Here is a 72,089-nt window from a genome sequence, read left to right on the forward strand (position 1 = left end):
AAAATCTCACATTGGCCAAGATTTTCTCTCCATCTTCCTCCAATGATTCATGTCTCTAATGCATTAACATTCTTCTAAATCATCAACATACTTTGTGAGTTAAAGACATTGATTGTGATGCTTTGATCTCCCACCCTCATCGTGAATTATCCATTCTCGTAGTCTATTAAGATTTGTCTAGTGGCTAAGAATGGATGCCTAAGAATGATGGGTGCGTTTTAATCAACCTCACAGTCTAAAATAAGAAAGTTCATTGGAAACACAAACGTGTCCACTTTTACAATGACATGTTCAATTCTGTCCTTAGGACGGACATATGACCAACCAACTAACTGTAAAATAACAGTGGTTGGGAAAGCGTTACAGATTTCGAGTTTCAACAATATGGATTTGGGCATCAAATTTACGCTTTACTCTAAGTCAACAAGAGCTCACCCCACAAAGTTTTTACCGATAGAGCATGGTATCACGAAGTTGCCAGGATCTTTTTTCTTCGACGGAAGTTTGCTTAGTGCATATCAGAATTCTTTTGCCATGATAACATTTTCTATTATTTCTATCTTCCTTTTCTTTGTGACAATGTCCTTCAAGAATTTAGCATAGGAAGGCATCTACTCTAAGGCTTCAAGTAATGGGACATTAATATACAGCTAGTTAAGGACATCAATAAATTTCTTGAACTGAATCTTGTCGTTGTGTTTCTTCAACCGTTGAGGAAAGGGTGGTCGAGGTCTGACTTCATTTGCTTTAGGTGGTGATGAAACTTTTGCCTTGGCAATAAATTTCTCACTATCTGCTTGATGACTTCCTGAACCTTTATCCTTTTCATTCTCCTCAGGCAATCTCTCTAGTTCAGTTATTTTAGCTTGATTCCTAGGTTGTGTATTGCCTTAGCTAGAATTTTCTGGTTGATTCCCCCCAAACTTATCATTCTGATAAATTTGAGTTCCACTATTTAGTGTAAGGCACACTGCACTGCTCCTTTCCATGATGTTTAGTGACCTCAATATCACTAGGGAGACTTTCGTGTTGGCGAGAATGTAATACCGTGGCAATTTGACCCATTGGTTCTCAATACTCTCAAGGATAAACTATGGCTTTGCAAAGAGCTACTTGGATCTGTAATAAATTACCTTGGTTCTTAATTGTTGATGATTATTCATGTATCAAAGTCTTTGTTGAAGCCATGAAATCTTTTACCGAGGCTATAAATTCCTACAGTGAAGCCTAGAAGGAGTTAGAATTAGAGTTTGTATTAGAGGAACAAGTTGTACCTTTATTATGTTGCCAGGGCATCTGCTGTTGCTGATGTTGATGTTCTAAATTTTATTGTCGTGGCTTATTATAATTGCTTGCATAGTTGTTGTTAGTCCCTTGATTACCCCAAGAAAATTTTGGATATTGTCGCCATCTATGATTGTATGTATTAGAATAGGGGTTGTTGTTGCTTCTGTTGTAGTTACCCATAAATTTTATGGATTTCTAGTTTTCTGGACACTCACTCTCATGATGGTTGTCACAACAAATTACGAATACAACACTAGTTGCCTTGACTTCTCTTACCTCATTGGGACACTACAAATTTTTCAACATGTTAGTTATGGCAGAAAGTTGAGCAGAGATTGAATCCTTACTCTCAAGTTCATATGCCCCAGATACTTTTCTACCGGTCCTAAGTCTTGTAGTCGGGAATTGATAGTCATTATTTTTATCCTATCGAGGATATCGAAGGCTTCCTTAGGTGATTTATCAAGCAAAGTACCATTCGTTGAGGCATCCAAAATCATTCGAGTAGGTGCATTGACTCTATTATAAAACATCACGACTTGAGTCCAATCATGGAATCCGTGGTTCATACATTTGTGAAACAAACTTTTATATATGTCCCAACATTTGTACATGTATTCATCGCCGCCTTGGAAGAAACTTGCAATGTCATTGCGTAGCTGTGTGTTCATATTGGGTGGGTTGTATCGAAGTAGAAAGCTTTTACATAAATCTGCCCAAGATTCCATTGAGCCCGAAGGGACTCCACCGAGCCAAGCTCTTACTCGATCGCGTAGAGAATAAGGGAAAAGTGTAAGCTTCATCACATTTTCATGCACTCCTTGTTTCCTGAACGAATCACATACTTCAAGAAAGATACAGACACGCTGTCTAGCATCCTCATTAGGGGAGCCACCAAGTTGACCGATGGAGTATAGCATATTGAACATCATCGGTTTAAGTTCAAAATGGGTTGCTGTATTTCAGGTGCCACGATACCGGGATTAAGATCATAAGAATCAGATTTAAGTGATCTCATATTGCTCGTGGTCTTGCAGCTTCTCTAGGAAGATTATTTTCCATGACGTCAGGATATTCCTGATCTCCCATATTATTGTCGCCTGATACTACAATCGATTCATATACTATGGCTCGTTGGTTACATCTACTTTGTCTGAACAACTGTTCGATCTCAAGGTCAAATGGTTCTAGTGGTTTACAAGCATATCTCAGGGTCATGCAATAAAAAAAACCTTCAAAGGAAAATAAGAAAATAAACAAGTTAAACTAAGTAAAATGTGACAAGCATTAAAAATTTTGTTATGGTAAAAATTATCAAAATTCTGTCATTTGCCAATCCCCGGCAACGACCCCAAAAACTTGATCGCTTGTAAATGTATATGCTAAGGCTATCAAATCTGTGCAAGTGAACATAGTTGAATCAAGAAATAAAGGGTAAGTGAGTTATCGTCTCCTCAGGGATTGGTAGGGGTTTTTATGTTTCACCACAACTAGAACTAGGTGTCACGCACTGGTCCCTGAATTTTATCAAAACAGAGAAGCAATTAGTAATGGATTTTGTAAACAAGTGGAAAACGTTGCTGAAGCAAGAGAATATTGTTGTTTTAGAAAAGTTTGGTTGAGGCAAAGAAACTATGCGAAAGTAACAACTAAAAATATCCAAGGCAAATAAAAATGTTGATTCAAATATATTAAGAATAACCTCACATATTCAGACTTTTCACATACACTTAGGTTGGTTTTGCTATGGAGAGAAATTATTCTAAGTCTGGAAGGATTTGTTATGATATGCTTAGACTGCCCGACAGGATTACTGGAGTATTATAGGACGATTGCTATGGCAATACTACTCGACATGAACTATAACCCTTGGTTTGTTAGACTGTTGTTGTGGCAATACCCCTCAGTTTGAACTATAGTCGTTGTCTATCCTATAGGGGCTCTGCTGTGATAGTTCTAACTAGCACCACACCTGCTCTGGCGGCCAACATCTCTCAATGCTTGACCGCCACTCCATTATAGTCTAACTTTGGAGGGTACCAAGAACGGTCGAGTTGGAGAACGGTGGAAGGTAAGTTACTGCAGCTACTTACTCCATGCCTAAGGTAAATATTTTTCTTTCTTGCCTCCACTTTTTGACGGCTATGAATGGGTATTTATAATGGGATGTTTCTAGGGTTTTGTGTAATAAATATTCCCTAAATACCCGTGTTGACTTGTCCATGCTATAGATAGAAGGCGACTGGATGTGGTCGAATTATTAAAGTGCTTGATTGCTTGTGAGGTCAGTCAGACATCTGGTAGGTGACCTCAACAGTTCATCAAATTTGCTTCAGACATGCAAGATAAATCTTGCCTTGGTGAGAAAAATTTGTTTCTCACTTTCTTCGTCTTCTATGTTCCACTGTCCCTTGCGAAATATTTTATTACGACTGAAAAGTTCTTTTAAGTCATTTCCTGCACACACACAACCTACAAAAGCCCTTTCTCCTCAGCAACATCAGTTAAGCTAAATAAATTTTGCCTAGGCAAAACTTATCCACCACATGCAAATATGACCTAAATGAAACTAAATGCAATTAATATGCTCTTTTAACAATGTTTAGACAAACAATAACTTAAGTAAAAAGACTAAAAATAGAGTATTTTACGTAGTTATCAACTAATATCTAAAAAGGTTAAAAATTTACAGAATGAGCTAAAAAACTAGTATGGTCCTTACAGTGTATAAAAACATACAAATAAAATACTTTAGTCAAATCAATTTATCAAACATGTCTTAAAAATATGAACACTACCACCATCTGATCACCAGAATGTGTAGGTTCCCCAAAACTATACACCCACTTATACTTCAGTAAAATCAGCTTATCAAACATATTTTAAAATATGAACACTACCCCTATACGTTCACCTGGTAAGGGCCTTATACACATAGCATAAGAACCTGCGGTACGAACTTACCTTGTGCACAAAGCAAAGGAGCATGCGATAAGGGCTTACCTTGAGCACAAAGCCGAGGAGCCTGCAGAAAGGACTTACCCTGAGCATAAAGCTGAGGAGTATACTATAAGGACTACAAATCATAGACTAGGCCTGAGATATTTCCTACAATAATACCCCCAATGACAGTAGTAAACATGTATGTATTCGAGTGAAAACTGTAGTTTAATTTAGTAAAGCATTAAAATATTCTAGACTCAGAAATCAGATAGAAATACAGAAATAAGAGATCATATCAGAAATATACATCAAATCATATATTTGATAAACAATATTCAGAAAATCAGGTAGCGCGTCGTAAAAATATTCAGTACTATCAGAAATCTAAAACAATTCATATGAATAGTTTAAAATAGTAAAGTAACACCATTAGGCAACACACCTGTACCTATATGAGTAATATGAAAAGGAAGCCTACTACTGAGTATGTCGATCACGATCAGCAACAACACTTTTTTAATACGAATCGAAAATCTATATCGGAATCATAATATGAATAATAATAACCCTTATTTAAATAATATACATATACCTGCGAGTAATTCTTGAAGAACATGGATCGTGTTGATGGACGGGAAGCACCAGATCTAACCGACCATCGATTAGGTGAAACACGAGTACTTTATAAAAATATATTCTCGAATCAATTTATAATCAAATTTCAAATAAATAAGAAAAAAAAACTAAAACCACTAAGAATATTTGGATTAATAGGCTTGATTTGGGGCGTTCGGGTCAGAATTTGGTAAAACAGATCACAGAATCAGACTCAGGACGTCGAAAAATGTTCAGATATAGGTTTTCAAAAAAGTCAACGGGTTAACAGTCAACGATCAGTCAACGATCAACTGGTTTGGTTCGGGACAGATCGAATTGGGTCAACACCGGTCAGCTCCGGCATACAGGTCGACACAAATTCAAAAAAACCACCAGGCGGAAGGACTTCCCCATGTGCAGCGGTGGCACGTGTAGGGTTTCCAAGGGAAAAAAATTCATACATACATTTTAAGGGTTTTAAGATACTTAACAAGCTCGGTTCACAGCGCTGAACGGTGGAGAGCTCGATTTTTAAATGTTAAAATTTTTATCTTCCTCACTCCTTCACACGTTGGTGACAATGGAGACAAGATGGACACCGATATATTCGGGACGACACAAGGAACATAATGGTGCGAGAGGTGTGAAAACAAAACAACGGTCGGTGACAAAACGACGATTGAAGTTTCTTGCTAAAAAAGAAAGCTTTAAGGGAGAAAGAATGTGATTTCCAAATGAGGAAACTTTCTAGATTTGGGGGTTATATATTCCCTAAAAAGGAAAATGGTAAAATTACACTATAGGTCCTCTGATTTTTGATACTTTATGAATTTAGAATTAAATTTATTCAAAATTCATTTTAGCCCCCAAAATTAGTTAAAATTTTAATTTAGTCTTTAGAAAAAAATTTAAGAAAATTTTATGCCCTAATTTAGGGTGTGACAACTCTCCCCCTTAAAAGAAATTTCGTCCTCGAAATTTACCTGATAGAAATAGATGCAGAAACTGAGCCTCTAACGTCCTAACTCTATGGACTGACCTATGAAACTCTGAACTATCACTGAACTCTAAGTATTCTCCACCAAAATATTAAGAACCCTAGGAATAGAGTACTACAAATACGAATGAGTAGAGCCATTCTCAAACACGACAGAGTAAAGAAAGAAAGGAATAGTAAAAATACCTGTAATCAGAGCAGGCTCATCGCGATCCTGTTGACGTCTAGCAGCCTAACCCAACCCAGACTGTTCGGCCTCAAATATGATTGGACCCCTACTCTAAGAAACTCGACTTCTATTAGCCAATTCTGATGCTATCTAATGACTATGGTTCTCTAATGGAGTCTGAATTGTACTCTGGGTACGAACAATAGTACGAGCTGGTGTTTGAACTGTAAGAGCTGGCTCTGAACAATTCCTTAAGAGATGGTCACCATAAACACATCTAAAATAGGTACCCAAATTCTTCCTGCATTCATCTAAATGACGTCTCCCACAATGCTCACATGTCGATAAAGGCTACAACCCTGAAGAACCATCTGACTAAAAGACGTCATAGTTGGCAAACTTAACATCTCAGACCTAGCTCTCGCATCGCCTCTCTGAGGAGGCTCACCCCAGTCTCTCTTCATGGGGTGTACAGAAGAGTCAACAGAACCAGGTGGCCTCCTAAATTGATCTTGGTCTCAGTCTCTATCTCTTTGGCACTACATACCACTCGCTCTATCTCTTAGTGGTCTCGCTATCTTAACCAATGCATCAAAATTCATCTCCCGATGGTAGCAACTCGACTCCTGATATCATACCTGAGTCTATTCTCAAATCTCAAGCACTGGTCTAACTCAGTACCTATAAGTACAGTAGCATAGCAACTCAATATAATAAAATCAATCTCATAATCGATAAAAGACATATCACCCTGCTCTAAATTATGAGACTCTTGTGTCGCTCATGCATGTATCTTTCTCCGATCTAACGAATCCAAAAACGTGTCTTGAAAAATTCCCATGTCAAGTGTTTCCCCAGAATACTACCAGAAATCGATTGGCATCATTAAAAACTCTATTTCTTTAGTATAGCTACGGCTCCCTTTAACTTCTATTCAGGCCTCAAATCTTATTGTCCATAATCCTTTATGCTTCTTCCAACCAATACTCAGTATTAGTTGGAGGTCCACCAGTAATAACGTAAAAAGAAACTACTGTAGCAAATACCAAAGACATCAAAATCTTAACCGTAGACTATTACCAGAACTCTAGCAACTCTCCAGAACATACGAAAGACAGCTATATTGATGGCATCTTCATCCATATCAATGAAATTATCCTCAGCGATTGGAGGGTCTCTCACAGGTGTAACTGGATCAACTCTTGGAATAAGCGGATCTACATGCGAAACAGAAGGATCTCGCGATGTCATCAGATCATCTATCCTAACAGAAGGTCGAGTGTTGTCCCTCGACCACGACCATGACATGGCCTACGACCTCTAGCAGCACTCATCGGATAAATATACAAGGCTCTATAAAAAAAATTGAACCTAAGTTAGATTGGCATCAAGAATCTCAAGTATATTTAAAACTCGTAAAATAAGCTAACACGGTTTTTGAAAACAATTAAAGATCTTGAAAATCCATAATTTAGGACTCATCCATAGTCCAAGTGCTTAAATTCAAAAGCTTTGATACCACCAAGTGTAACCCGCAGACCCAACCTGGACGTTATGCCCAAATCTAGGTGATTACATATTTTATTCAAAAATTTCTTTTTATATTTAAAATAATGTTCACATCCATATATAATATAATATGAAATTAGTCATAAGAAAAGTTCATACGATAATCATCCATATATCAATATACACATGTATCAAAGAAACCATAAAACATATACATAGAAATATATTGGTAATACATATATATCGAGACGGAAACAACAATTGTCACCAAAGTATAATAAAAAGGTATATAGAGATCTACAGTGGTACAAAAATAGGAGTAGTCGGTCCTCCTGATGCGAAGTTTTCTAGCCTACGGTCTGTTACTATCTGAAAAGGTTAAAAAATTTACAAAATGAGTTAAAAAGCTCAGTGTGTAATACCCCAAATTTAGGCTAGTGACTAAAATATAACTTTTGAAAGTTTAGTGGCCAAAGTATAAAATTTGGGAAAAGTTCAGAGACCTAAGTTGTAATTTTCCCAAAAATAATTTTTATTCCAAAAATGGATAGTTTACTATTTATTTAAAGTGGGGTTTTATTGAAATTAGATTCTTGATCTGGAATTTATGTTGAAAACTATAAAGGGTTAAAGTACGGTAAGAAATCGATAAATCATATTAAATAGAAATATCAGGAAAATTTGAAGGATGATAAATTAGGCTTAAAAAATTATTTCCACATTTTAAAATGATGGAAAATAATATAAACCATTGGATTTGAAGATTTATTTCCAAGTTAAATTTGGACCGTTAGATTAAAGTAGCAAGATTGTAATTTTGGGAAATTGCAATGGCAAAATGGTAAAGAGGAAATAATTTGTTCATATTTGAATTTTAGAAGATTATAAGGTTGAGGTGTATTCTTTTATGGTAAATATGAAGTTTCATTAAGGGTAATTGGGTCTTTTCTTAATTAAATTAATAAAATATTCATTTAAGCTAAATTAAAGGTAAATTAACATGAAATTTACGAAACATTTGATGAAACTTGTTCATATTTTTCCTTCCCAAGATATGATCTCCTCCCAAAGGTGAGAGAAAATTTCTTTTAAATTTTTGAGCAATTTCCTTTGGATTTTGAGTTATGTCGTGAAATAGAAAATTATTCTATGTGAAAAAGCTATCTTTTGGTACCATTTATGCTTGCTAATATTGCTTGATTTTAAAGATCTCAAATTCTAAGGTTTGTGTTCATATTAGGGTTTATGAAATTGATAATGAATATTGATATTTTTAAGGTTGTTGATTCATGTTCAAGCTTGCTTGATGATCAAAACATGTTCAATCTTCTTAGAAGTTGTTCTTTAAGATTTGACCAAATCATAGAGTTATTGAACTATGTGTTTTGATGAAATTTTATTAGGGATTTGAATGTAGAGATGTTGTAAGGTTGGATGGAAGTTGATTCCATTCTTGAATCAAGTCAAAATCGAACAAAATCATGAAAACCCTAATTTTAGAGCTTTAGAGCATCTGACCATGGCTTGTTTGGATGAGAAAAATTATGGAAAAATTATGCAATGGATGAAAATGTTGTAGTAAGTATTATACAAGCCTTATAAAAATTTAGGGATTGTTGTCATTTTTGAAAAGTTGAGGGACCAAATTCGATAATTTTTGAAAAATGGTGGTTAGTTGTGTAAATGTTATATAATTTATATAATATGCTAAACATTTCTGTTTGGGAATTGAAATGAGTGATAGAATGTGAAATTTGAACATTTTGGAAGTTTGGAAAGTTTAGTGATTTCTATACCTTATTCGAATAGTTTGGGGTATTTATTTGTAATAATGCCTTTGTAAATGTACTTGGTTGGTAATAATTTCAATTCTAGAATTTTGGTATTGAAAGTTTAAGTGGTAAAATGCTGAAGGACCGTTTTATATTAGTTGTAAAAGTTGGTGCTAAAATAAAAAGAATTACTAAGTTTGAAATATTTTGATAGTGAATAAGTTTCAAGTATAATTATGGATTTTGTTTTGGAAATATATTTATGTTAGTATAATACTTACATATCTATTGATATCAATTTGTAATTTTATACAGATCGTGATTGACTGTGTTCCAAGCGAATTGAGTATAAAAAGGATTAAGTTTAGAGCATAGTGAGGCAAATATTTTTGCATTATATAAAGTGTCAAGGTGATCCAATACATGCATGACAATCATGGATGGTTATACATCATCAGGAAGACTTGTGACGAGTTTACCTTAAATGCATTAGCAAAATATTTATGTCATTTATAATGTATTTGACATGTTGGAATATGTCAACGGTTATATAGAAAATGAATTGATCACTTATGGATATATGTATATATATGAGAATTTTAATTTGAGTATTAACTACCCAAATGTTGAATGATATTGATACATTGTTATGGATTAATCAAGAATAGACTATAGTCCCAAGTAAGTTATTGAGGGACATGGTATAGTTGGCATGCCATAAAGTTTAGTAGCATGTTGCATATTCGAGATTACACTAAAGTATAATTAGTGTATATATTAGGCACAATCTTATGTGTTATATACGGGATTGTACTTAAGTATACCTAGTACAGAAGGTGGACACGATCTTATGTGTCATACTCAGGTAGCACTACGGTGCATATCTTTATATATTCGACCCGTTTACCCAGGGTCCTCATGGTCTACATTTTGGGCTATGGTTTATTGAAAATATTTTATATTGCATTATTATTATGCTTTTTATAGTAACTAAATATTTATGCAGGTAAGTGATCATGTTACATTCGATTATGACAGATCATTACATATTATTGATGTATTGTAATGTTTATTATTGAATATTGCCTCTCTACGTATATACTTAGCGTGTAATGATTTTCACACGTAGTTGAAGACCAAGAGTAGGAGTAAAGAGTACAGAAAAACCACAAGCATCAAGAAATATATTACAATATCAGTAATACATCCTTTGATGTGATTTTGACTTAGATAGTGGCATGTACTTATGAATGTCCTAGTTGCTCTGTTGAACTATTTTGGAAACTGGTTTGTAATGGGTAAACTAAATTATTTTACTCTATATCACTATCGATGGTATTAATTAGTATTATCATTATAAAGGAAGTATTTTATGTTAATATATGTTTTAAATATACTTCAATAGTTTTATGTGATTTACTATTTTATAGTAATAATTACATTTAAAAACAATTAAATCACTTTTGAGTTGGGAAATGTTTTAAGTAATTAATGTGACATCTATAACCTTTATTTACATAAGTATATGGGTCGTAGGTGTTACATTTATTGGTATAAGAGCTACAAGTTTAACTGTTTCTGGACATGAATAAGTCTATATTAAGTTAAGAATGAATACATGCCACGAGGATGTCAAAATTTTACATATAGTTGTAAATATGCCATGATGCTTATTATTGAGTAATGTTACTCCTTACTATGTTAGATGATATTGACTGTGTTCAGATGTCAGATCATCAGGAATTTAGTAGAACAGTTGAGCGTGTTACTCCTACACAAAGTTGGAGTAATAAGGTGAACCAAAATCCACCTCTTGGTCAACCTAATGTAGAGCCATCTAATCTAGATCAACAATATAAAGGTAAGTAAGTTGATGATGTTGAAAGGAAGATCGAAATTGAAATCAACCCAAAAAGATATGACATGACTCCAATATCACGCCTTAAAAGAGTTGGAGTTGTAAGAGATTTCCATCCATTATGTGGAAGAAAGGGCCCAACATTTAACAAAGTTTATGAATTAGAGGAGTCCATTAAAAAGTTTAAATGGATTACAAGAGAAGTTGAATCGAATGAGGATCCAGTGGAGATTATTTAATCTATTGATGACTCTGAGGTTTCTACAGGTAAGCTTAAATAATTGAGTAATATTTAAGTCAGGCATTAAATTGCTTAAAGAATTGTTGGTTTGAGTAAAGGAAATAAGTAAACGGTAAATAAATTGTCCGTTAAAATTTTAAACAAAGCTGAGTTATTAGTGAATCAAATGATAATTAGGTTATCATTCTAAAGGTTTTAAAATGAGTTTGAATAAGAGTAGATGTTAAGTTTTATAGACTTGATAGAGTTACCCTAGGAAGGTAAATTTGTGAAATGAATTGTTTACCCATTCCATGCTACAATGAATTATTGCTTAGATTGTGATTGATTCTCAAGAACTTGAAAAGTTTTCAAGTTTGTAGAGGTAGAAAAAGAGTAAATTTGTTTACTAGTGTGATTTTAGCATTATCTGTTATGAAATTATTGCTAAAAATTTGTCAAGTCTTCTTATTGAATAACGTGGACATTTAGACTTTCATTTGAGTTGGAAAATGTTTCAACTGCTCGAGATTATTTTCTATAGATCTGGAAAAGTTATACAAATTACCTTAAGAATGAAATAAGGAATTTTAAAATAGAGATATTCAATTCAACTTGACCTCAAGTGATATGATAGGAGAAACCATATAGGTCATGGTGCAAGAGTGAGTCGAACATGTAGTAAATGTTCGATAAAGATTCAAGAGGCTATGTTACCAGTGAATCTGATAGGATTATCATTTAACGAGTTTAAGATCATATTAAGCATGGGTTGGTTATCTCTGCACTATGGTTGAACTGATGGTCGCAAGAAGCTATTAAATTAGAAAGATACAGAGAAATTGGAAATTTTAGTGATTGGTGAAAAAGCAAAATCATCACCAATGTGATATCAGCAATGGTTATGATTAAAATGATGTAATAAGAATGTATAGCTTTTCTAGATAAGGTGATAGATACTCAAGTATTTGAAGTAAGATCGTATGATATTCCCACAACTAGAAAATTTCTAAATGTATTTTTAGATGAATTACCTGGGTTATCTCTAGATCGAGAAGTGGAATTCATGATTTATGGTTATCAAGGTATTGATCTTGGTTATATGGTTTCGTATCGAATGGCTTTGACCTAGTTAATAGAATAAAGGCTCAATTCCAAGAGCTGCTAGATCAAGAATTCATTAGACCGAGTGGTTCACATTGGGGTGCACCGGTGTTGTTTGTGAAAAAGAAAGATAAATCCATGCGATTATGCATAGATTATCGGAAGTTAAACAAAGTGACTATCAAGAAAAAGTATCCTCTTTCGAGGATTGATGATTTGTTTGATCAGGTTAAGGGAGCAACAATTTTCTCTAAGATTAATCTTGATCAGGATATCACCAGCTGAAGATTAAAGAAGAAGAAATTCCAAAGACAACTTTTAGAACACGGTATGGGAACTAGAGTTCGTGGTGATGCCGTTTGGGTTGACTAATGTTCTATAAGCATTTATGGATTTGATGAACTGAGTATTTTAGCCTTACTTGGATCAGTTTGTGGTGGTATTTATTGATAACATTATAGTGTACTCGAGGACAAAGAAAGAGCACGACGTTCACCTTCGTACTATGCTCAAGATCCTTAAGAAGAAAAAGTTATATGCCAAGCTGTTAAAGTGTGAGGTTTAGCCATCAGAAGTTGATTTTCTCAGTCATGTGGTCTCAGCAGAAGGCATAAAGGTTGATCCTAAGAAAGTTCAGGTGATCGTGGAGTGGAAACCTCTAAAGAATGTTGCGAGGTTCGAAGCTTCTTTGGACTTGCTGGTTATTGTCGAAGGTTCGTGAAAAATTCTCGATGATTGCTTCTCCGTTGAACAAGATCTTGAGAAAATATGTTCCATTTATTTGGACCGAGAAGTGTCAAGAGAGTATTGAAACTCTAAAAAAGATATAATGAAAGCATTAGTGCTGGTACAACCAGAGTCTGGTAAAGAGTATGTGGTATATAGCGATGCATCTCATAATGGTTTGGGATGTGTACTTATACAAGAAGGTATGGTTATAGCTTTTGCTTCCAAATAACTAAAGATTCATGAAAGAAATTATCCCACACATGATTTTGAGTTGGAAGCAGTGGTATTTTCTCTAAAGATTTGGCATCATTATTTGTACAGTGAACAGTGCTACATCTACACGGATCATAAGAGTCTAAAGTACCTCTTGATTCAAAAAGAGTTAAACTTGAGACAAAGAAGATGGATATAACTTTTAAAGGAATATGGTTTGGTCATTGATTATCATCCAAGAAGGTAAATGTCATAGCAGATGCACTTATTCGGAAGACTTTTGTAGTTTGGCTAACTTAAGATGTGTGCTTATCTTTAAAGGAAAATGACACACTATTGGCTGAATTAAGGATAAATCCGATGCTTCTAGATCGAATAAATGAGCTATAAAAGAAATACGGGAGATGCTTGAAAATATTGCACAAGTGGGAAAAGGTGATACTAAAGACTTTAAAATCAAGTCTGATAGATGTTTGTATTATCGAGAAGATTATACATTCCTCATGATGATAAGTTGAAGAAAGATATTTTTTCTGAGGCACATTATATTCTGCTGACTATGCACCCAGGCGGGAACAAGATGTTTCAGGATTTAAAGAGTTGGTATTGGTAATCGAGTATGAAAAGAGCCATCACTGAGTTTGTTGCTACATGTCTAACATGTCAACAAGTAAAAGATAAACATCAAGTACCTTCAGGGTTATTGCAACCAATTTCAATCCTAGAATAAAAGTGGGAATGAGTCATTATGGATTTTGTTACATGACTAGCTTTGTCACCAAATAAGAAGGATTCCATTTGGGTGATAGTTGATCGGTTAATTTTTTGGCACACTTCATTCCAGTGCGAATGGACTATTCATTAGATAAGTATGCATAGTTGTATATAAAAGAGATAGTTTGTATTCATGGAGTACCAATATCGATAGTATCTGATAGGGATCCAAGGTTCACTTCAAGATTTTAGAATTCTTTGCATAGAGGTTTGGGTACTCGATTGAACTTCAGTATATCATTTCATCCACAAATGGATGGTCAGTCAGAGTGGACTATACATATATTAAATGATATGCTCAGGGCATGTGTGATTGAGTTCGAGGGATCATGGGAAAATATTTGCCTTTAGTAGAATTTGCTTACAACAATACTATCAATCAAGAATCAATATGGCTCCGTATAAAGCATTATACGAGAGAAAGTGTCAAACACCATTATATCGGTTCGAATTAAAATATAGGGATCTGGTTGGCCCTGATTTATTGAAAGAGGTCGAGTATAAAGTGAGGATAATTCAAGATAATTTTCAGATAACATCTGATCGACAAAAGTATTATACAATTTGAAGCGAAAAGATATTGAATTTCATGAAGGTGATAAAGTCTTTCTTAAAGTGTCACCTTGGAAAAGATAGTGCATTTTGGGCGCAAAGGGAAATTAATTCCAAGATTCATTGGACCTTATGAGATCTTAAAAATAGTTGGACGATGGCTTATCAGTTAGCATCACCTACGAAGTTGGACAAAGTTTACAATGTTTTTCATGTGTCGATGCTTACAAAGTATCGATCGGATCCTTCACATGTTATTGCACCGACCAAATTTGACTTATGAAGAAGAACCAGTGCAAATTTTATCTTGAGAAATCAAAGAACTACGTAGCAAGACGATTCCCCTACTTAAAGTGCTTTGTCAAAATCATAAAGTCGAGGAAGCTACGTGGGAAAAAGAGGACATAAGGAAGCATTATCCACACCTTTTCACATCAAGTACATATTAAAATTCGAGGAAGAATTTTATTTAAAGGGGAAGAGTTGTAATACCCTAAATTTTGGTTACTGCCTAAAATGTAACTTTTGAAAATTTAGGTTCCAAAGTATAAAATTTGAGAAAAATTTAGGGACCTAAGTGGTAATTTTTCCAAAAAGAAATTTTATTCCATAAATGGATAGTTTACTATTGAAAGTGGGCTTTTATTGAAATTATATTCTTGATCTAGAATTTATGTGGAAAACTAAGAAGGGTTAAAGTCCGGTAAGAAATCAGTAAATCGAATCGAATAGAAATTTCGGGAAAAATTGAAGGATGATAAACTAGGCTTAAAAAATATTATTTCCACATTTTAAAATGTTGTAAAATAATATAAACCATTTAATTTGAGGATTTAATTCCATGTTAAATTTGGACCGTTGGATTAAAGTGGTAAGATTGTCATTTTGGGAAATTACAATGGCAAAACAATAAAGAGGGAAATAATTTGTTCATATTTAACTTTTGGAAGATGATAAGGTTGAGGTGTCTTGGTTTAATGGTAAATATGAAGTTTCATTAAGGGTGATTTGGTCTTTTCTCAATTAAATCAATAAAATATTCATTTAAGCTAAATTAAAGGTAAATTAATTTACCTAACATTTGATAAAAATTGTTCATATTTTTCCTCCCCTAGCCTTGAGGCCCCCCCAAAGGTGAGAGAAAATTTCTTTTAAATTTTTGAGCAATTTCCCTTGGATTTTGAGTTATATTGTGAAATAGAAAATTATTCTACGCGAAAAACGCTATCTTTTGGTACCATTTATGCTTGCTAATCTTACTTGATTTCAAATATTCTAAATTCTAGGGTTTGTGTTCACATTAGGGTTTATAAAATTGATGATGAACCTTGATGTTTTTGAGGTAGTAGATTCATGTTCAAGCTTGTTTGGCGATTAAAATATGTTTAATCTTCCAAGAAGTTATTCTTTAAGATTCAGCCAAATCATAGAATTATGGAACTTTGTATTTTTATGAAATTTGATTAGAGCTTTGATTTTAGAGATGTTGTAAGGTTAGATGGAAGTTGATTCCATGCTTAAATCGAGTCAAAATCGAACAAAATCATGAAAACACTAATTTTAGAGCTTTAGAGCATTCGAACATAGCTTGTTTGGATGAGAAAAATTATGAAAAAATTATGTAATGTCTGTATATGATGTAGGAAGTATTATACAAGCCTTAGAAAAATTTGGGGACCATTTAGTATTTTTTGAAAAGTTGGGGGGCCAATTCGATAATTTGGAAAAATGGTGGATGGTTTGTAATTGTTAAATAATTTATGTACTATGATTTAAATTGCTGTTCAGGAATTGAAATGAGTGCTAGAATGTGAAATTTAATCATTTTGGAAGTTTTGAAAGTTTAGTGTTTTTTTATGTCTTATTCGAATAGTTTGGGGTATTTATTTGTAATTATGCCTTTGTAAATGTATTTGGTTAGTAATAATTTCAATTCTAGAATTTTGGTATTGAAAATTTAAGTGGTAAAATAATGAAGGACCATTTTATATAAGTTGGAAAAGTTGGTGCCAAAATTAAAAGAATTACTAAGTGTTGAAATATTTTGATAGTGAATAAGTTTCAGGTATAATTATGGATTTTTTTGGAAATTTATTTATGTTAGTATAATACTAACATATGTATCGATATTAATTTGTAATTTTGTACAGATCGTGATTAATTGTGTGTTCGAAGCGAATTGAGTATAAAAAAATTAAGTTTGGAGTATAGTGAGGCAAATATTTTGCATTATATAAAGTGTCAAGGTGAGTGCAATATATGCATGACAATCATGGATGTTTATACATCATCATGAAGACTTGTGACGAGTCTACCTTAAATGCATTAGAAAAAATATTTATGTCATTTATCGTGTATTTGACATGTTGGAATATGTCAATGGTTATATAGCAAATGCATTGATCACTTAGGGATATATATATATATATATATATATGTGTGTGTGTGTGTGTGTGTGTGTGTGTGTGTGTGTGTGTGTGAACGTTAATATTAGTATGAACTACCCAAATGTTGAATGATATCCCTACATTGTTATGGATGAATCAAGAATAAACTATAGGCCTAAGTGAGTTATTAAGGGACAGGGTATAGTTGGTATGCCATAGAGTCCAACATCAGGCTGCATATTTGGTATTAAACAAAGTATAATTGGTGTATATAGTGGGCACAATCTTATGTTTCATATACGGGACTGTACTTAAGTATACCTAGTACAGAAGGTGGACACGACCGTATGTGTCATACTCGGGCTAGCACTACGGTGCATATATTTATATATTTGACTCATTTACACAGGGTCCTCAAGGTCTACATTTTGGGCTATGGTTTATTGAAAATATTTATTATTGCATTATTATTATGCTTTTTATAGTAACTAAATGGTTATGTAGGTAAGTGATCATGCTTAATTTGATTATAACAGATGATTACATATTATTGATGTATTGCACTTTTTATTATTGATGATTGCCTCACTAAGTATATACTTAGCGTGTGATGCTTTTCACACGTAGGTAAATATCAGGAGTAGGAGTAAGGAGTACAGAGAAACACCAATAATCAAGGATTATATTACAATATCAATAAGACATCCTTTGATTTGATTTTGACTTAGATAGTGACATGTACTTATGAATGTCCTAGTTGCTCTGTTGAACTATTTTGGAAACTGGTTTGTAATGGCTAAACTAAACTATTTTACTCTTTATCACTATGGATGGTATTAATTAGTATTATCATTATGTTAATATATGTTTTAAATATACTTCAATAATTTTATGTGATTTACTATTTTATAGCAATAATTACATTTTCGAAAAAAATTTAAATCACTTTGAGTTGGGGAATGTTTTAAGAAATTAATGTGATATCTATAACCTATATTGGCATAAGTATACGAGTCATATGTGTTACATAGTGGCTCCTTACGGTGTATAAAAACATACATATAAAATATATCAGTCAAATCAGTTTATCAAACATGTCTTTAAAATATGAACACCACCTCATCCGATCACCAGAATGTGTAGGTTCCCCAAAACCATACACCCACCTATACTTCAGGAAAATCAATTTATCAAAATTTTTTAAAAATATGAACACTGCCCCCGTCCGATCACCGGGTAAGGGCCTTATACTCATAGCATAAGGACATGCAGTAAGGTCTTACCCTATGCACAAAGCAGAGGAGCCTCAGGTAAGGACTTACCCTGAGCACAAAGACAAGGAGCCTGTGGTAAGGACTTACCTGTAATACCCCAAATATCAGGTCGTGACCATAATAAAAGGGTTTTAAAATTTGAAGGATATTAAAAACATGTATCAAAAAGTAGCATGATTATTGGTTTGAGATGTTCTTTGGATATTTTAGATGTTATAAGAAGCTAAATGAAGGAAAGTTAGTTGGGATAAGTAAAGAAGAGTTTAATAGTATTGTTGGAAGTAAAAGTAAGGGAATTTGACTAAATTTGTGTAAAAATCAAGCTAAAAATGGAAAATCCAAGTAAGGGTATTGGTACTGGAAGAACAATACCGATACTATAGGCCTAAAATTGAAGAACTACTATGAACAATATCGATACTAATACAATTAGTATCAATACTGCTATGGGTATCAATACTAAGAGAAAGGTATCGATACCATGGATTCCAAAATGCAGAAATGGTATCGATACTAAAGGGAGTATCGATACCATAGTATAGAAGTATCGATACCATGGTTGTGGTACATATACTATTGAGTCTGGAAAATTAAGATAGGACCAATTTTGATAGAAATTGAATATAATAGTACTTTTAAGTATTATTAAACGTATAAATGTTAGAGAGTATACTGACATTGTTATGTTATGTGTACTTATTGGATTCTTGTGTAGATCGTAACCAAGCCCCCGAGTCAAGCAAGAAAAAGGGCAAAGATAGTTGTCGAATAGCTGGACATCTTTAAAGCATTTTAACGAGGTATACCAAGTGAGTGCATTTATTATGAACATTAAGAGCTATAGCTACATTTGGTTAAATGCATATGTTGTATTGTTATATTAGTATTAAGTGTACTATCAGCACTAAGTGTGCAAAACCACAAAATTCATAATATATTTATGAACGATCGTATCGACACTAAGTGTGCAAAACCACATAATTCATAATATGTTTATGAACGACTGTATCAACACTAAGTGTGCAAAACCACAAAATTTATAATATATTTATGAATTATTATCGACCCTAAGTGTGCAAAACCATGAAATTCATAATATGTTTATGAACGACCGTATCGACACTAAGTGTGCAAAACCACGGAATTCATAATGTGTTTATGGATGACCATATCAACTCTAAGTGTGTAAAACCATGAAATTCATAATATATTTATGAACGACCGTATCGGCAGTACGTGTGCATATCAAAGAAATTTTAACGATTTGAAAACAATAACTTCGTATTTGATATATATGATATATATATATATTGATGTATTGATTTCACATCACTAGTGTTCTTGCCTCACTAAGTAAATACTTAACGTGTGTTTATTTCATGCGTAGGTGTTAGCAAACAGAGTAAGGACTGCATTTGACATCGTTGATCAAGAGTCGCCTTATCAGTAACTGTACGACAACTATGTCTATTTTTGATATTATTAGTTGGCATGTAATAGAATTATGATAAAGCTCTGAACAATATCTAACTTACACTAATGTTTAATGAACGTTTTATTCTTATTAAATTAAAATGTTTTATGAATAAATTTTTTTTAATGGTTTTCAAAAGAGGAAAAAGCTTTAAAAGTTATGTGACCTTTGTATCTATGTACGAAAGCGTATACGGGAAATGGGTGTTACATTTATTGGTATCATAGCTACAAATTTAGCCGATTGTCGGTCGAAATCGAGTGTATTTTAAAATAAAAAGGGTTTACATGCCACTAAAATGTCAAGGTTATTGATAGGGTATAGTTTGAATATGATCGATGTCCATTCTTACAAACTTAATGTATGTTATATTAGATGTTGGATTCTATAAATTTGATAAGAGAGAATAGTTAATAAATTAGATAAGGGACGGGTAGTGAGAGTTATGAAGCTAATAGTGAGCATCCGATCCCATCTGAAAACGTTAGTGCGCTTGCACCTCAGGGTATGCATGTGCCTGAGTTTGGAGCTTTTATGCAAGCTCCCGATGCCATCTTGACATGGTCCCAACCTCCTCCACCTCCATCTGCTCCTCCAGCACCGCGAATGATAATCCCAAAAGAGTTGAGAAGTTTGGGAGCTCTTGAGTTTCGGGGAGAAGAGGATGAAGGTCCGATGGATCTTGATTTATGGCTAAACGATGTATAGTTTTGTTGGAAACTTTTCAATGCTCAGATTCTGAAAAGTTGGGTGGAGATGTATCTTTACTTCGAGGGTCATCTCGAGTGTGGTGGTCAAATACTATGATGTATGCATCACCTGAACAAGTGATCTGACAATTCTTTCAAGAGGAGTTTAAGAACAAGTACATTGGGGAGTAGTTTATGCGGTCAATGCTGTTGAAGTTTCTTAATTTGAAACAAGGCAATCGAGCAGTGCATGAGTAGAAGTTGAATACAACAAGCTTATTCGTTATGCTACTGAGGTAGTTCCCAATGATAAAGCCTAACGTGATTGGTTCATTAAGAGTCTGAGGCCTAAGTTGAAAGAGATGATGTTGGCGTTGAACTTGCCTAGCCTATAAGAAGTTATAAACTGAGCTAAGGCTATTGAAAGAGAACAAGAGAAGACTCTAGCAATGGAGCAAACTATGAAGATGGGAAAAATAATTGGAATTTCTTCAATGTCCCATCATGCTAAGAGAGGTAAGGGCTCGGGTTCCTGACATACTGATAGAGATAGTTCTGCTGAATCTTTTCAAAAAACTAAACAATCACAATCTTTTACTTGAGATCGGGTAGAGAATATGGAGAAAAAACTAATCTATGTCAAACATGTGGTAAATTTCACCGGGGAGTGTGCGGATTGCTCGTTGGCGCTTGTTTTCATTGTGGAGAAACTGGTCACTATGCTTGAAATAGTCAACATAGATTTGGAGATAGATCAGTGCAAAATGAGAGATCAGTAGCATCATCTAGTAAAAATAGAGGAAGATGATGATTCAACAGTTAATCTGAGTCAAACCAGTTATATGAGATACGGGGAGTGGCCCGAATTTATAATATTAAAACTAATGAAGATTGGGATGACCCAGAGATTTTAATAGGTACATTTCATCTTTTTGACGAACCTGTATTTGTTTTGATTGACCCTGGTTCTACACACTCTTATATTAGTGCAAAGTTTATTAGGGCTAGAGGAATTCCTTTAGAACCAATCTTTAGTGAGATGATAGCGGTGAACCCTATGGGCCATAGTGCGAGAGTAACTCGGGTATGTAGAAAATGCCCAATAAAGATTCAAAGGGTTGTGTTCCCAGAAAACTTAATGGAGTTGCCCTCCGATGAGTTTGAAATCATTTTGGGTATGGATTGGTAGTCTGCACATCATGAATGGTTTGATTGTCGCCAGAAGCGATTATTCTTGAAGGATGCAGAAGGTTCTAAAATAGTAGTGATCGGTGAAAAAACAAAATCACCATCAAATGTGATATCAGCCATGACTGCAAGGAAAATGATGTCAAAAGGGTGTAAAGCTTTCCTAGCTAACGTGATAGATATTCGAGTACCAAAAGCAAGATTAAATGATATCCCAATAGTTAAGGTATTTCCAGAGGTTTTTCCGGAAGAATTATCGGGTTTACCTCCATATCGTGAGGTGGAATTCAAGATTGAGGTTAACCCGTATACCGAACCTATTTCTATGGCTCTGTATTGAATGGCTCCAACGGAGTTAAGAGAATTAAAGACCCAATTACAAGAGTTACTTGATAAGGAATTTATTAGATCCAGTGTTTCTCCTTGGGGAGAACATGTGCTTTTTGTGAAAAAGAATGATGGGTCTATGCAATTATGCATCGACTACCGTTAGTTAAACAAAGTAACGATAAAGAATAAGTATCCTCTTCTGAGGATTGATATTCTATTCGATAAATTGAAAGGCGCGACAGTGTTCTCTAAGATAGACATGAGGTGGGGTACCACCAATTAAAGATAAAAGAGGATGATATTTCAAAGACAGTTTTTCGGACTCGGTATGGACACTATGAATTTGGGGTAATGCCATTTGGATTGACTAATTGATAACTCTGTAAAAAGACTCAATTTCTAGTCTTTTCACTTAAGTTATTGCTCGTATAAACATAGTATGCACATCAATTTAGTTGCATTTAGGTTATATTTGCCTATGGTGGATAAGTTTTGCTTCGGTAAGATTTATTTGGTTTAACTGATGCTGCTGAGGAAAAAGGGTTTGTGTGGATTATGTATGTGCAGGAAATTTACTTAGGAAGAACATTTCAGTCGCAACAACGAAATTCGTAAGGGCCAATGGAATAAAGAAGATAAAGAAAATGACGAGCAAATTTATCTTGCCAAGGCAAGGTTTATCTGGAAAGTCTGAAACGGGTATGACGAAATTGCCTATGTCACAAGCCAGCTATACGACTTTCTTCACGTGCAAGCAAGCCCTCAAAATTCTAACAGCCTCCAGTGCCTTTCGTTTTTAGTCTGGACAAGATAGTAACAGTTATTAAGGAATCTCCACTCATGCAAAACCCTAGGAGATTCCCCTTTATAAATATTCAACCGTAGTCGCCAAAGAGGGAGAAGGCAAGGAAAGATAGAGAGCTTTACTGAAAGTGTGAGCGAGCAGCTGTAGAGCTTCTCCACCATTTACCAACCGACCTTCCTTGGTGTCCTCCAAATCCAGACTGTAGCAGAGTGGTGATCAGGTCTCAAGAGAGGTTGATCACAAGGTAGGCGCGGTGCTGATCAGAATTGTCACGATAGAGCCCCCGGTTTTGGGAGTCGTTCTTCCTCTGTTCTTAATTTCTTATGTATTTGGGGTTGTATTAAACGATGATATTTGGATGACTTTTTGATAGCACCATGACTGTCTTACTTGGTGTTAATCTTTGTTTTGCCTAGATAATTATTTCTTGTTTTATGAATGATGAATTATGATTTTGCTCATGACTGTTTTGTTCATTGTTTAAATATTTTACCTTGACACTGTAAGAGCTTCAAGAGATTACCTGGGGTCTTGGTGAAACATGTATTGGCAATGTAAGAGCGTCAAGAGATTTCCTTTTGTCTAGATAGTGATTCTTAGATTCGAGAGAATTAAGATAGATCTACGTGAACAATGGAATGGATCCGAGATGGTGATGTTCTAACTTGTCTACCTTAGAGATAAGGAGTGGGTTTCATTCGACTAAAAGGGATAGACGCTAGAGTAGGATAGACAATGACTATAGTTCATGCTGAGAGGTATTGCTACAACAACAGTCTGACAAGCCAAGGGTTGTAGTTAACACTGATTAGTATTGCCATAGCAACTGTCTAAGAATACTTAGTAATCTTGTCGGGCATCTTAAGCATGTCATAATAATTCATTCTGGACTTCGAATAATTGTTTGACAACACAGGAGATTAGCATAAGTGCTCTGTGATAAGTCTGAATATGCGAGGTTGTTTGAATTATATTTAAATCAACGTTTGTCTTTGTTTATTTTATTTCAATAGTCTGCATATTTATTCTGTCTTTACCAAACTTTTCTACAATTATACTTTATAGTGTTTTCTTGTTTTATTAATAATAGTTTTCTAGTTTGACAAGACAGTAGGAATTAGCTTGTGACAACTAGTTCTGGTTGTGGTGAAGCTTAAAAACTTTCGACCAATCCCTGAGGAGACGATACTCACTTACCCTATATTACTTGATTTATTGTGTATACTTGCACAAAATTACTTGCACAAAATTACTTGCCTTATCATATACATTTACATGCGATCAAGTTTTTGGTATCGTTGCCTTATATCTACTTAGTCTAACGTATTTTATTATTTTCTTTTATAGGTTTTTATTATTGGATGCCCTGAGATCTGCTGGTAAACCATTGGAACCATTCGACCCTGAGGTTGAACAGTCGTTTAGACAGAGGCTACGTGACCAACGAACCAGATAATATCTAAACCAACTATAATTACAAGGCAATAACATGGGAAATCACGATAATCCCGATGTAGCATTTAATCTTCAAGTTGCAAGACCGAGAGCTATATGAGACCATTTGAATGCAATTCTTGATGACCTCAATCCAGGCATCGTGGCACCTGAAATACAAGCAACTCATTTTGAACTTAAACCGGTGATGTTTAATATGCTAAATTCTATTGGCTAATTTGGTGGTTCACCTAATGAGGATCCTAGACAACGTATTCGTTCCTTTCTTGAAGTATGTGATTCATTCCGACAACAAGGAGTGCATGAAGATGTGCTTAAATTAAAACTTTTCCCTTATTCCCTACGCGATAGAGTGAGGCTTGGCTCGGGCTCAATGGAATCATGGGCAGATTTATGCAAGAGTTTCCTACTCAGATACAAACCTTTCAATATGAATACATAACTTCGCAATGATATTGCAAGTTTTCGCCAATGAGATGATGAATCAATGTACGAATATTAGGGTAGGTATAAAGTTTACTCCGCAAGTGTGTCAACCATGGGTTTCATGCTGGACTCAAGTAGTAATGTTTTACAACGGAGTTAATGCACCAACTCGAATGATGTTAGATGCCCCAGTAAATGGCACTTTACTTGAAAAATCACCCGATGAAGCCTTTGATATCCTCGATAGGATAGCAAATAATGACTATCAATTCCCAAATGGCACTTTACTTGAAAAATTATAGCGTCCTAATGAGGTAAGAGAAGTCAAGGCCGCCAATAATACATGCATATTTTGTCACGACAACCATCATGAAAGTGAATGTCTGGAAAACCATGAGTCCGCCAATTTTGTGGGCAATTACAACCGAAGAAATAATAACCCCATTCAAACACGTACAATCCTGGTTGGAGAGAACATTTGAATTTTTCATAGAGTAATAAAGGGAACAATAACAATCAAGCGCTAGTTACAATAGGCCACAACAAAGTAACTCAGACCATCAACATTTTTAGAATCAACACCATCAATTGCCCTGGTAAAACACTAAAGGTATAGCTTCTTCCCCTAATACTAATTCCAATACTAACTCCTTGGAAGTGTCATTGCAGGAATTTATGGCCTCAACAAAAGATTTTATAGCTTCGACAAAGACATTGATTCATGAGCATTCAACAACAATTAAAACCAAGGAAATTTGTTACAAAGCCAAGCTACACTTTTCCAAAGCCATAGTTCATCTCTACGAGCATTAGAGAATCAAGTGGGCCAAATTGCTACGGCATTACATTCTCGCCCACAAGGAAATCTCCCTAGTGATACTGAAATCACTAAGCATCATGGAAAGGAGCAATGCAATGTACTTACACTAAGAAGTGGAACACATGTCAAGCAAAATGACAAGTTTGGGGGAGAACAACTAAACAATTAATGCCATGGCATAACAGACCCAGAGGATCGAGCGGAAAATAAGGAAAATGATGGACTAACCGAAGAGAAGGAAAATGATGAAGGCTCAGAAAAAATCATCCAGATAACGAGAAATTCATGGCCAACTCCAAAGATTCCTCAACACCATTGGTAGAAAATATGATACCTCCACCACCATTCCCTCAACGATTGAAGAAACATAACGATGATATCCAGTTCAAGAAATTTGTTGATGTTCTGGATCAGTTGTATATCAACTTGCCCTTACTTGAAGCCATCGAGCAAATGTCATCCTATGCCAAGTTTCTTAAGGACATCATTACAAAGAAGAGGAATGTAGAACATGTTGCCACGACAACATAAATCTGTTTTGCAGTCAGCAAGCTCCCCTCGAAATAAAAAGACCCTGGCAGTTTTATAATACCATGTTCAATTTGTAATAACTTTATATGACGAGCTCTTGTTGATTTGGGATAGAGTGTAAACTTGATACCAAAGTCCATATTTGTGAAACTAGAGGGATATCACGCTTTTCCAACAACAATTATCCTATAGCTGGCCGATTGGTCTTATATGCGACCCGAGGGAAGACGTCATGGTAAAGGTGGACAAGTTCGTATTTCCAGTCGATTCCTCATCTTGGACTGCGAAGTAGATGAAAATGCACCTATCATCCTGGGATGACCCTTTTTAGCCACTGGAAGAATCCTAATAGATTACGAAAAGGGAGAGTTCACAATGCGAGTATGAGAGCAAAGCGTCACAATCAAAGTCTTCAATTCCATGAAATATATGGAAGACTCAGAAAAATACCAATGCATTAGAAAAGTGAATTCAATAGAAGAGGAAGAAAAGGTAATTCTCGACCACGATGAATCCTTAAAGCTAGACGAATACAATGCTTTGTGCCACGACCCTCTAATCGTGGTGCACGAACAAGAAAATCTTGGCCCAGGTGAATTATTTTTTAGAAGACGATTCTGAGAGTTATGGCCGTGAAAATAGTAATCTAGCACACAATGGATTCCCTGAAAATGACACCAAGGCAGAATATGAAGGAAGGAAAAATGAACAATCGAGTCTTCTTCATAATAGATCAGGTATGAAATTCGAACCCTTAGATTTTGATGAAGTTAATTCTCCATAGTCATCTTTACAACATGCACCCAATTTGGAACTTAAAACTTTGCCATCACATTTGAAGTATGTATACCTAAGAAGTAATGAAACTTTACCAGTAATAATCTCTGCCAATCTAACCTCCGAACAGGAGAATAGTTTGTTGAATATTTTATCACAGCACAAAAAGGCTCTCAGATGGACAATGGAAGACTTGAAGGGAATTAGCCCTACCATATGCATGCACAAGATCAATCTAAAAGATAGCCATAACACTTCGATGGAACCCCAAAAAGGCTCAACCAGATCATGAAGAAGGTAGTCATGAAGGAAATTTTAAAATGGTTGGATGCGGGAGTGATTTACCCTATATCTGATAGTTCATGGGTCAGTCCGGTACAGTGTGTGCCAAATAAGGGTGGTGTGACCGTGGTTAAAAGCGAACATTATGAGCTCATCACTACTAGAACAGTCACGGGATGGCGCATATGTATGGATTATAGGAAACTCAATAAAGCCATAAAGAAAGACCATTTTCCCTCCCTTTTATCGACCAAATGCTTGATAGGTTAGTGGGAAAAATATTTTATTGCTTCCTCGATGGATACTCAGGATATAATCAAATAGCCATAGCACCGGAGGATCAAGAGAAGACTACTTTCGCATGACCATATGGTACCTACGCATTTAGACGAATGTCGTTTGGGCTGTGTAACACTCCAGCTATCTTCCAAAGATGCACGATGGCCATCTTTTCAGATATGGTAGAAGAATCCATGAAAATATTTATGGATGATTTCTCCGTCTCGAGTGACGATTTCAACCGATGTCTCGGTAATTTATCCAAAGTACTGAAACAATGTGAAGAAGCCAACCTAGTACTAAATTGGGAGAAATGCCATTTTATGGTAACTGATGGAATAATGTTGGGTCACAAAAGTTCATGTCAAAGCATTGAAGTCGATAAAGCCAAGGTGGAAGTAATCGCAAATCTTCCTCCACCCACTGACGGAAGAGGTGTACGCAGTTTCCTTGGACATACAGGCTTCTACAGGCAGTTTATAAAAGAGTTTTCTCAAATCTCTAAACCCTTGTGTATTTTACTTCAAAAAATCATCCATTTGAATTTACTAATGATTATCTGAATGCCTTTACAGATTTGAAGAAAAAAACTTTCAGCAACACCAATTGTGACTGGAACGAACCTTTTGAGCTCATGTGCAGTGCTAGTGATTATGCAGTCGGAGCAGTACTAGGGCAACAAAAAAGTAAAATCTTTCATGTTATCTACTATGCAAGCTGTACTCTTAATGATGTACAAGTAAACTATACCACCACTGAAAAAGAACATTTAGCAGTAGTATTTGCATTCGATAAGTTTAGGCCATATCTAATAGGCACTAAGGTAATTGTGCATACATACCATTCTGCCATTAAATATTTGATCAACAAAAAGATGCAAAGCCTAGGCTAATCCTATGGATATTATTACTGCAAGAGTTCAATTTAGAGATCAATGATAGAAAGGGTACAAAAAATCAAGTAGCAGACCATTTGTCTAGACTAGATAACAAATCTAATTGTCATGACATAATAGAAATTCAAGAGGAATTCCCTAATGAGAAAATTTTATTTGTCACGGATGTGTTGTGGTATGCTGACATAGTTAACTTTCTTGTTAGTGGTATTGTTCCTCATTATTTATATAGCCAAGGTCGAAAAAAGTTTCGACATGATGTTCTACACTATTACAAGGATGAACCGTTCCTATTCAAGAAACGTGGAGATCAAATAATCCAAAGTTTCAACCTAGAAGAAGAGTACAAAGAAATTCTACTCCAATGTCACTCGTCATCGTATGGAGGGCACTTTGGTGGAATGAGAACGGCGGCGAAAGTACTACAATCTGGATTCTATTGGCTAACCTTGTTCAAAGATGCGCATGAATTCTAAAAGTCATGTGATAGATGCCAATGCACAGGAAGCATATCAAAACGACATGAGATGCCATGGCAAAATATTCTGGAGGTTGAACTTTTCGACGTATGGGGAATATACTTCATGGGACCCTTTTCCACATCATTTGGAGATTTGTACATCCTCTTGGTAGTGGATTATGTATCCAAGTGGTTCGAAGCCATTGTAAAACCTAAAAATGATTCCAATACGGTGCTAAAATATTTGTACAAGAACATATTCACACGTTTTGGAACACCACGAGCTACCATTAGTGATGAAGGCACACATTTTGATAACAAAGTAATTGCCAAGGCATTGAAACGATATGGAGTGTGACATAGGATCGCTATGGCGTATCACCCGAAGACTAATGGACAAGCTGAAGTGCCTAACCGAGAAATCAACCAGATCCTTGAGAAAGTAGTCAACACAAGTCGAAAGGATAGGTCGCCAAAGTTAGATGAAGCACTATGGGCTTATCGCACAACATTTAAGACACCGCTGGGAATGTCCCGTTCAAACTTATTTATGGTAAAGAACGCAATCTACCTGTGGAACTTGAACATAAAGCCTACTGGGCCATCAAAAAGTTAAACATGGATGTTCAACTTACTGTAGAAAGAAGACTCTTGGAACTGAACGAGATGGAGGAATTCAGAGCGCACGCATACGAAAATGCTCACTTATACAAAGAGAAAACAAAACGATGGCATGATAGAAAAATATTGCCTAGGCAATTTTATCCTGGATAAAAGTATTGCTCTACAATTCGCGTCTTAAGTTATTCCCAGGCAAGCTAAAGTAACGATGGTCAGGACCGTTCATAGTATATCAAGTTCATAACAATGGAGCAATAGAAATAAAAAGCCGAGACGATGGTTCCATTTTCAAGGTGAACGAGAAGAGGCTAAAGGGATACAAAGTAGCCCCAATCATGCGAGACAAATCGACATCAATGGCACATGATGCCCAAGAATTTGCCTCACTTACTTGAACAAAATTCGTTGCCTCGGCAACGAAAATCTGAATTTTGTATAAAAATAAATTAAGTTATTTTATACATATATTATTCGTTTTGTTTTATTTTATTTTTTCTTTATTTATTGTAGGCATGCAAGGACATGTGGCAGCATGGGGAGATAGTTCACACATACAAGGAAGAGAAACCTTACTGCAAGGAAATTTGGCGGCATAATTAAGAGGGAAACTATCTTTTTCCCCCACTTTACGTCCAATCAAGGATCATGCAATCAATGCAAAAATATTTTCCTTTCGTGTTTTGACCGAATTACCCCAAAAAAACCACCCAATACCTTCTAGAAAAACCACCCTCAACTTCATCTTCTTCATCGTGTTTCACTTTCTCTCTACAGCAAGAATTTTTTATCTTTCAACAAAATTTCCCCAACCCACTGCACCAAACAAGTATCATGGCTAGATCGAAGAAAAACCCAGTCCGAACACCAAGCTTTGAGCGTTTCCAAACATTCGAAGCTGAGGTACGCTTTAAAAACCTCCAAAAAAGGAAAGTGTATTTGGAAGACGGGTTCGTCTTTCCATCAGAGGACGAAGAGCCATTTGGACCAGAGGTCATGGACGTGATTCGGAAGCACAACTGGGAGAAGTTTCTTGCCACCCCAAAGCCGTAGCACCAGCGATGGTCAGAGAGTTCTACGCCCATCCCGAAGACCCATCCAACCACACGGTGTATGTCCAAGGGAAGCTCCTTCAATTTTCCCGTTATTTACTCAACATATACTTCAAGTTGGAGAAGGTGAAAGAGCAATATAAGAAATTTGTGGCTGAGGCAGACCAAGAAACCTAGGACGAAGTACTCGAAGAATTTTGGTAGGGTAAGTTCAAAGGGAATGCGCCAACAAGGAAGAGAGTCGATCACCGAGCTCTTAAACCGGTGGTAAAATTGTGGAATCATTTTCTCAAGGGGAAACTTATGGCAACATCTCATAACACAACCGTGCTCGATAATATACGGGAGAAAAATTGATGTTAGAGAACTCATCTTCGAGCAAATCCATGAGTACGCCAAAAAAAACCGGGGCAATCTCTTCTTTCCTCACTTGATAACTGCTCTGTGCAGGAAAAAGAAGAACCCCGAGGAGCCCTTTGAGGATTTTATCAAATCCAAGGAGGGTATCACTAAAAAGAAAGTACCAGAACTGATCAGTTTCGATGACAACGCCCCGCATAAAGGTCTAGAGCGAGCATCAAAATCTGTTGCCACAACTAGAATGGCAGCAGTGGTCACGTACACACGAGAAACACGTGAGAAGATCAGGCACCTTGAGAATCACATGGAGATCTTCTTTGAGTACGTCAAGGCACGGGACGCACAACTTAACGCCTTTTTCAAGGAGTTGCTCCCGATCACAACCGATAATTTGCCGCCTTTTCCCACCATCATTCTAAAACACACTGCTGGGGGCATCACATTCCACACCTCGACATCGTATGTTCCCCCAGAAGTACCCACAGACGTTCCACCACTGCCACCCATGTCTCGCATGTACCAGAGAAAGGCCATGGCGACACAGACGAGTTCCTCAACTCCTCCTCCTTATCAACCTCTGAAAGCACTCAAGATATTCCACCTAACTTCTTCACCGATGAAGATTTTACTTCAACCCTGACGCAACCCGAGCAAGCTCTAGTCTAGTCACCCGTTCGTCAAGCAACACCAGTCCCCGAAACAACTCAAAGCAAAGCTCTAGTTCCTGCACAATCCACTCCTACCGCAGACCAACCAACACCAGTACAATCCCCGAGTACCAAGAGACACATCAAGAGAACGACAGGTCGTGTCCTTCAGCCATCACCCTCGACGATAGCAGTAGTAGACTCGGGATCAGAAAGTCCCCCTCCTCCTAAACGACGTCGAACAAGGGCGTCCAGTCAAGCCACACCACCACAATGAGATCGCATTTTACTTTTTTTTTTGTATTTGCATATAGATTCATGTAGTTTAAGTTCTTATGCATTGAGGACAATGCACCCCTCAAGTTTGGGGGAGGTATTGTGCCATACTTTGTTAAAAAGCAATTGATGATATTTGGTTGAAAATTTTGGTTGTCATGACATAAGCATGTTAAGTTTATTGTTTGGAATGGATTAGAGATGCTCAATGATGAATGCATAATTTGATTGCCTGGGCTAGAATTATTTTTAAGACTGTCTAAAGAAGATAACCAACCCTAGGCTAGACTCTTTGAATTTTACAAACACGATTGTAGGCTGCCTCTGCTTAAGATAACAGTAAAATTTTTAGACAAGAACTTTATGCTTATCGAGACATCGAAAATATTTTAAGGTTAAGGTTGAACCCTCTAATGTTTAAAACTTGAAAAAAATAAAAGGGACACTCCTTATGCAAAGGCCATAAACAGAAAACTCCATAAGAAAATTGAGAGTTGTCAAGGTATACAAGTGAATGAAAGTAGTCACGGGATGACTCTACCCGACTAGCTTGGGGGTGGAAGGTATGCTCCCTTTCACCTAGAGTGTGAGAAGGTAGGTGTGATGAGCTAACTTCAAAAAAAGTTGATAAATAACTAGGAGTATAAACTAAGCCTAATAAATAATTTGATGCCTTGACAAACCAGAAGTACTTACTTTAATTTTCTAATTACCTTAATGCATAGACTGATTACAATCACGCACACACAATAGCAAGGAATCCTGACTAGGGAAGGGACTAGACTGATATGACAGTCGAACATGTTGAGGCCAACTAATTTTTGCTGAGGGCTGAAATCTCAAACCATATGATTTTCTTAACACTGCTTTTCCATGACAATTTTAATTTTCTTTAGCTATTGTACATTGCTTGAGGACAAGCAATATCTTAAGTTTCGGGGTGTGATAACTCTATAAAAAGACTCAATTTCTAGTCTTTTCACTTAAGTTATTGCTCGTCTAAACAAAGTATGCACAACAATTTAGTTGCATTTAGTTACATTTAGGTTATATTTTCCTGTGGTGGATAAGTTTTGTTTCGGCAAGATTTATTTCGTTTAACTGATGCTGTTGAGGAGAAAGGGTTTGTGTGGACTGTGTATGTGTAGGAAATTTACTTAGGAAGAATATTTCAGTCGTTACAACGAAATTCGTAAGGGCCAACGAAATAGAGAAGAAAAGAACGTGAGAGCAGATTTATCTCTCCAAGGCATGGTTTATCTAGAAAGTCTGAAGTGGGTATGAAGAAATTGCCTATGTCACAAACCAACTGTACGACTTCCTTCACGTGCAAGCAAGCCCTCAAAATTCTGACAGCCACCAGCCGCCTTTCTTTTTTAGTCTGGACAAGATAATAACGGTTATTTAGGGAATCTCCACTCATACGAAACCCTAGGAGATTCCCCTCTATAAATAGCCAACCGTAACCGCCAAAGAAGGAGAAGACCAGGAAAGTTAGAGAGATTTACTGAAAGTGTGAGCGAGCAACTGTAGAGCTTCTCCACCATTTACCAACCGTCATTCCTTGTGTCCTCCATAGTCAGACTGTAGCATAGCAGTGATCAGGTCTCGAGAGAGGCTGATCACCAAGGCAGGCGTGGTGTTGATCAGAATTGTCACGACAGAGCCCCTGGTTTTGGGAGTCGTTCTTCCTCTGTTCTTAATATCCTTACGTATTTGGGGTTGTATTAAACGATGATACTTGGATGACTTTTTTATAGCACCATGACTGTCTTACTTGGTGTTAATCTTTATTTTGCCTATACAATTATTTCCTATTTTATGAATGATGAATTATGATTTTGATCATGACTGTTTTGTTCATTGTTTAAATATTTTACCTTGACACTGTAAGAGCTTCGAGAGATTGCCTGGGGTCTTAGTGAAACATGTCTTGGCAATATAAGAGCGTCGAGAGATTGTCTTTTGTCTAGATAATGATTCTTAGATTCGAGAGAATTAAGATAGATCTACGTGAACAATGGAATGGATCCGAGATGGTGATGTTCTAACTTCTCTACCTTAGAGATAAGGAGCGAGTTTCATTCGACTAAAAGGGATATATGCTAGAGTAGGATAGACAACGACTATAGTTCATGCTGAGAGGTATTACTACAACAACAGTCTGACAAACCAAGGGTTGTAGTTAACACTGAGTAGTATTTCCATAGCAACCGTCTAAGAATACTTAGTAATCTTGTCGGGCAGCTTAAGCATGTCATAATAATTCATTCTGGACTTCGAATAAATGTTTTACAACACATGAGATTAGCATAAGTGCTCTGTGATAAGTCTGAATATGCGAGGTTGTTTGAATTATATTTAAATCAACATTTGTCATTGTTTTATTTTATTTCGATAGTCTGCATATTTATTTTGTCTCGACCAAACTTTTCTGCAATTATACTTTATAGTGTGTTCTTGTTTTATTAATAATAGTTTTATAGTTTGACAAGACAGTAGGAATTAGCTTGTGACAACTAGTTCTGGTTGTGGTGAAGCTAAAAAAATTTCGAAGAATCCCTGAGGAGACGATACTCACTTACCCTATATTACTTGATTCGATTGTGTATACTTGCACAAAATTGCTTGCCTTAGCATATAAATTTACAAGGGATCATTAATGCTCTTGCAGTATTTATGGACTTGATGAACCAAGTATTGCAACCTTACTTGGATCAATTTGTGGTGGTATTAATAGATGATATTTTGGTGTATTCCAAGTCAAGAGAGGAACATGATGCTCATCTTCAAGTGGTCCTTCAAACACTTTGAGAAAAGAAGTTATATGCCAAATTGTCCAAGTGTGAATTTTAGTTAGCTGAGATTGCTTTCCTCGTTCATATAGTCTCTGTAGAAGGCATAAGAGTAGATCCTATAAAGATTAAGGCTATAGTGGATTGGCAACCCCCTAAAGAATACCCTGAATTTCGAAGTTTATTGGGGCTTGCTGGTTATTATAGACGGTTTGTGAAGAACTTCTCAATGTTAGCTTCGCCGCTAACTAAGTTGTTGTGGAAGGATGTGTCTTTTGTTTGGACAGAGAAATGCCAAGAAAGTTTTGAAATACTAAAAAGAATCGTAACAGAAGCCCCAGTGCTTGTACAACCTGAGTCGGGTAAAGACTTATGTAGTCTTTAGTGATGCATCTCATAATGGGTTGGAATGTGTACTTATGCAAGATGGAAAAGTCATGGCTTATGCCTTAAGACAGTTGAAAACTCACGAGAGAAATTACCCGACACATGACTTGGAATTGGCAGCGGTCATGTTTGCTTAGAAAATTTGACGCCATTATCTGTACGGTGAGCGGTGCCATATTTATACGGATCACAAGAGTCTAAAGTACTTGATGACTCAAAAAGAACTAAATTTGAGGCAGAGAAGATGGATCGAGCTTTTAATGTATTATTATTTGATCATCGCTTTTCATCCTGGGAAGGCAAATATGGTAGAAGATGCACTTAGCCGAAAGACGTTTTCTGCTCTTCAGACGTTGGATGCGTGTATATCTCTAAAGGGAGATGGTGCCTTGATTTCTAAACTTAAGTTAAAGACGATACTTTTGAATCGGGTAAAAGAGCTCTGCAAGGTCAAGATGAGAAATTCTTGGTGAGAATAGCTCAAGTAGAAAAAGAAGAGGTCAAAGACTTCGAAATGAGGGCTAATTGATGTTTATATTATTGTGGAAGACTTTACATTCCCGATAATGATGAACTAAATAAAGATATTTTTTCTGAGGAACACTATAGTCCTTTGATGATGCATCCATGCAGGAATAAGATGTATCAGGATTTAAAGAGCCGTTATTGGTGGCCTGGCATGAAAAGAGATGTATCAGAGTTTGTCGCAAAATGTTTGACATGTCAGCAAGTGAAAGCTGAACATCAAATGCCTTCCGGATTCTTACAACTGATATCTATTCCTGAGTGGAAGTGGGAACGAGTTACAATGGATTTTGTTTCAGGGCTACCTTTGTCACTAGGTAAAAGGACTCGATATGGGTAATTGTGGATAGATTGACCAAGATAACTCACTTTATTCCAGTTCGGGTAGATTACTTAATGGATAAATATGTGGAAGTGTATATAAAAGAGATAGTTTGGCTGCATGGAGTGCCTATATCGATAGTATCTGATCGAGACCCAATGTTTAGTTCAAGATTTTAGAAGTCCTTGCATGAGACATTGGGTACTCGATTGAATTTTAGCACAACTTTTCATCATCAAACAGATGGGCAGTCAGAACGAACTATTAAAATATTAGAGGATATGCTAAGGGCGTGTGTGATAAAGTTTAAAGGATCATGGAAATATATTTACCTTCAGCAGAATTTTCTTATAATAACAGTTACCAATCGAGTATTAAGATGGCCCGTATAAAGCTTTGTATGGGAGAAAGTGCTGAACACTATTAAATTGGTTTGAGCTAAAACATCGAGACCTAGTTGGCCCAGATTTGATGAAAGAAATGGAGAAGAAAGTGAAAGTTATCCAGGATAATCTGAAGATAGCCTCGGATCAACAAAAATCTTATGATGGTCTAAAAAAGAAGGAGATTGAATATCACATGAGCGATAAAGTATTTCTGAAAGTATCGCCCTAGAAGAAAGTATTATGGTTTGGGTGTAAAGAAAAACTGAGTCCTAGATTTATTGGACCTTATGAGATATTGAAAAGGTTCGGACCCATAACTTATCAGTTAGCTTTACCTCCTGATATGGACAAGATCCACAATGTTTTCCACGTGTCGATGCTCAGACAGTATCGATCAGATCTATCCCATATCATTACACCTGAAGAAATAGAGATCCGACCAGATTTAACTTACGAGGAAAAACCAGTGCGAATATTGGCTAGAGAAATCAAGGAATTGCGTAACAAGAAGATTCCTCTAGTTAAAGTACTCTGGAAAAATCACAAAGAAGAAGAAGCTACATGGGAAAAAGAAGAGAACATGAAGAAGCAATTTCCACACCTTTTCGTATCAGGTACTTCTTTAAAAATCAATGACGAATTTAATTAAGGGGAGAATTGTAGTACCCCAAATATTGAGTCGGTGACCATAATGAAAGGATTTAAAAATCTGGAGGTGATTAAAAATATGTATGAAAAAGTAGCATGATTCTTGGTTTGAGATGTTCTTTGTATTTTTGATGTTATAAGAAGTTAAATGAAGGAAAGTTAGTTGGGATAAGTAAATAAGAGTTTAATAGTATTGTTGGAAGTAAAAGTAAGGGAATTTGATTAAATTTGGGTAAAAATCGAGCAGAAAAATGGAAAATATGGGCAAGGGTATCGGTACTGGAAGAACAGTACCGATACTATAGGCTTAAAATTGAAGAACTACGATGAACATATTGATACTAATGCAATTAGTATTGCTATGGGTATCGATACTAAGAGGAAGGTATCGATACATTGGATTCCAGAATGCAGAAATGGTATCTATAATAAAGGGAGTATCGGTACCATAGTATAGAAGTATCGATACCATGGTAGGGTACCGATACTATTGAGTTTGGAAAATTAAGATAGGACGAATTTTGATAGAAATTGAATATAATAGTAATTTTAAGTATTATTAAACGTATAAATGTTAGATAGTATACTAACATTGTCATGGTATGTGTACTTATTGGATGCTTGTGTAGATCGTAACCAAGCTCCCGAGTCAAGCAAGAAAAAGGGAAAAGATAAGGTTGCTGAATAGTTGGACATCCTTAAAGCATTTTAACGAGGCATACTAGGTGAGTGCATTTATTATGTACATTAAGATTTATAGTTGCATTTGGTTAAATACATATGTTGCATTGTTATATTAGTACTAAGTGTACTATCGACACTAAGTGTGCAAAACCATAAAATTCATAATATGTTTATGAACGACTGTATCGGCACTAAGTGTGCAAAACCGTAGAATTCATAATATATTTATGAACAACCGTATCAGCACTAAGTGTGTAAAACCACGAAATTCATAATATGTTTATGAACAACTGTATCGACACAAGTGTGCAAAACCATGGAATTCATAATATGTTTATGAACGACCGTATCGACCCTAAGTGTGTAAAACCACAAAATTCATAATATGTTTATGAATGACCGTATCAACACTAAGTGTGCAAAACCACGAAATTCATAATGTGTTTATAAATGAATGTATTGGCACTAAGTGTGCAAAACCACGAAATTCATAATATGTTTATAAATGACCGTATCGGCAGTAAGTGTGCATATCAAAGAAATTATAACGATTTGAAAAAATAACTTCGTATTTGATAGATATGATATATATATATATATATATATGATGTATTGATTTCACATCACTAGTGTTCTTGCCTCACTAAGTAAATAATTAACATGTGTTTATTTCACATGTAGGTGTTAGCAAGAGAGTAAGGATTGCATTGACATCACTGATCAAGAGTCACCTCATCAGTAACTGTACGACAGCTATGTTTATTTTTGATATTATTAGTTGGCATGCAATAGCATTATGATAACACTCTGAATAATTTTAACTTATACTAATGTTTAATGAACGTTTTATTATTATTAAATTAAAATGTTTTATGATAAAAACAAAAATTTATTGGTTTTCAAAAGAGGAAAATGCTTTAAATGTTATGTGACCTCTGTGTCTCGTGTACGGAAGCGTATACGGGAAATGAGAGTTACATACCCTAAGCACAAAGCTGAGGAGCCTACGGTAAGGACTTACAAGTCATAGACTCAGCCTGAGATACTTCCTACAATAATACCCCTAATAACAGTAATAAACATGTAAGTATTCGAGTGAAAACGATAGTTTAATTTAGTAAAGCATGAAAATATTCCAAAGTCAGAAATCAGATACAGAAACACATGAATCAAAAATCATATAAAAAATATACAGTAAATAAGATATCAGATAAACAGTATTTAAAAAATCAGGTATCACATCATAAAAATATTCAGTATTATCAGAAATCTAAAACAGTTAGATGAACATATTAAAACAGTAGTGTAACACCATCAAGAAACACACTTGTACCTATCTGAGTAATCTGATAAGGAAGCTTACTACTGACTCTGTCGATCACGATCAGCTGCAGCGCTAGATCCTATGAATCGAAAAATCTATATTGGAATCCTAATGTGAATAATAATAATCCCTATTTAAACAATTTATAAATATCTACGAGTAATTCTTGAGAAACGCGGATCGTGCGGATCTGACAGATGGGAAGCACCAGATCTAACCGACCATCGATCGGGTGAAACACGAGTACCTTCATAAAAATATATTCTCGAATCAATTCCATAATCAAATTGCAAATAAATAAGCAAAAATGCTAAAAACACTAAGCATTTTCGGATTAACAGGCTCGATTCGAGGCTTTCATGTCAGAATTTGGCATAACGCATCACGAAATCAGACTCAATACATCAAAAAATGCCAAGATTGAGGTTTTCAAAAAAGTAAACCTGGTAAACAGTCAACGACCAACGGTTGATCAGTTCGATTTGGATCGGATTGGGTCAGACACGGGTCAGGTCTGGAAGGCAAGTCGGATCGGACACGGGTCGGGTCAGGTAGGCGGGTCGGGTCGACCCAAATTCAAACAATCCACCAGGCGGTGGGAGTTCCCCACGCACAGCAGCGACGCGTAGGGGCGTATGCAGGTCGGAAAAATTATGAAAAAAATCCTACTTATATTTTAAGGGGTTTTAAGACACTTACCAAGCTCAGTTCACAGCGGTGAACGGCAGAGAGCTTGATTTCGAAACGTCGAAAAATTTATCTTCTTTATCCCCTCACACGCAGCGACAACAGAGACAAGATGGAAATCGGTGACTCGGGATGACACAAGGAACACGATGGTGCATGAGGTGGCTAAAACAGAGCAACGGACGATTGGTGACGAAACGACGATTGAAGTTTCTATCAATAAATAGAAAGCTTGAAGAAGAGAACAGGGTTTCCAAATGAGAAAACTTTCAAGTTTTGGGGTTATATATTCCCTAAAAAGGAAAATGGTTACACTATAGGTCCTCCAATTTTTATAATTTTTGAATTTGGATATGAATTTAATCAAAATTTCACTTTGGCCCTAAAATTAATTAAAATTTCAATTTAGTCCTCATTAAAAAATTTAAAAAAATTTAGGCACTAATTTGAGGTGTGACAATTATAATTTAAAACTAAATACATAATACAAATATTTTTATGGTGGTAATTCTAATTGTTGTTTTGTTTTTTTATTCAATCCGCTAATTTTATTAAAAATAAAATATCCAAATTACAATGAAGTTTTACCACCATAATCGTTAACTAAATACATAATACAAATATTTTTCTAAATACGAGAAAACTAGTCACTTTAAGATCACAAGGATCATACAATGAAAAGGTTAAAAAACTAGCCAAATAATCTCGGATAAAAGGCAGATACGAACAAATCTAACTACATCATTAAATGAACCACAAGGGGAAGAAACCATTGATATGCCACTAACAAATCGCAAATCAATATTGAGAGACGTGAAAAATACTATATACAAATGCAAATCACACATCCAAATCCAATCTAAGGGTCCAAAGTAGGGAAGATCAACATGATAACAAATAAAGCGTCATCTTGTTCAGTCGCGGCGATGTCAAATTCAACCATGAATAAATGATAAACAAAAATAACGGCCAAACGATAAAAAATGTCATAAAAGCACAGGAAAACATACCATAAAGGCAGAAAAAGACGTACTATAAAGACATAATTATTAAAAATAGAAAAACATGAAAAAAATAAAGACACATTGTGATAAAGCAAATGAAAAATAATGAATACCGACAATCGGCGATTAATACCAAAACTAGAACCGCCATCGATCACAAAGATGAAGAAGAAAAAAGATTAACGACGACTAAATTATTGTAGAAAACTATCAATAAATTTTGTATCCTTCTAATAAGTTTGGAATTTCTAAAAAATCTTCTTATTTGTTTTTTTAATAAAATAGATATCTTGTATTGTATTATTTATAATTAGATTTTTATAATAATTTATCTTTTTGTGAATTAAACGATAATTAAATAAATTTAATGTTTTATGATCAATAAAGAACCTCAAATTAAAAATAATAATTATGTTTAATAAATGTGGAAGTCTTATTTAAGGCTGAGGAAAGATACAACTGAAAATTTATAAAAAACATAACATTTTCGATTGGATACAAACATAGAATATTAATTTTTTCTTAGTATTTTTTGGTTGAAAACCTTATTTATAATATTTTCGATTGACAATCTAAAACATTACTTTATGTATAATATTTTCGATTGAATCGAAAATCTTAAAAAAAATTATATTTTAAGTTGTCTAATTAAAAATATTATTTTCGATTGTGTCCTTTTCGTATCTTCTTTTGGCCTTGAATTAGGTTGCCATATAGCATAATTATTACGAGTATTGTAATCGTAACAGATAGTATTATAATAGACAGTTGATTTTTCTTAATAAAATAATAATAAAAATAATGATCCGTTGTTACTGTAACTAACCTTTACATATTAAATTAAGATAGTTATATATCACTATCGATTCTGTTTGATATCATTATTTTCAATAATGACAGATTCAGTCGACCATACTACCACTATATAGTAGTAGTTATTTCTCTACTCCAATAATTACATAATCATGGCACAGTGACATGGTTTTGCAGAATGAGTTGGTTTTCATTCTTGTGAATGCAACAATTTTCTGTCAGACATGCCATGCAATAATCTTAAAAAACAAAGAAATAAGCACAAACCAAACAAACAATCATTTACTACTGAATTATGGAAGTGGTAAACAGTTAAAAGATAATTCTTTTATCAACAAAGTTTTATCCTTTTAAACCAGTTTGGTTCCAAGTTCCAACCCCAGCACAGCAGTAAATGGGTAAAAGGGAACAATTTGCAGGTAAATTTTTCTATGATTTACTGCCACTCAGCTCCATAGTCGTAAAAGGTTAAAAATAATTGTATCTTCAAAATGTCTCAACTCTCAATAGCTACATCACTATTTTGCTTTGATATCAAAGTTACACTATGAACAGTGTGGTGTTTTCCTATTCTATTTCTCTAATCTATAGAACGCAAGAATGAACCAACAGTGCAATGAAGAGATTCTTGTGCTTGAGGACTAACCTTCTTTGTGGCAGCAACTTGGATTATTAATCTGTAAATCCGTTTTCCACGATATTTCCTGACATGTATTTTCGGTTTACCGAGCATGATGAGCATCTGTGCCATCGGATACAGATATCAGCTATACAGTAACCTTCATTTGGAATGGCAGAATTTGTATGGCCACTCTCCATTTTAGCCCGAACAATAACCGTCTTCGATCGCTTTCTGTCGCTTTGAAAGACATGGAGAGGCCATTTGCAATTCAACGAGTCGGTTACCGACGTCTAAACACGAGCAATCGGAGAGAAGGGGGGGTTAATCACATAGGGTGGTGGGATTGCTACTGCTCTCTTGCTAACTTTCTTCTTCTTCTTCTCCTCTGTGACTGCTTCAATTAAGAATTTCACTTCATCGTCAAGTGATTGCAGTGAATCACAATTCGAAAAATGTTGAGTTTGTGCTTCCGCAGCAGCAGTTGGGGTTTCGGTACCGTGCAATATGGCAACACAAATAGAAAATGCTTGTAACACAGACAACTTTGCATGAAAATCGACCGCATACCCTCCTTCGGTGGCACTCATGGTCAGTGCCGGTGTATTCTCTTTGGCGCCCTACATATTAATTAAAACATAGTTATATGAGATGTTAATTAAACCTAGATGATGAACAATAATAAGAAATAGCATCAAGAAACAAATGATTATGAAGAAAAAACTAAATCCTTACCTGAAGAAAAAGTTTCAAAGGCTGCTCACTGTCCACCAGTGGTCGATCTTCGGAGCAATTTATGCCGGGGTTGCCAAAAACGACAAGGGGACAAGCCATGTCCCAGCCACCACAATCGCAGCCTCCGCCATTCCTCCACCTATCGAGCAGCGATGAAGGACCTGAGGTCTCGGTACTAAGAAAGCCATGGTTTCCGGTAGGAATAACCACCTTCACCTTCTCTTGGCTCCTGCTATCTTGTATGTTCCTTTTGCATTCTTCAATCATAGAGACATTCAGTAGGTTTAAATGTCTCTTATCACCTATTTTGTCCCCTCTTCTGTATTTCAAGCTCTCTCTCTTCTTAAACGGTACTCGAATGACTACAGCGGCAATTTCATGGTTCGTATGTAGATTGGCAGGTAGCAATGGAGTTGATCCATTTAGGGATTTGACCTCATCGTTATCTGAAGCAATATTTAAATGGTCTTTGAGCCTCACTGCATTAGAGCCATCGTCAGATTCACAACATCCGACATCTAAGCCTGGACTAGAACAGATCGGGGCTTTACGAACATCAGGGGATCCTTGGAAGGAAACACGCTGTCTCGCGTGTGCAATATCATACATAACAAATTCTGTAATCATGGAGTTTTCGATCACCCCTCCGTCTTTAATTTCCGAGCAGAAACAGCAGGAGACTTGCATCTGAGCAAAAACCGAAGAATCTCGGCTACTATCACGCAGCCGCCGCATACAGGCATTGCTCTTCTTTCTATTGCTGGCGGGATGAAAGGTATATACCCAATTGAAAGCATTATCTTGCTTCCACTGTCTGGCCAGAAGAACAATTTCTTCCGGTTGATTAATTGAGAACTCGAAAAACGGCACCCCTTGTTTCACTCCCAACTTGAGACAACCATGTAGGTGAACTGGTGAGCTTGCCACCATGGTGTGGATGGTATCTTCCTTGATAAAAGGGGTGTCCGGTTCGGAATTTCGAGGCGAATTTGAGAAGTCATGTAACAAAGATTTCCGAAATGTCCTATATCTTCTCGTATTTTCCATCCCAATAGTTTTGACAAAGTCAGCTTCTGCTGCATAACCCAAAGGACTTCGCAGAGACTTAGATTTCATGAACGGATCAAACATCTTTCTAATAGGACTTAATATGGCTTTCGAGCTGGCTCGGGAAAACCGGTCACTTTCTGATGAAGAGGGTGAATGACAAGCTTCCATCTTAGCAGATAGTGACTTATGAAGGTTCCGAACTGTGTCTTTTTCAACAAGGTCATTACCATCGTCTGAAGGACGGACAACCGGTTCACATCCGAAACTTCCATTCCTCTTCTTAGCATGCCCTGAAGTTCCCACCAACTGTTTTTCTCTCTTTTCGTAATATTTATTATCCGAACTTGGACAGATTTCAATGAAGCCATCTGATGAGCATGACTCGAAATAAGGTCTGCTAATGGAAGCTGATTTCAAGTTCGAGCCAGACAACATCACTGAGGTCCTCTCTTCTGAGTTACAAAGAGAATCAACAATCCTAAACGAATTTGAGGTGTCACTACTACGCGAAAATTCAATTTTCCTCCTCCCCTCGACAATGCCTGTTTTCTTCATTATCCTAATCTCTTCAGAGCTTTGATATATCGAACCTCGTTTCAACTCAGCATCGCCTTCTGCCCCAACAGATCTACATTGAATGTTTTTACAAGAAACACTGCGGTAACGGCGAAAGCCGATTTCGATAAACCCCTCCTTCACCCTCAATACATCCTCATCACGACTCGGTTTTCCTTTGGGATGTCGCTTTTCGATGTTCAAACATTGTCGAGGAGACGGAAGAACAGTGTTGGGACTCAGATCTAATGTGCAGTTCTTGTCTAAATCCGAATCCATCTCTAGTCCCACTGCTTCATTTACATTCCTGCAACAAATGCTAGTCATATAAACACAGATTCAACACATTCAAACCAACAGAAATCAATATCGATCGATTCGCATATGATTAATAAACAAAAAATAAAAAATGAGGGATTAAATAAGACCTTAATAATCAAGCAAATACATTCTCAACAAGAAAGCTTAGATCTTTGAGGTTAAAATACTGGGTTTAATCTCAAACAAGGCAACAAGGAATCTCTTGATCTCCATAAACATACAGGAGAAATGATTAAAGTGACAGGGAAACGATTATTAACAAAAAGACAAACTTTATTTCACTTGCATTTCAAGCCAACAAAAAGTGGGCAAAATCAAAGAAAACCCAAACACCAAACTAACAGTATAAGCAAATGCAATGAATAATAATACCCTTTAAACTCTTGAGCAGAAAGCAAAGATGAAAACACCAAAAACCCTTTCTTTAAAGAAGAGGCAGACCAGAGATGAGCCTCAAAACCAAAGTACAATGTAAAAGCAACAAAAACCAAGAGCTAGAAAACAAAAGCATGATAGACACAAAAAGTAAGTGTTGTTTGAAAGAAAGCATGGCCTTGCCTGTGTTAATAGATTGAGTTTAAGAAAAGAGTGAGAGTTGAGTGTTTTCGAGTATTTTGATTTTTGTTTCTTCTTTTTTTTCTCTCTCACATGATCTCTCACGACAGACAATGAGCTGCTCAGCTTCTGGTTATGTCTTGTAATAAAGCAATCTTGTTTCAATTCATCATATCATATGCTTGCTTGCTGCCTATATTATGTTTTGGGAAAACTACAAGTTTAGTATTCTGAATATCGCTTTTGGTTGGTTTTGATTATCTAATTATTTTATTCAAAACTATGTTTAACGTTACGTTTTAGTATTATTTTGATCATCTACTGTTAAAAAATTAACTAAATATCTGTCTTGACATTTTTAATTTTTTATAATGATGACATATCATTATCTTATGGTGATATATGGCATCATCATTAATTTTTTAATGGTGGGTGACCAAAATGAAACCAAAACATAACATTAGATATGATTTTAAAATAAAAAATAGTTGAGTGACCAAAATGGAATAAAGTAATAGTTGGGATACAAAACGTGTAGTTTACCCTTATGTTTTTGCTACATTATATTATAGCACCATTTTTTCAGCTAAATGGTTTCAATGGGCGCACCCATTTGAAAAGGACAAAAATACCAATAAACAATGCTAGTCCATCACACCGTTATGGGTAGTTTTGGCATTTCACGTGGTTATTGATAAAATTCTACTTTAATTAAATAAAAAGAGGTGGGGGTATTTGTATGAGAAAGTAGTATTATCATATGCTTTGGGAACTGTACATTTATCAAAAACTGCATTCCCATAATTAATTTAACTATTTCCAACATTTATAATAATCATTTAATTTAGGACATTAATAATGCTGTAAATCTCGGACCTGTCTCAATGGAATTACAATAATGACATCTAATCATAAATGGTGTGGACTGTGGACCATTTTGTTTGACAAAAATGCCCTAGCTATGTTCACAGAAACAATAATAATGTCCCATCTACTTGAATAATTGCTAGATGGCAAAAAAAAGCATACAATTTAACCGTTAATATTATTTTATAGGGTTTTTAAAAGAAAAATTAATATTGTTTTTTTATCGGATACTCAATATAAATGGTATAATATCAAAAATTAGCACACAACATTTATTAAAATGTCATTTTACCTCGTAATATATGTTTTGGAGCATTTTGGCTCTAATATTTTATTTTAGGGTAAAAAGACCCCTAATATTTGGCAAAAAAATCACTTTGACCCTTATTCTTTTTTCTAAGTCATTTTAGCCCTCAATTTTTCATTTTAAGTTAAAAAAACTCATATTTTGGAGCGCTAACGATGTGTTAACTAATGATTTTCATCTATAAAGGAAACTTTTTATCTCAAAGTGAAATTTTGGGGTCAAACACTCAAAAAAAAGAATAGAGATTAAAATGATCATTTTGATAAACGTTATGAGCTATTTTTAATGTTATGCCAATATAAATATATCAATTCTATGTTCTTTCTATGTATATCAAGATAAAGATTACAAATAAGTTAATTATTGGGTAAATTACTTTTTTCGCTCTATTATTAATAAGTTTATAGTTAGATCATCGTATTTTAAAAACCTTTATTTGAATCACTCCTTTAGTCGATTGTAATAATCAGGCCACGGTGCCATCAAAACTCAAACAAAAGTTAAAAAAGTTTTAATTGTAATAATATTAATAATAAAGTGTCATATAATGTAATTTAATATAAAAAGTTCATTTAACATATTATCTTTTAAAATTATAATAAATTTAATATATTAAAGTTATAAAATTTTATGTAATAAAATGATTCCAACGTACGATAAATTTTGGAACTACTTTTAGCTCAAAACTACTTTAAGTGAATTAACAATTTTAGTTAAGTTTGGATCATTCCTTTTCATCTTTCAAGCGGGTCTTAAAACAAAGTTAATATGTTAGGATTAGACATTCAAGTCTCTTAATTGAAATGGAAAATTCAACATTATTTTTTTTGTTCAAGGGTGATAAAACAACCAAATTGTGGTTTTTACTGATAAGATATTTAAGATGTAAGGTAGACCTAATTGGATGATTTTCAATCTCATGTAGTATATATATATTTTTTGAAAGAGGTAGTTTTGTATGATATTAATAAAAGTAATCATACAAACACAAGACAACGGCATGAGCATGTTGAAAAGCCTCCTACACTTAACGAAGGAAAATGAGTGCACCATATTGAAGTCGAAATACTACCAACCATTACATCAGACATACCAAAACACACAGGCGACTAATCTCATTGGACCTATAACATGTACTTTATCTCATAGACACTAACATAAACTGAGAATTATTAAAGAGAAACGTACCAATACCAATTACCCATAAACAATGTAGCAAATATGTCATCTCCTACTAATTTGAGAGTCTTACATGAGTAGAAGACATCACATTAGAAAAATTAGAGTAAAATTTGGACTAAATAAAATTGTTACAAGTTACTAGACATATTTACAAAAATGTAAGGATATATTTGTAAATTATAACACCTCTAAACTAGTTTATTATATTTTAATTTTGGATGATCGAATAAATATTTTTTCTGATGTTCTTGAATTTGGAATCATTAATTTAGGATTAAGTGTTAATTTGGATAAACTAAAATTTAATTGGAATTAAGCTTAATGTTGAAGAAATGGACTAAATAAAATTGTTACAAGTTACTAGACCTATGTGTTTAGTTTTGAAGTTGGTGTGAATTATTACCATGTTGGAAATAGAAATCGTAAAATCAAATCATCAGCATTGATTGGAAATAAATAAAATAATTAAAAGGTAAATCAAATAATCGTTTCATGGTATAAACCACTGTCTTATAAATAAATTCCACTTCGATATGTGTAATAGCTGCTATAGGCGGTCGTCCTCCCAGGTTAGCACGACTCTTTAAAAAATTCGTACACTGGAATATTTAGAGTGGATAATGGTGGAATTACTCTTCTCACCGGAAAGATGAAGAAACCTTTTTGAGAGGATTTTTAAAAGAGAGAAGTGTTTGTAATTTGTTGGATTGTCTGACTTCAAGAAGTCCACCATCGGTCCCAAAATTGTTGTTGCAATGTTTATCAGGTATGCTTCAAACAATGTTGCATGCAGATTCATGTATCTGCATGATCTCTTTATTTGTGAATCTAGGGATGCCGTGTTCTTTGAAGATAACTTTCCTTAAAAGAAACCTAAATTAGAAGTTGAAACTCAAACAGAAAATTGTGCCTCAACTTCTTCTATTCCTGTCGAGGATACTCTAGAGATAGAATTAAAGCCTAAAATAAGTAAAAGACAAAGAGTAGTCATTACCTAGGCTTTAGATTTTCTAACTTCTTTTATTGCCGAATTAAGTGATCTAGACACTATTTATGTTCCTATAACTCACACTTTCCTCTTAGACGAGGATCCAAAGTCGCATGATGAAGTTAGAAGTTCTATCAACGCAGTTTCGAGAGAACTGTAATAAATGAAGAACTAGAGTCAATAATGTCTAATCACAAGTGGGAGTTGATAGATTTGCCTATAGGGATTAGACCGATAAACTCTAAACGAGTTTTCAGAAAGAAACTTAGGCCATATGGGTCAATCCAGAGATATAAGGCAAGAATAGTAGTCAAAAGATTTACTTAGAAATTTGGTATAGACTTTTTCGATACGTACTATCCTGTCATGAAAATTTCAATGATCTTTGTCTCATTTACGATAGTGTCTATTCATGAGTTGCACATACATCAGATGGATGTAAAGACTGCATCTCTGAATGAAGATCTAGATGAGGAGATATATATGGAGCAACCACCAGGTTTCGAAGCACTTGACTTTGGAAGCAAAGTGTGTAGACTTAAAAAGTCACTTTATGGTCTTAAGCAATGATAGGGAAGTGGTGGCGGGTTAATGAACGTTGCTCATGTTGAAGAATCAAACCTAGAAAGCTCTAGACTCGATGAAGAACAATGGGGAATGAATAGGGGAAGGTGGTGGCAACAAGTAAGATTCTTAGGGTTTCTTTTAGGTGCTGGAAACAAGGTAAGAAACAAGATTAAAACAAGATAAAGGAATTGCAAATAAAGTAAGATAACCAAGAAATCAATAGATCTCCCTTATGAAGGTGAACGGTAAAGATGATTGATGGCGTGGGATGAATATGTGAAAAATAGATGGATAAGTGTCCTATCGAGCCCTCCTCATCGCAATGAAAAGGCAAACATGATAATATGACTCTAACCAACCCTCCTAGTCGCGATGAAAAGGCAAATTGGAGTGTGAAGATTAATCTCCGTCACAAGAACTTGAAAGAACTCCAAGAGAAAAAGCTTCGAAGGCACAAGGCAATCAACACTTAAAAAATGAACTCTTGTTGTATTATTAATCAAATAAATCTTATTTTACAAAGTTGAATGATGCCTTCTTTATATAGGGGCTGAATTTTAAAGGTCCTAAATAACTAAAGAATAAAATAATAATAAACTAAACATGTCTTAACTCTAATTCCTAATAAAATAATAATAATTAAAAATATTGTTTTAACCCAACCTTAATTCGTAATAAAATAATAAATCTGATCCTAAAGATAATTCATCATCCTATATTAAATTATATTACAAATAATTAATAAAAATATTGAAAATTCGTAATATTTACAAAAATCACGTATTAATCCGTATAGGATTTTCTGCATGCACAGTCTTCAGTAAAATGGCCATATACTGAGTTCCAGATATCAGATTGATGCCATTTAAGAACCGTTAGAAAGATGAGAGATAGACGGTCGTATCTACAGAAGACATATTGACAAAATAAGATCAGGAAACCATTCAAAAAGTCGTCTCAATTCTTCTTCTGTTTTGATCTTCTTTTCCAATGCTTGGACGAGTGGATCATTTGAAAGAGTTATTACTTCTTCCTTTGATGTGAGCCTTGTGCTGCATGTATCATCCTCCCTTTCTTCAAAAAGATTCGACCTCGAATCTGAAACATTAAAGGGAGCAACATTAGAATAGTTTAATGATTCTTTCATATTATACTTACCTAATAGATATGCTTTGAATCTTCAAGACTTTGTTCTTCTAATAGGTTCGAGTAGAAGCATTAGTCCAAAGAAGCATGTATTATGGACCCTGGTGCATGTTTCATTCCCCACTCCTCAAAAGGATTCATCCTTTAATTTTAAAATCCAAAAGAAAGAGAATTAGATGTGTTGAAAGAAAAACTTGTGAAACATTTACCAGGATCAATGTGATGTGTCTTTATGCGTTTTAGTCTAGGTTTCTTCTTTGTAGGAACTGATTTCTTGTAGTATTGAAATCCTCTTTTACATAAAAGTCTTGTAATCTGATGTTTAGGTTGAAATTCAACATAGCGCCGACCACTGTTGGCTTTCTGTATGATTGCTTCAGATAATTTCTCCATGGTTTTATTCTTGTGTGGCGAGAATGAGTGTTTAAAAACCATGTCAACTGGTTTGATAAAATAATCCCTTAAGTCTCCTAAGTGTGGTTCATTAATTAAGAATTCTCGGGAGGAGATTTGTGGAATGTAAAACTTGTTTAGTTGGCAAGGAAACTCATATACAAGATAAAGCTCATTAGAAGCACTTTTAAAAGTATGGGTAGAAATATAAAAATTTCTGAGTTATTGTGATATACATCTTTGATATGTTCAATTCTCGTAATAGTAGTATGCATTTGATAGCTAAGAGTATACCTTCGTTGTAGTGCATCGTTTACTATATTTTGCTTACCTCGGTCTGTTATGCACTTAAAGAAGTTGTGTTTAGTATGAATGACAACTTCATGAGACTGACCTTGTAAAAAGGAGAAGAAGTACGTTACAATGTCATTAAAATGAGTAATAAAATACTTACCTTTGGACTCTCGTAAATCGTGACTCTTCATTGATATGGCATAGTGATTAGGGCTTTTAGATGGTAACCCGTCAGGAGGGTCACCTAACACTATTCGACAACTCTTGGAGATGAAAGATGGTGTGGGCCAGTCTCGTGTTGCTTTTACTTTTTCATCATTTACATGGATTCCCTGTGCACGAACTATAAAGCATATGGAGTTGTTCAAATCATGTTTTGTCATTAAGATGACATCGCTACTAAGGCTTTTATTGATGTAGCCATTTCGTAACAAATCTAACTCTTTGGTTTCTTCGATATTGTATGTTTGACAAGGTATGATAGAACCTTGAATTAGATTGGTTTGGTGTTGTTTTCTTCTTTTTGGTGGTAATTCGTTAGGTGGATCACCTATCACTTCTTGAAAAGATGAAAACACACTAGGGAAACCCTTGTTAATGTTAGAAATCGAAACAATTGATTCCCTAAAGTGAACAAGGATTGAAGGTTGTTTGTAAAGAAGGTTCTCTCTCAATTCTTTTGTGCTCACACATTGATTTTGAGTCACTCTTTTCTTCTCACATTTAGGTTCACTCACCACTCATGGGTCATTATTCTTTTGGCTTTTGTAACTAGTGACCTCTTTTGATTTTGCCTCTTTCTCATCTTTTTATTTTTTTGCTTTCCCCACCTCCTCATAAATTATCATTTGATTTTTAGGGGTTGGAAGTGTGTCATTCTTTGTTGGTCATTCTTTCTCCTTGTCAGGTTTGTCATCTCTTAGCTTTTTTAGAGAATATGGAGTAGAAGATGAGGAAAGATTTGAAGGATTACCTTCGTAAGATGATGAAGTACCTTCATAATATTCTCCGAATCAGAATCTCCTTTGGATTTGTGCTTCGATTGTCATTGCTTTCTTTAGTGTATCTTCAAGGTTTTCGTACCCATGGAGGTCAAGAAGATCAGTGATGTTTGAGTTCAAGCCGAAGATGAATCTTGACATGGTGACCTCTTCTTTTTCGGTTATGTTAGCCCTATTGAGTAAGGACTGCATCTCCTTGTAGTAGTCTTCAACTGAACTTCTACCTTGTCGAAGTCAGTGTAGTTGTAGTTTAACTTCTCGTGTATAATGTGTCGATAGGAATCACTTCCTCATGGTTTGTTTGAGGTCGTTCCAAGAAGTGATCGTTGGAATTTGGAAGTTTGGATCTTTTTCCTTTTTTGCATCCACCAAGTTCGAGCATATCCTTCAAATTGCATGGTGATAAGGGGAACTTGTTTAGCTTGGGGGTAGTCATGGTATGCGAACATGAGATCAACTTTTCCTTCCCAATCGATGTACCTGTCCAGATCGTTGTCTCCTTTTAAAGATGGGATCATGAACTTTGGTTTTACAAAGAGTTCGGGAGCTTCGAAACATGGTTGTTCTCGCCTGGGTACCAAAAGTTCAGCATTGTTTGTTCTTGGATTCTAGTTTGATAGATCTAGTTATGGTTCTTGTTGTTCTCTCACGGTATTGGTAAGTTCATCAAATCTTTCAACTTGAGTCATAAGTCGTGCAAGTGTGGCTAAGATAGCCGTAAGTGTCTTGTTGTTATTGTCACCCATCTTGAAATCATAATACTCGAAAGAAAATTTTAAAGTAAAATAAAAATAAAAGAAAGAAAATTCAACAAAGCAAGAAACCTCACAAGTCACTCTAAGAAAGTAACACAACGAGAGGCAAGTAAGCCGATCTTGTACTCTTTAAAACTCACTTTACCAAGTAGTCTTCCACAGTTCGTATCGGAGTTTGATTACTAGCAAAGTCGATAAGAAAACCTAAAAGCTCTAAGAGGCCGAACAAGGGTAAGACTCCAAGAGAACGAGAATGCAAAGAAGAAAGAAATATGCAAACTCTTTAGTCCTACTAACACAAGAAGGATAATGTGTTAGATAATGTAAAAGAACAATAATAATAAAAAAAGAACCTAAAGCACTAAGAGTCAAAGAAAAAAAAAGAACCAACCCAAAACTTGGAAAACATTGTATCAACTTGGAAACATTTTTTAGGGGGTTACCAGTGTCTGAAAATTTTGGAAACATTATTGAATGTCTTTTGATGCGTCAAGAAACCACCTGTAAAATTTCAGAACCAAATACCTTCAGTAGTATCCAGTAGACTCTGTTGAACGGTGAGTCCTCAAACAATCTGTGTTTCTTGATCACTTTGTTCGAAGGTGTTATTGATCTCCAAAAATTCTTATTTTTTGTGTGAATTATCTTCAATATATGATGTTGTAATCTGGAAATTTTCACCACAAAATTTCTCCTGTATAATTTTCAAGAAATTTGACAAGATCCTAGACTGAATCTGCCGATGAAACTTGAAGGATGTATTTAAAGGCTTTAATGAACTCCGATTTTGGTGAATTTTGGACTGAAGATTTATATTAGGATGATTATGATATCTGGAGAAAATCATCCCTAAATACTTTCGTTTGCAAGTTTTTTTTTTTGAAATTTTGACTTTTTTTGTTTTTTGACTTTTTTTTGTTTTTGTTTTAAAAAATTAGCAAACTAAAAAGAAGGATTTGAATCTAACTTAAAATTAAATAAAAAGAACCTGAAACGATGAATCTTCTCTGAACTAGCTCTGTTGGTATATTTTGACAGCTTTGTGTGCAAGAACAAGCAAGATTGCTTGCTTCTTTCTAAGAATCGGCCCAAATCTGATACCAATTGATAGGGAAGTGGTGGCGGGTTAATGAATGTTGCTCTTGTTGAAAAATCAAACCTAGAAAGCTCTAGACTCGATGAAGAACAATGGGGAATGAATAGGGGAAGGTGGCAGCAGGAAGTAGGATTCTTAGGGTTTCTTTTAGGTGCTGGAAACAAGGTAAGAAACAAGATTAAAATAAGATAAAGAAAACATAAAGGAATTGCAAATAAAGTAAGATAACCAAGAAATCAATAGATCTCCCTTATGAAGGTGAACGGTAAAGATGATTGATGGCGTGGGATGGATATGTGAAAAATATATGGATAAGTGTCCTACCGAGCCCTCCTAGTCGCAATGAAAAGGCAAACATGATAATATGGCTCTAACCAACCCTCCTAGTCGCGATGAAAAGGCAAATTGGAGTGTGAAGATTAATCTCCATCACAAGAACTTGAAAGAACTCCAAGAGAAGAAGCTTCGAAGGCACAAGTCAATCAACACTTAAAAAAATGAACTCTCGTATTATTAATCAAAGAAATCTTATTTTACAAACTTGAATGATGCATCTTTATATAGGGGCTGAGTTCTAAAGGTCCTAAATAACTAAAGAATAAAATAATAATAAACTAAACATGTCTTAACTCTAATTCCTAATAAAATAATAATAACTAAAAATATTGTTTTAACCCAACCTTAATTCCTAATAAAAAAATAAATCTGAACCTAAAGATAATTCATTATCCTATATTAAATTATATTACAAATAATCAATATAAATATTGAAAATTCGTAATATTTACAAAAATCACGTATTGACAAAAAAATCTCGTAATAGGATTTTCTGCATGCATAGTCTTCAGTAAAATGGCCATATCCTGAGTTCCCAATATCGGATTGATGCGATTTAAGAACCGTTAGAAATATAAGAGATAGATGGTCTTATCTCCAGAAGACATATTGACAAAATAAGATCAGTATCCCATTCAAAAAGTAGTCGTAATTCTACTTCTGTTCTGATCTTCTTTTCCAATCCTTGGACGAGTGGATCATTTGAAAGAGTTATTACTTCTTCCTTTGATGTGAGCCTTGTGATGCATGTATCAAGCAAGCTCCAAAGCAGTGGTATGAGAAATTTCACAAAACCATTTTGAGCTTTGGTTTTATTGTTAATGGAGCGGATGCATGCGTGCTTTAAAAAAATGTTTGGGACTAATTGTGTAATTATAATTATGTATGTTGATGACATGTTGCTATTCAGTACTAACATTGAATGCATTAATAAAACCAAAAATTTCTTGTCCGCTAAATTTGATATGACGAACTTAGGAGAGGTTGATGTGATCTTAGGAGTTAAGTAAGAAATTTTCTTTAAATCAAACACACTATATTGAGAAGGTGTTAAAGAAATTTGATAGTTTTGATGTTATCCTGTCAGAACTCCTTATGATTCTAGTATACGACTACTTAAAAATAAAGGAAGTAGTGTTCCAAACAAGAGTATGCTAAAATCATAGGGAGCCTTATGTTCTTAATAAACTATACTCAACTAGATATTGCCTATGATGTGAGTAGATTGAGTAGATATACTCATAATCCTAGTGGTGAACATTGTACTGCAGTGAGACATTTACTTAAGTATCTTAAAGGTACTATGGATTGGAAACTCGATTTTGTTGGCTACCCTTCGATACTAGAAGGATATTGTGATGCCAACTGAGTTTCTGATAATGATGAAGTAAGCTCTACAAGAGGGTATGTTTTCAACTTAGGTGGCACAACAATCTTGTGGAAATCTACTAAGCAAACTTGTATCGCTCGCTCTACCATGGAGTCAGAGTTCATTGCTCTTGACTTAGCTGGGCAAGAAGTTGAATGTGTTAGAAACTTGTTAACTGAAATACCTTTGTGATTCACAAGCTGTGATATGTATGACTCAAAACCAAGCTTAAAATGGTAAGAAGAGACATATTCACATTAAAAATGAATTAGTGAGACATTTAATAAGGAACAAAGTACTCTCTTTAGAGTATGTAAAGTCTGAGAGGAACCTAACTAGTCCACTTGCCAAAGGGTTAAGTAAAAAATTGGTTATGGATTCATCGAGGAGGATGGGTCTAAAGCCCATTGGTTGATGAATTCATGGTGGATACCCAACTTAGTTACCTAAGTTTAATGTGGTCAAATGAAACCATGGAAAGACTCATAATGTACATTTAATTACGTATCCCTATGACAAACAATGTACATGAACATGATGATCTTTATTACTCTTAATAAATTCGTAGACTAGGTTTTTGGTGTTCTTAGTGAGAAAGACTTGATGAATTTATCGATTTTTGGCTGAATATCTATTCTTAATAACCTATTATTGAGTGGGTATTCCTAAACATTAAGGACTAGGTGAACTTACCGATTGAAAGGTTGGGTTTTTTGAAAACTCTTAATGAATTCAAACCTAAGAGTTTGGGTGTTCCTAGCGAGAAGGACATATTGAATTCACTGATTATTGCGGTTGAATATTTATTCTTAATGTTTGTTATCCCAAAGTCTGGGTGGTTCATTTAAAATAACTTGAAGAAATTCACCATTATCTATTGTGAGTATGAGTTATTGTAAAAGCTCTTAATTATTTCATAACCCAATTTTGGGTGTTTATGTTGAGATAAACTTGATGAAATGACATACGTAAGTGAGAAGGATTAACCACCTTCTATGAAAAACTTTGGGTTATTTTTCTAAGACACTTACTATGATCCTGAGGAAAGAAGTCTATTTGTATATACCTTCGTATATACACTTTGTAGACATATCGAGGACTTCGATGGATGAAGAGGTTAGTTGTGTGTTATGAATTAACCCTAATCTTAGAAAGTTCAAGATTCATTCATTTATCTAAGAGAAGAATTAGTCATCATCACTATGTACCAGTTCCAGATATGTTCACTAGTGTTTAAGAAGCTAATCTCGCAATTACTCTTCTCTCGTTTTTAAAATTTTGAACTCTTTTTCTTTTCAAAATAATTCTTTCGTATTTTGTGGGAAATTTCGGTTGTACTTATCCCACATTGGGGTAAACATCCTTTTGAAGGGTATTTAAAGGGACTCTTTCTTCTCTCATTATTGAATGTGGATAAGTTACTACTTCGCGCACGCGCGTGCATGCTGCTATCGCCACCACTAACTGGTTGGTCAACTTGTTGTCATGATAACACATGTCTTCAATACATCCGTGCACGTTCTTTCTTTTTAGAGAAAATAAAGAGGAATTTCTAATGTTTGTAAAACTAAAATGAGATTTTTTAAACAAATTTGTAGACAAAATAAATTTTCAAACTGATCAAATTAATTTTTGAAAATTATCTGTTTGATTGTTGGAAATCCAAAAATTAATATGTTATCTTTTTAATAGTTGTGCTAACTATTAATTCTAATTTTGAATTTTACAGATTGAACGTAGATGGTTTTGGGGTTAGGTTCAAATCATTATGACAACAGACAAAATATAAATTTTGAGGCTTCATTTTAGCAGTTTTTCTGTTGATTTAAAAGCTGTTTCAACAACTATTTTTGTGAATAAATCTGGATAGTTTTGAGGCCATGTTCAACCAGCTGTTACAAAATATTTACAACATTTAATTTTTGGAATTAAATCGTTGATTTATTACTAATTTTTTTATGTTTTTACCCATTGTGTAAGCATATAAATAAAGAGGGTTCCTCTCATTTTATCATCCAACAAATTACAAACACTTCTCTCTTTTAAAAATCCTCTAAAAAAAGGTTATTCCAATTCTGGTGAGAAAAGCAATTCCACCATTTTCACTAAAAATTCGTGTTTACAAATTTTTTAGAGAGTTGTGCTAACCTTGGGGACGACCGCCTATAGCAGCGATTACACACATCAAGACAAAATTCATTTATAAGACAGTGATTTATACCATGACACGGTTGTTCAATTTACCTTTTAATTATTTTATATATTTCCAGTCACTGCTAACGATTTCATTTTGCAATTTCTGTTTCTAACACATGCAACTTGAAGTATCTATTGACAAATAAAGAATTAGAAATTAAGGCTAATAAGATAAATTCTACTTCTTCAAGAATTCAACTTAAAGATGAAAAACTGAAAGGGAGTGAAGAATTTTGTTGCAGACCACTCAAGTAGATTGGCAAGGGATGAAGATGATGTCCTTCAATGATAATGTTTCAGATGAGTATTTGTTCCAAATCAAATCTACGATTCCTTGATATGCAAATATGTTCAATTATTTAATTATAGGAAGTATATCTCATGTTCTTAATAATTATATTATTCTAAGTATTATGCTTGGGATGATCCATACAAAAATTTTATTAATATTAAGTGATCCAAAGATGTGTGTTTGAAAATGAATTTCATTCTATTTTAGCCTTTTTCCATTATTATGCTTGTGGTGGATATTTTGGATCAAGATGAACTGTTAGGAAAGTTTTAGATAATGATTTGTATTGGTAAACCTTGTTTAAAGATTTTTATCAATTTTACAAAAGCTTTGAATAATAATGTGAAAGAATGAAATGCCTCAAGTTTTGAAATGAGTGAATACTAAAGTCACCAAAATTGATAACTCCTAATTTGTTCTAAGTTTTATCAAAACATCTTAAACATATTTAAAATTCAAAGAGTGATTATCTGTGATCAAGGGTTAACAATTTGTCTATAACTTTAAAAAAATAATATTATATTTATGATAGTCTAATATATATCTATTAGGAATTTGGGAGTGGAAAAATAACCAAACTGACATCAACATAAAATAAGACATGCACAAGAAACAACATTTAACGTGGTTCGACCTTGCCTACCTCAATGGGCTAGATGGATAATAATCCACTATATGTTAGAGTATGCCCAATGACCAATCATATGATGATTGTATTGTCATACCCCAATTTTTCAATTAAAAAAATTGGAAATTTTTAAAATTTGTTTGTTTTTTGGACTAAACTATAACATTTCAAAACTTTTGGGTTAGTTTCAAAAATCAAGAAAGTTTAGGGACTTAACCCTGAATTAACCTATTTTCCTGGTCAGCTAAAAAAATGAAAAATGAATGAGTTGGTGGCTGAGGGGATTTGAACCCCTGCCACCCGGGTCATACCCACTAGGCTAGGGCACTATTTGTGTCTAATTTTAATAAATATATGTTATAATATTTATTAGTTTAACCCGTGTTACCCAGAATTGAAACCCCTCCCCGTGTTTTAACCTCATTTCCCCCATCAAATTAACTTAGCCACAGCCGTCTTTCCTCTGTATTTCACTCTGATTCGACCGTTGTCTGTGTGCGTCGTCACCACCAACATGTCCGACGACCTCTTGTGATCACCCACCCGTTAATCATCGTGAACTATTGTAGAACGCCGTGAATCGTAGATTGAAGCCTTGTCGAAACTTCATCGTCGCTTCAGTTTTTGGTAAATTTTGGCCACCTCGAACATCAGCTAGCCTCACCCTACTCTGTTAGCTTCCTCGTCCCCATACGCTAAAAACCCGGTCGAAGCCCTCGTCTACCGTTTCCATTTTCCCTCACCGTCAGCGTGGGTAAGTGTGAGTTATATTTTGGTTATTGTTCTTCCGATTTTGGTTGATTTTTGGCTAGTTATTGCATGTAATTGGTTAATCAAGGTTATGAGAGTAATCGGCCACCAACCTGACCCCTTTTCGACTATTCACGCACCCCCCACGCGCCATCGCGTGCGTGCGAGGCTTGTCCCCAGCCCTGGATTCTTCTAGAAGCCAATCTAATTGGTCTTGAACGGCCTGAACCATTGACCTGACCCGACCCAAACTGTTGACTCGACTCGACCCATTGACTTTGGCCAGAGTTGATTGTTGACCGGTCAAATTGTTGACTTTGATCGATCTGACCGTTGACCGTGACTTTGACCGCAAAAGTCAATTTCTGAAGCCCTATTTTATGTTTTTTGACATCAGAGTTTGATTTCGAAGTCCGTTTTGTCAAATTCAAACCTGAAAGCCTCTAAATTGACCCGTAAACCTGAAAGGTGCATATTTATTTAAGTGAATTTATTCAATTAATTAAACCAAATGGTCAAGGACTAATTATTGTTATGGTATGTTAAAGGTACTCAGGGATCTTCTGACCATGCGACTACTCGACCCAGTTCCTCCCGATACGCTCGTCCTTGAGAGGCCGTGAATACTCGTATAGTTCTGTAACCCTGTTAGATATTTTTTTAGAATATTATTCCGTATATGACCCTGTTCTGATATGACTTAGGTTCCCGGATTGATCCATTTTGCAAGGTGTGTTCCTTGTGTGCAATATAATTGTTTTAAATATCTATTTAAAATCTCATGTGCACTTGATTATTTTCTCTGATTTGAAATATAATGTTTAATGTGATTGGACTACTGTATAATTTACCTGATTTGAAACCTGATTCCTGATTTACTGAAATGTAAAACATGATTTCCTAACTTATGATTTATGGTTACTGTTTTACTGAACTGATTATCTGTCTGAACTCTGATTTACTGTTACCACTAGTTACTATCTGAAAAATGTTTTTATTTGGGGTACTCTAGGATCTGGTATGAAGACTATGGCAGATTCAGTTGCTATTGGTAATTCCTTGGATAGGTTCAGCACCGACTGATAATTCTTTATGCACCTAAGGCGACCCTTGGGTAGGCTCTGCGGCCCCGAGATTTTTCTTGGGTAAGCCTCCGTGGCCCTGAGAACTTTCTTGGGTAGGCTCTTAGGCCCCAAGGTACTCCCTTAGGTTATGTAGTTCTGGAAACTGCATGTGGTGTTTGGTTGGAGGGTGATTCTGAAACGTTTAAACTAAAAACTCTTCTGGTGTTTTAATAACTGTGATATGCAATGATTTTAAAAACATAACTATATGTTTTTATTTCTGCACTGTTGGGACACACTGATCAGCCCCTAGCTCACTTTTCAAACTGTTTTACCCCCTTTCAGATACTCTTAGATAGGCACTCCGTACCAGACACTTGGAAGATCGACACAATTAGTACATATCTTTTTGTTGTATTGTTTCTATCTTCCGAATTGCTTTTAAATATGGTGACATGTGCCTTATTTTTGAAGTACTTATCTTTTTATGATGTTTACTGCTTTTGCTACTGATATTTGATTTACTGTGCTCTGGATTTATTACATGTTTTATTTTACCTAGTCGTTTTTAGTTTTATATTTACGAGTTGGGTTTTTATCGTTATTGATTATACTTTTATAAATTTCATTTGTAATATGATTTAAATTATCGTATAACATTTTTGGAAAATGATTTTAAGAATGTTGAATGTAATCCGCTAGACTTAGTCGAAACACATAGGCTGGGTCTAGGGGGTTACATTTTATGATGATTGTATTGTATAGATTATTTATCGTATTTATTGAATAAAGGAATTACCGTTATTTTCTTTTATTATATTTCTATACATTAAATAAGTTAAAAGATAATAATGTCCATATAATAATATGGTTATTATTAAAAGATCCTTAGTCAAGTATTATTAGGGGCATGGATAGTAATAATACGCTTAAGACTAACATGTTATTGATTGATGACAATGAGTTGTCATTGACATAGAGATGTCAGAATTGATACATGAATATATTGTTAGAGAATAATTTATTGGATTGACCTGCCATGAGCATATGTCTTGGATTATTATGTGATGGTCACGATATTGCTCATGGTGACAACTATATGTATGATCTTTAGACTTGAGATCATTAATATCTCAACATATATTGTGGCATGTTTTGATATAGTTAAACATGCTCCGTAACTGGTTGCACTATAAAGATTATTATTGAATATACCTCGATATATGTAGCGGGATGTGAATTATTAAGATAAGATTTGTACTTCTTACATAATAGGAAATATATCACATGTCACTTGATTGAGTGGGACTAGAAATGCATGGCTATGCTCGAATAAGTTGATATGAGACATCATAAATTATTCGTTAATTATAGTCTACTCTTGATATCAAGAAAAAATAGATGGGCTATATAAGTGTGACTATTCCAAGACATGTGCCTACTCTAGATATAAAGGATAAAAAGATGTAATACATAAAAGAGTTAATCACGAAGATGATATGTTGATTCATGATTTCTTATAACTTATGTGACAATGATATATTACTAGATGTAACTCATTGTTTGTAATATTATAATGGTTCTAATAATTACTATTAATGTTACAAGAACATACTTGTCAAACCCTATGGTTGAAATGAGAAAATATGTACAATTCGTTGTACGTTATTAAAATATATATCTAGAGTTAATATATGTATATTTGATATACATATAATTTTAATTATCTTGAATATAGTAAGTAAACATTAAAAGAATGTAATTATGATTACAACTCTTTAATGATATTTCATTCAAAATAATTAAATAAGGATAAAATAAATAATAAAAGAATGTAATTCATATTATAACTCTTTTAATGGATATTTAATTTGAATTAATTAATTAAGAATTTAATTAATTCGAAATAACTAAACCTTAAAGGTTAAGGTAACTCGGGTATATAAAGATAAGTAAGGTTTAGCAACCAGTTTGATCTTTAGCCAATTTTCTCAAAACCGTTTCTGGGAAAAGTTAAAATTTTGCTCTCAACCGGGTAAACTGAGAAGAGGCCGAGGCGTTTTCGTAGAGGCTTACAATTTGAACCGTTTGTGATCACCATTAGTCGCTGCTATCTTTGTTATTTTTTTCTTTAAAAAACCAATGTAAGTGATCGCATCCCTTCTTCCCAATTTCGGATAAACGTACATGGATTGCTGGTGAGACCGTCGCGTTTTGTTTCCCCTACGCCATGGGGTAAGCCGACGGTCCCAATAGTGGTATCAGAGTCACTTGTACAATCCAAATTCGGGTTAAAATTCTTGGTTGATGTGATATGTATGAGATGCATGTTTGTTTTATAGTTTTCGGCAAGTATGTGTTTTGAATGTGTTCGAATCATTGAGTGTCGCGATTAATCTATTAATCCAATTAAAATGTAATAATTACAATCGTTGATTAAATGTTAATCAAAAGCTTGTTGTAGTACAATTTTGATGTTCATATGTTAATTGTTAATATGATGAACAATGAGTATGTGATAGTAGATCGCATTCGACAAGGAACAATGGTTGTTCCAGTGTGAAAAAACTTCAGGTTTGAAAAATCCCAAAAACATGATTTTGTTGATAAATGTTATAAAATCGTGAGATTTTCCATAGAAAATAAGTACTGTTTAAAAAAAAATTCTCATCGCAATGGGCTCCGCTCCTTAAACCCTAGACTTCATCCCTTGACCCCTTGTAAGAAAAAATGATTGTAGGCCCATATCGATTATTAATAATAAACTTGTAATGCCATACGTATGACATGTTTTATTTGCACGATGTTTGACATGCATGGTTATGGCCCCTTTATTTACTATGGTTGTAATATTTTAAATACGACCTGCGTTTCGTGCCTCATTCTCATCTTACTCCCTCGTATGTAAAATGAGTTTATAAAATTGTAATCATATGAAGATTCAAAGGAGCAAAAGATTTGACCGACTAAAGGTGAGAAGATGCTTGAGAAGTAGTCATAGTATTTAGTATACTTGGTTCTTTCATTGGCTTGGGATGGGCCACCTTAGTTATTTCTTTCGGGCTATAACCATTGCATTTTATTTACTGCTTTACGTTTATGTTGTATGTGATACAATGTTTGATATGGTAGCTTGCTAAATCTATTGATGAAATCAATAAGGGCCTAATATTAAAATGAAAATCAATGAGATCTTATGAAATCCCTCTAAATAATTTAAGTTAATTTTAATCGTCTAATATTGGTAAGAACTTAGCTAGGTTATTCTAATATGATTAGAAACCTAGAGGTTAATTATTTGGTGAATCATGAGATGATTTGAACAATAGTTGTTCACCAAATGGAGGAGTTACATGGGATGTAATTAGTAAGGTGTTACTTACCTAATTAATCATTATCCTAATAGAAAAGCCAAAGCTGATTTAGGAAAAAGGTGAAATATATATCCTCACTCACTAGAAAAACTTTTGAGATGTTTTTTTCGAAATTAAAACAAGAGGGTTTTTAATTTTGAATAAAATAATGGGAACAATTTGTAAATAAATACCTATTTATAATTTTAAATTCGGTAAATTACTTACTTTAAATATTTCCATTGTTGTAGATTTAAAGGCAAACAACACACTATCATTGCGATCACTCCTTGAGAAGGAGCAACTGAATGGCATAATCTTCCTTGACTTGTTCCTTAATTTGAGAATTGTTCTCAAACAGGAAAGAAAAGTGTAATCCAATTTTCCCTTCTCATACATACCCCATTACAAAACCCAAAACAGGCCCAAACTTAAAACCTAAACCAGGCCTTAGGTCCAACCAACCCAAAATAAAAACCCAAACCAACCTAAATACCAAACCCGACACAGGGCCCAAACTAGACTCGAGTCTAGCCCTAACCCTTGGGTAGCCACCCAAACCCCCCAATCAGCTGTCGTCACTCCCTACACCAAACAGTGGAATACCGCCCCAATACGCTACCACTTACACCAACACTCCATGCCACTACATCAGACACAAAGCAAGCAAACAAGAGTTAATCATTTCATTTTTCTTGTAAATGGGTATAAAACCCGATCACAAATCATGCAAAACGCTTTCGGTGATTTTCGTTCTTGAGAAGAAATAAACTGAAAGTTCAAGGTTATATTTCTATATTTGTTTTAAATTTTGAATATTAAGAAATATTTTTCGTTAAGTTTCGATTATCAGTAGAAAAATGTATTTTTTAATTTTCAAAAAGAATATATTTTTTAGTTTTCGAAAAGTAATAAACGACAAAAGATTGGGTTTTAGTTTCGGAATAACTGAAAAGGAAAAAACAAAAAAAGTTTTTTTAGTTCGAATAAATAATCATTCCAACCATTTTCATAGTAACAAAACTATAAAAATAAAAAGAATGTTAGATCTGATGTTTACCTGAGTTGGGGATGCTTCGTCGGAGGTCGCCGGAGTCCGAGAAAACTGAAAGATTTATGGGGATTTTTAGGGGTTTAAGAGTGTTTTTGATGGTTTTATCCCTAAACAAGGTCCTAGGCTAGTAGATCTAGGTTTTTCTTGTCATTTTGGGTGTTCCGACCGCCGCATGTGGCGGACGGAGAGGGATTCGGGGCAGCCGACAGTGGGCTGGCTGAGGAAGAGATGAGAAAGGGGAGAGCTTGGGATTGTTTTTTCTTTTTGTGTTTTGGTTTGAAATGAAATAAAAAAAGTAGTATATATAGAGTTAATTTAGGGGGAAATCAAGCTGAGGTCCCTCACTTTTAGCGTGTTTTTACAAAGTGGTCACCTGTAGGGACCAAAAAAATTATTTTCCCTTTTCTATGCATGCTATATATTTTTTTTGGTAAATTCACTGTTTAGTCCCTCTATCTTTAGCTCGTTTTTACATTTCGGTCACCTGTAGGGACCAAAACTGTTATATTCTCTTTTCTTTGCATTATATATATATTTTTGGTAAATTTATTGTTTATTCCCTATAAGTTTAGCGTGTTTTTACACTTTGGACACATGTAGTGACTTTTTAAAATTTATTTTAATTTGTCTGGATTAATTTTGTAATTTACCATTTTTGTTTAATAAGGTATTTTAGGCTTAAACAATACGGTTAATTAGTCTTTAGGTCCCCTATTTATTTAATTTCTTTGATTTTGTGTGCTCTGATTTGTGCTAATTTTAATTTGGTCACTATTATTATTATGATTTTGATCGAATTTGGCCACTGTTTTATTTTATTTTATTGCATTCCGGTCACTTGTCTTGGGGTAAATCACATGATGGTCATCCTTACCTTTATTTTCATGGGATTTCGTTCCTTTTGCCTTGTTATTTTTATTTACATATTTATTTTAATTTATTTCTTTCTCATTTATATAATTACCAAATAAGTTTACTTTCCATCCATTTTAGAATGATGTTAGCATTTATATTTATTTCCTTTAATATTAGCCCATTAAAAATTATTCTTCATATTTACATTTGCATTTACTTCATGGTAATAGGTAAACGTTAATTGCATGAATATATATATATATATATATATATATATATATATATATATATATATATATATATTGTATAAATATGTTTGTATTAATTGCATAGGATTAAAAATTATTCTCCTATGCTTACGTGTATATGTATGTATATATTTAAACTTTATATTATTTTATTATAATATATAGGTATCATTAAATTTTATGATTATGTATATATGTTTTTACTATATTTACACTATATTTTACATTTATTAAATATATCGTATATTACTTATATTATATTATGTACGTATTATATGATTTTATTTATGTATATATCGGGCGCATTTTATTATTTTATAATAATACTCTATATTGAGTGTAATATCCACAGACCGATACGGGTGACCAGATCTAATCCGAGGTGTCACATTAGGGCCACCAGAGCGACCCACCGTAAAAATCCCAGAAAATTAAAATTTTTGTTAAAACATGTAAAATCATAAAACAATTTATAAACACAAAAAGTAAAATTTAACAATATTCAGAAATAAAAAAGATTCTATACTCGGATATAAAAACAATATACAAGCTACATGCCCCTAATCACATGCACCGTACTCCGCAAGCAACGTCGATGGGACTCCCTTTCTGATGTCGATAGTTGCACTGGTTCAATCCTTTTAACCTGAAAAGGTGAGTAACATAGTGAGCTTTGGGAAGCTTAGTAATACAATACTACCAAATGATGCTAAAGAACATGCAAATAATAAGCAAGCATTAAACTTCCTTATAGATCCAAACGTCTACAGATTTTTTTTAGGAGTGGAGATCCTACTGTTATTTCAGGAAGTAAAAGACAGGAAGCTTCCAGTTCAGAGTAAACGTTTAGAGGACTAGGTTCAGTATATCAGAATAGGGTGTCTAGTGTGTTCCCACAAAACCAATGAAAAGGTACATGTCTTTTTTTAAACATTAGCAGTTTAAAACGTATTTTTCAGAAACCATAGTAAAACCCTCCAACCGAACACCATGTGTAGTTCCCCAGAACTGCATAACCTAAGGGAGCACCTTGGGCCCTCAAAGCCTACCCAAGAATGATTCTCAGGCCTCGGGGCCTACTTAAGAAAAATCTTGGGGCCGCAGGGCTTACCCAAGAAAGATCTCGAGGCCGCAGAGCCTACCCAAGGGTCGCCTTAGGTCCATAAGGAATTACCAGTCGGTGCTGAGCATATACAAGGAATTACCAGCAGCGATTGAACCAGCCAGAGTCTTCAGTCATATCAGAGTCCCAGAGTATCACGTATAAAAATAATTTAAGTAAGTAAATAGAGATATCAGAAATCAGAGCAGAGATCAGAACAAAAATAAGAGAAAACATCCATGTGATCAGGGAACACACTAGAGGTTCCAGATAATATTTGGAGGTACATGATAATCTTATCGGGAAGGGAAACACGGATCTTCAGTATACCTATAAAACATCAAAAATTAGAATTACCGTTGAAAGAGTTCATTAGCTGAAGGAATCGTTAGTTATTCAAAACGTGATTTATCAAGATCATATAGTATTCAAACATTTTTTTGGATGCACTATATAATCATAAAGGTATTCAAAATCCTTTGCATATGAGTTACTTGTGTTTTCATATATGACAAGAGTGATTCCATTATTCATAAAATCAGAGGCATTTTGGGCATTAGGTTCTTAGATACTTCTTAGTGATTTGAGATGATAAGGGAAAAATGAAGATTCAAGGCATTTACGATTTGTGTCGATCTATCGAAAAATATCGAGTTAACTCGAACTGTACAAGTCCCATAAATGATACCTGTCAACCGGTCAAATCGTTACACTTCCAGAGTTTTCACTTTTTAATACAGACAATTCTTGTGGAATTGATCATATTCAGGATCATTGCGGAATGGATCTTAGGGAGACAAACATATATTCCAATGGTCTTTATTTTATTTCTACATTGCAACGATACCAGGGAATGTCGACGTGCTTGATTCATGATTCAAAACCCTTATGGATGGTACAATATATATATAAGATCATCGGTGTTTCTAGACTTATCCAAGTTATTCACTTAATTTAATGTCATCGGGGTACTTAATTCAATTAGTATTCAAGTTTATCCCGGTCACTTAGGAGTTTCCTGAGTAATTCTGTTGTTTTCGCAAATTCGATTACATACATTACTTCCATTTAGTTCAACTTGATCATAATATAAGTTCTCAGGTCGTTTCCTTTATCATAGTCATCCATAGTCCTTTTTACACTTTAAAGGTATTATCGTCATTTTATTTAATTATGTCAGTGGCATTACTTCAGATAACTTAGGCTTGAAAGTATTCTAGTTCCTTTAGAGTTCAGAGAACTTTGTTCATTTGATCACTGGAGGTTATTTTCACTACTAGGGGATGTCTTGGTTCTTTTACAGTACAAGGGAATTTTGTAATTTAACCCATAGTGCTATTTTTGGTAATTTCTTATCCAAATATTTCCAACATTTAATCTTTAACGAGATTAATCATAATTTTTGCGTTATGAGATTAATTAATTTACTGATTGAACCTTTGAACTGAGAATTACTTTTGACCGGTCTACCAATTTATTTTACGAGCCGTCTAAGTCTTATACGGTGTTATGTCTTTATTCCAATTTTTGTCTAAGTCCAAAGATAGTTAACTACACCTAATAGACCAATCATTTCCATTCATACATTTACCATTTATCAATGGGTTCCGAAAACCATACAAAAGGTAGTAGAGTATTAGCTCGATTTTTGTGCCATATCGTTCGACCATTTAAACTCCCTTTTATCACCCTCTAACTTTAATTCAATGTCCAAAAATTCCTCGGATACATAACAATCAATTTTACGTCAGAAACTGAACTTAATTGAAAACCATTTTGAATCCGAAGGTAAATCATTGAAAAACGGCTTATCAGGGCGAATTTAGCAAAACAAACTTCGATTTCGGAATCAAGACGTCGAAAAACATAAAATAGGGCTTTTTGAAAAATTTGACTTTTTCGGTCAAAGTCAACGGTCAATGTCAGACCGATCAAAGTCAGGAGGTTGACTCGGTTAAAGTCAACAAGTTGACTCAATGAATTGACTCACCAGAGTTGACTCAGTGGCTGGACCGGACCAGGCGGGTCGGGTCAGGCGGGTCAGATCGACCCGGTTCTGGAAAACTCCCTAGACCAAAACAAGCCCCACGAGCGGGTGGCAGTGCGTGCTACGATGACAGGGTTCTGGGACGGCGATCGAACACTCCAACAACATCCAAACATCCATTCCAACCACAAATTAGCTAAAAATTCATATTCAAATACCGAAACTAAACAAAAAAGGAAACGAAAACCTTACCCACGACGTTCAGCAACAGGGCAATTTTCTGGCGAGGAGATCAGTCAGGTTTTGTTCGGAACTGGAAGGGAACACCTTGTTGATGGTGGTGAGGCGAGACGGTCGCCGGATCGGCCGGACTTTACAATTAATCAAGACGACGGGGGGTTTGACGTCGGCTTCTTCTCTCGATTCGGCTAAACGACGATAGCTTACGAAAAATTAACTGAGGCATTTTGGTCAGACGGCACCAACGCTTCGATTGGGACTGGCGGTGATGTGAATCGTCGACCAGAGTAGGGTGGATCGGGAGGGGTGATGGGTAGGCTTGGGTGGGTTGATTTGGGGCTTGTGTTATTGGGAATTTTCAGGTATGACCAAGGGTGGTTTATTTTTCACTAAGTAATAAAAATGGTAAAATCAGTGTTAAAGACCCTGAACTTTCCATAAGTTTCAAAATCGAGCTATAACTTTTAGAAATTTGCAATTTGGTCCCAACTTTTCCTTTGTTACCACTTTAATTTGATACTTTAAAATTAATAAATTTCCCCCCTAAATTGGGGTGTGACATTGAGAATATGTTATAATAATTATTTATTAGCTTTTATCTTAGTGTTAATTTCAAACTAGACTCCTTTTTAATTTAGTCCTAGAATTTTAATCTATTATTAAACCTCTGATTTTTTTAAAAATATTTTAACCATAATCTAGATCACATTTAGCCTTAAATTAGGCAAATTCTTAATTCGGTTATCGCTTTTGCTCGACGTTCCAATTTAATTAATTGAATTGCAATATTTATTAAAATTAATTTAAATTAATAATAGAGCTTCCACTTTTAGCTATATTTCAATATATTCCTCTTAATTTAGGGAATAATTTGGGTCGACCCTCGCCTAAATGCTCAAGGGACCATCTTGGTTTTATGATTTAATAATTGATTAAAAATTAAATAGGGTTAATATTAGAACCTATATTTCTAGGTTTGTGCCTTTAGGTTCTTTAATTCTTATAATTCGACACTTTAGGATAGAGAGAGCCTTAAATTACCCTTAGTTAATTAGGATGATTAAAATTTTGTTTGATTACATTTTATTTTTAAACCTAAGGCAATGTTCACTTATTAGGGAATTAATGGTATATCTCCCTTAAGTATGCTCAGGGAGTGACTACTGGTGATTCTCGAAATAGGTCGCCATCCTTTTTAAAACCCCGATTTCTAAAATATCGAGGCAAAATTCCGTTATTGGGAACAATAGTTGATCTCCCTTATTCATGCTAGGGGCAAATGCTATCAGCCTTAATAAACAAATAACCTTTATAACTTTGCATCCGTAATGATTTTTAAATTAAATAAAGTTTGAACTCAAAATTTTTAATTCTAAAAATAGGGTAATCATCAGGTACCAATTTTTGGGCGCTTTTGAGGGTGCTAATCCTTCCCCGAGCCAAAACTGACTCCTATACCTGATTTCTGGATTTTCACAAACTTTAAAACTTGGTATTTTGATAAAAATAAAAGTTTTATTAAAATCAAATGATTTTTATGGTTTCCCAATCGTACCTGAAATGATTGGTGGCGACTTCTCACATTTCAAATTATTTTCAAAGAAAAACCCCTAAGTCGGTATTTGTTTTTCCTCGCCTGAGCGAAAAACGGTGTCGACAGCTTGGCGAATCTGATGGGGACGTTTTGTTTTTAATACAACTTGAGAGTTGAGGCATGAGTTGGTTATCCTAAATTTGGGATTCTGGAAATTATAAGTTCGATCTTATTTTAATTTACAATTCATTATGTTATTTCAAATCAAAAAAGGATTTTCTCTCTGGTTAGTGCTTACATTTCTATGAATTTATTTAGGACTGTTGCATATCATAGCTCATGAGAAACATCACACCTCATGAGTAACATTGGGCTTCCTTGTGCGGGTCTGATAAAGTATATCTGGAAAACATCCTAAATTACCTATCTGGATATTAGTTTTGAGACACACTTTTAGCGGTGTGATCACCTGAGCCGAATCCGATTCATAAGTTTGTAATGGGCCAGAATCGGAGTCACCTTATCAAGTTGTAAAGATGTCTTGGGAACCCTTTGCTAGAACCTAGTCTCATGTAGAGAATCTAGTAAACCTACCCCGCTAGAGCCATATGGATAACCTAGGAGAACTATAACGCATACGGTTAGGACTATTAATTTCCTTTGTATGCTTTATTTTTCAGTCTCAACTTTGAGTTGTATTTAATTATTTTTTGTAAGATTACATTTCTTTAAATAATCATTTTAACTAACTTGAATTTTTTTGTCTTGTTTCTACTAACCTTCTTTCCTTTTGTCTTGTCTTCTGTTTTGTTGTATTTTTTCATGAACACGACATATCCTTCAAAGGTATTGATCCATGGAATAACTGATCTTTTATAAGGTTCTTGAAAAACAATGCCCACAACAATGGCTTTCATTGGGTTAGATAGAATTTTGAAAATTCTCTACGTAAATCGAGTAGTATCAAAAGAGAGTCTACATACGGAAGAGACAAGCCAGATGTCTTCCTATTGAGGTAACAAGTCAGATTCAAGAAGATTCGACATTAAAACCAATAGTTGAAGGTCATGAACAAGATCAAAAAATTTCTAAAATTAGGAAATGAAATAGAAGTTTTGAAGACGATGTAGTACGCAAATGCTCAAAATATTTCCCCAGTGTACCGAGACATTGTCAGTTTCTCAAGAATTGTTCAAGGAACAATTTTTTTTTGGGATCAATTCCTTGTTGCATTTTGCATCTCAAATTTTGGACAACCATTTTTGCATTTGCATGTGCATCTTTGCATTAGCATATATACATTGTACATTATATGGTATATGTTAC

General features: G+C 34.7%; 1 protein-coding gene across 1 annotated transcript; it reads right to left on the minus strand.

The window, feature by feature from the left end:
• Positions 1 to 41,754: 41,754 nt before the first annotated feature.
• LOC120138259 lies at positions 41,755 to 44,616 on the minus strand. Its single transcript, XM_039153784.1, has 2 exons — positions 42,679 to 44,616; positions 41,755 to 42,563 (listed from the first exon to the last, which is right to left on the minus strand). Exons 1-2 carry the CDS (start codon positions 44,608 to 44,610, stop codon positions 42,237 to 42,239), a joined length of 2,259 nt encoding a protein of 752 aa, XP_039009715.1. The 5' UTR covers positions 44,611 to 44,616; the 3' UTR covers positions 41,755 to 42,236.
• Positions 44,617 to 72,089: the final 27,473 nt, after the last annotated feature.

The sequence above is a fragment of the Hibiscus syriacus genome, unplaced genomic scaffold (assembly GCF_006381635.1).
Source record: "Hibiscus syriacus cultivar Baekdansim isolate YM2019G1 unplaced genomic scaffold, ASM638163v2 tig00002193_pilon, whole genome shotgun sequence".
NCBI lineage: Eukaryota > Viridiplantae > Streptophyta > Magnoliopsida > Malvales > Malvaceae > Hibiscus > Hibiscus syriacus.

Excerpts from the sequence above, each read along its gene's own strand:
- LOC120138259 (XM_039153784.1), bottom strand. The coding sequence starts at position 44,610 with ATGACTAGCATTTGTTGCAGGAATGTAAATGAAGCAGTGGGACTAGAG. Across the intron at positions 42,564-42,678 it reads CTTTGAAACTTTTTCTTCAG|GGCGCCAAAGAGAATACACC; the intron begins GTAAGGATTTAG and ends ATTAATATGTAG.